This window comes from Notamacropus eugenii, chromosome 5, assembly GCF_028372415.1.
Source record: "Notamacropus eugenii isolate mMacEug1 chromosome 5, mMacEug1.pri_v2, whole genome shotgun sequence".
NCBI classification, from domain to species: Eukaryota; Metazoa; Chordata; class Mammalia; order Diprotodontia; family Macropodidae; genus Notamacropus; species Notamacropus eugenii.
In genome coordinates, this window is record NC_092876.1 from 25,799,827 (window position 1) to 25,871,329 (window position 71,503).

Sequence of the window (71,503 nt, forward strand, 5' to 3'; positions counted from 1 at the left end):
TTTGTCTGTAAAATGGGGGTAGCAATAGAACTTCCTACTAGGTTTTTGTATCAAAGGAGATAATAACTGCGAAATGTTTAGCCCAGAACCTGGCACATAGTGAGCACTATGTAATTGTCTTTTTTTTTTTTTTAGTTTTAGTACTACAGAGGAAGAGAAAAAAAGCTCACAGAAGATAGGAGCAGGCTTCGAGTGCCATCTGGAGGCAGAAACAGAGATTACATCCTAGGTAACTTGTTTTCCCCTTCCAGGAAGTAACAGAGGCATGAGTTCAGTAAAATATGTTGCACAGTCCAGCTCAGAGTCTTCAGGTGCCCCCCAAATTTGGAGACTTTGTTGATTGTTTTAAAATGACCTAGGTCAACAGTATCTACCCATCTGTATCTGAACCAGGTCCGCCATTACATTGGATAGGAAACAGCCAACATGGAGATTCCCTCTCCAAATGTTAACAGGCAGCTTCTCAGCAAGGTTCAGTGTCACAGAGTTACCTGGAGCCCAGAGAGGTTAATTAATCAATGAATAGACATTTCATATGTGCCAGGCACTGTGCCAATTGATGAGGAGATTATGAGTCAGAGGGAGGTCTTAGGTCCAGGTCTTAATGCTGAGGCTAGCCATCTATCGAATATATAAATTGTTAACAAACCATCCCCTTTTCTTGGCTGATGTACATAATCGTAATATCATTGTAGATAGAGGTGTTGCCTCTCCCAGACTACATGCAAAGGTTACATGCTGCTTTTTAAAGTAGCACAAGAAATTTCACTGTATGCAGAAGCACCTCTAACCTGGAAGAGAAGGAGGAAGGATAGGACTTGTGGAAACTTTCGCAGTTAATGCCCACCAGGAACCCTTTAGGCATCTCCAATATCACCTGGTACTTCTTTGAGTGTCTGGTTTCTGAGAATTCATGCTTAAAAGCTAACAATCTATGATGCTTTGTAGGTGAGTTTTCTCACATGTCCTGGTGGCATTGAAGTCTCCTTCTGTTACTGGTTTCAAGATGTCTAAGAGAATTGGAGTTCACTTATTCCTACACCATAGTTATAGGAAATGCCATCTAAAATCTCTGTGTGGCTAACCTCCATGCTGCCTACACCTTCCTCTTTCTCCTCCTCCTCTTTCTGCTTCCTGACCATGTGGTTCACCTTGTAGGAAGCAGATCAGTCTGACTGAGATAGCAGGAGGTAGCAGTGGCCTCAGTCTGGTGCAGATTTAAGCCAAGCCAGGCCCCTTGACACCGTTCCTGAAAAGATGTGGGCATCAGCAGATTGAAGTCATGCATGGTCAGATGGAACGACTTTTCACTTGAAGCTGGAGATCAAGCAGGCGCAGAAGGATGTGGAACTCTCCTGTGTACATGACATTTGTAAAATGCATTGTACTGTATTAAAGCTATATAAATGTTAACTATTATCATTATGTATGTGGGACATTTCTTTCCACCTTACATAATCTTTTGTGAAGTTTTTTTCCCTTTGCTTACTTGGAGGCCTAGAAAGGATTAAAGTGGAAGGTGACATGGATTTCCAGAAGCCCACCCATGACCAGAATGCATCCTGATTGGTTGGGGGTTCTAGGAATTAGAATTCCTGGGAGCCTTTGAATGAGGAGACATGCAGGGGTGATGCTGTGGGAAGCAAGATGGCATGGATCTTTGAAAGGGGTGGGAGATCCTGGGGGAAATCTAGTCAATGTCAAAAAAACCAAAAGGTATCAATAAATCTATTTTTTAAAAAGCATTTTTTCTTCAATATTTTTTGTGTCTTCTTTGAATTTTCTGTTCTGGATCTATTTTCCAGGTCAGTTATTTTTCAAATGATAAAAAACATTTTACATCTGAATTGCTGTCTTTCTAATTTCCCAATATATTTTCCATCCCTCTCTCAGAAAGCCGTAACAAAGAATAAGAAAGAAAGGAAAAAAGCAATTGAACAAAACTTAAAATATATGGACCAAATGTGACGTTATATGCAATGGTCCTTCTTTTAAAAAAATTTTTTTTAGTTAATTATTTTTAGTTTGTCCTTATTTCTTAATATGTCAGGCAACTCACCTGTAAAATGAAGGAATTAGACAGCAAGAGCTCCCAGTTCCCTTCCATCTCCATGAGCTGTTCACAGCGCCCTCTGGTGCAACACATAGAGTATTTATTCAGGAACATTTTTCTACATTTGAATTTTTGTTAATATATGAGCAACCTATGGATGTTTCTGGTATTTTTTTTTTTTTTTGGTGGCAGGGAGTAGGGGGGATATTGAAGAGGGTATTTTTTTTTTTTTTTGCTTTTCATACTGATACTCCCCTTCAGATAATAATAGCTTTTATCTCAAACAAGATATTTGTAAAGCACATAGTCTGGCACATAGTAGGTGTTTTTTTTTAATAAATATGTTCTCTCCCCTTTTTAAAGTTTCCAAAACACTTCACAAATGTTATCTTACTCTATCCTCACAACAATCCTGTGAAGCAGGAGTCACCATTGTCCCCATTTTACAGATGAGAAAACTGAGGCTGACGTAGATCTGAGGCTCACAGACTCACAGAGGATCACAGAGCTGGGAAGCACTTCAAGCAGGATTCAAATTCAGGTCATAGTAATTCTACATTTGACCTTCTATCCACTCCACCACAAAACAGCCCCTTGAAAAGGAGGCAGTTGTTGTGTTTCCAGAGGCAGCTAGGTGGCACCATAGTGGATAGAGCATTGGACCTGGAGTCAGGAAGACTTGAGGTCACATCTGGCTTCCAGTGTGACCCTGGGCAAGTCATTTGACCTCTCCCTGCCTCAGTTTTCTCATCCATCAAAAGGGGGACAATAATAACACCTGCTTCACAGAGTTGTTATGAGCATCAAATGAGATAATAAAGTGTTTAACACAGTGCCTGGCATGGAGTAAGTGCTACATAAATGTCAGTTATTAATATTACTATCCTTATGCTTCTGTGCTAGACCTACAGTGTCTTCTTAACAGGTTACACAGTTTTATATTTTGGCATTGATATCTGTCATATTAAAAAGAAGAGTGGATGCTGAGTCCTTGGAGCATTGGCAGGAGGTTTTAAAATTGTTTCCTCATGAGGAATGCATGACATTAGGAGTACCTACTTGCACTGAGGTCAAAGTCACTGAGGAGGGAAAGAAGAAATATGCATTTTTAAGTATGTATAGGCATTTTACAAATATCTTGTTTGACCCTCACAATAATTGTGGGAGGTAGGTCCTCATTTTTACAGTTTTACAGTTGAGGAAACTGAGGCAGGCATGAAGTGACTTACCCAGAGTCACACAGCTAATAAGTGTCTGAGGCCATATATGAACTCAGTTCTTCCTGACTCCAGGCCCAGAACTCTACCCACTGTGCCACCTAACTGCCTCTCAGACATAGTATAAATGACTTGAGTTCCCTCCACCTCTCTCTCTCTCTTTCTGTCTGTCTCTCGTCTCTCTCTCTCTGTGTGTCTCTGTCTCTCTCTGTGCCTCTGTGTGTGTGTCTCTCCATCTCTGTCTCTGTCTCTCTGTCTCTTTATTTCTGTCTTTCTCTCTCTGTCCCTGTGTCTCTCTATTTCTCTGTCTATTTCTCTCTTTCTCTATCTGCCTCTCTGTCTCTCTCCATCTCTCTATTTCTCTCTTTGTCTCCATTTCTCTCTTTGTCTGTCTCTGTATCTCTTCATTTCTTTCTCCCTCTTTATTCCCCTCTTTCTCTCTCTGTCTCTCTATTTCTCTCTGTGAGTGTTTTTCTGTCTCTCTGTGTCTCTGTCTCTTTATTTCTCTCTTTGTCTCTGTCTCTGTCTCCCTGTTTCTCTGTCTTTATTTCTCTGTCTTTCTATTTCTCTCTCTGTCTCTTTCTCTCCTTGTGTCTCTGTATCTCTGTCTCTATTTTTCTCTGTCTCTGTCTGTCTCTGTATCTCTTCATTTACCTGAATTAGGGGAGTAGTCTTGTATTTCCAGGGAGAGAAAAGTTGGGGGGAATACCTGGAAGCTATTTTGTAGTCACTGCTGACGAGGAAGAGAGAAAAAAAAAATCTGAAGCATCTCTCACAAAGGAGAAGGATTATATGAAAATGAATGAAGAGAAGGTGGTGGGTGAATGCCTAGGACTACTTGTCTGGGCCAGGTCTCCACCTAGGAGTTGCTATGTCCATTGAGAGGGGAACCATTTGCATCCAGGAAAGACCATGTCCTGGACCATGCCAGAACAGTGTGGTAGCAACAGGTGAATGAAGTGGGGAAAAAGAGGAGCTTGATGGAAAATTGGAAGGACCCAACATTTGACATGGTTTGTGGTCTTCAGTTAGAGAACCATATTCTTACTTCATTGGCATGGTTAGAAAGCTTAGAGAAGCAATTTGTATCTATAGCCTTCATTTTCCAAACTATCCTCCTTCTTCCTCCCCCACTCCAAGAAAGCTAACCCTTACAACAGAAAATAATGGAGAGGAAAAACACAAAGCTCAGTGAAACTCATCTGTACATCAAACAAGCTTGTCATCAAAAGCAACTCTCCATACCCACAGTCTCCCATCTCTGCCAAGCAGACCTCAGGTCTTAACAGGCTTAGGCAACTCAACTGCAGACGGAAGGAGCTGGACTGAGTGAACTCATAGCCATTCACAGTGATCTTATGCTTGATTCCTGCACACATTTCAGTGCCAAGGGTGCAAACTCTTCAATTTTGTGCTGCTGGTGGACAGACAGCCTCAGAGAATAGTGGTCAAAGGACCAGCGAAGGCAAATGCTTCCTAACTGTTAGAGGTGACCTGTGGTTTGTGAGTCAATACAGAACTAACTGGACTGAACATTGGATTGGATAACCAGGTGTTATAGAGAATAAGATACTCATAATGCATTAGCATGGAAAGGGAGAAGTGAGAAGGAAAGAACATTGTTCCCTCAGCATCTTCTCATGTATGGTTCATAGAAAGAGAGCAAGGAAGCCTCCTTTCCTACCCACTAGGTGTCCAGGTTTGCTGGAAGCTCAGAGAAAATTTGATGAGAAATAAAATAATGGACAGAATGACTCCACTGTTGTAACAGAGCACCACAAAACTACAGCAAGGGACAATATGTGCTGGGGGATTTGTTTTTTATTTAATTGCTTAATGGGAGGTAGTGGGAAGGACAGCTTGATTAAAAAATACTTGTCACTCAAAAAATAAAAATAAAAAACAACTATAAATCACAACAAGGACACCGAACTCTCCAACACAAGAATGTTTCCAGAAAGGGTTGATTGTGGTGACTGCCCAGTGCATGAAGAATGAGAGAATGGTTTCAGGAAGAAACTCAGCATGAAGACTGCCATGTTATTGTTCCATGAGTATGTTCATTGAAGGTGGATTGGTTGTTGTCATTCATTCCCAAAGAAGACCAAAAATGACATCACTGTGGTAGAGTCAAGTGTGTCTGACTATGGCTAATCAGACCAATGCAAGCTTGGAATACTCTACCACAGGTTTGGCACAAATAATGCATGTGAACATTTGGAGTGGATACTCTAAATCTGCACATCCTGCATTTACTTTCAGCTGTTTCAATTCTGCTTTGCTCATAGAACACAATACCCTTTCTGATGTGGGTACGCCATGCTGAGCAGTCCTGTGCCAGTGTCTCCCAAGTCACACAATCAATTTCAAAGTTTTAAGAGAGACCTTGAGAGAGTCTGTTCTTCTGACCACTATGTGAACACTTGCCTTGTGTGAGTTCTCCACAAAACAGTCTTTCTTGGCAAGCATATGTTTGCATTTGAACAACATGGCCAGCCCATCAGAATTGCGCTCTCTGAAGCATAGTTTGAATGCTTGGCAGTTTAGTTCGAGTAAAGACCTCAGTGTCTGGTACCTTATCCTGCCAGGTGATCTTCAGAATCTTCCTAAGACAATTCAAATGGAAGCGGTTCTGTTTCCTTACATGGCTCTGATAGATTGTTCAGGTTTCACAAGTATGCAACAATGAAGTTCTTTAGACCTTCAGTTTGATAGTCAGTTTTATACCTCTTCTCTCCCACACTTTCTTTCAGAATATCCCAAACAATGAGCTATCTCTGGCAATGCATGTGTCCACCTCATTATCCATGTGTACATCCCTGGAAAGTACATTACTAAAGTAAGTGAATTTATCCATAACATTCAAAACTTCTCCGTTTGCTATAACTTATGGTTCCATGTATGAATGGTGTGGTGCTAGCTTATGGAGCACTTGTATTTTCTTGGTGTTATTTATTAGACCAAAATTAGCACAAGGAGCAGAGAATTGATCCATACCTTGTTGCATCTCATCTCCAAAGGCTGCTGTAAACAGAAAATCATGCACCAACACTCCCTCCATTTTGGTCTTGGCTTGTAGCCTTTTCAAGTTGAAGAATTGGTGCAGTAGGGTACCTTGATGCCATGTTCATCCTCAGTGAAGACATTTTGACAATATGGCTGAAAACATCTTGCTAAAAAGCATGGGAGCAAGCACACAGACTTGTTTCACTCCACTGGTGACTGGGAAGGCATCAGAACATTATCCATTATCTGGAACCCAGGCAATGATATGATCATGAAATTGACGTACAATACTGATGAACTTCTCCAGGCAACCAAATTTTGATATAATTTTCCATAAGCCCTCACAGCTGACAGCATCAAAGGTTTTGGTCAGATCTACAAACATGTGCAGTCTTGTTCTGCTCCTGGCATTTCTCCTGGAGTTGTCATGCAGCAAACACCATATCAACCAATCCTTGATCCTTTCAGAATGCACACTGGCTCTCAGGTAGATGACCATCTTCAAGGTGAAGGATCAGCCTATTAATGAGGACTCTGACAAGAATCTTGCCAGTAATGACTAAGAGAGAGATATTCTCTTCCAACCCCCATTATTGTTACAGGACAATCGATTTGTTTTACCTGTACAGAGATGAACAATGGAGGCATCCTTAAACACCTGGGGGATAACCTCCTCTTGCCATATAACCTGGAAAATTTCAGTCATGAGTGGAATGTAGGGTGCATCTAAAGAACAGTCCATAGAATCCACTGTAATCACTCCTAGCCTTTCAAGAAGAATCTTGAAAGATTTTTTCCTCAGATAGGGAAAAACTTAGAAATCACCTGAAGGAAGTGTTAGCCAATGGCACCCTCCTGAAGTCCATGGGCATCACTCATAGTGTTGGTATATTTGGGGAAATCCAAATGTTTGTAGACTATAAGATTTTGAATGAAAGTGATCAGTAAATCATGAATGAGATGCCCCTGTTTGTTTGCTAGTAAGCTAGTAATCTTCAGTATTGGACTTGTGAAGTGGGTTCTAACACATCACCATAGCAAAGGAAGACAGAGAGAAAATAGCCTTCATCTGCCCAGCGTGGTTATTACTCTAATAATTAGAATTGTTAGCTTTGAAGAGAGCCATTACTGAAATGTTCCGTGATACTACATATGGAGTTCAATTTCAAGTTTGAATTGACAAGCCACCGAACTATTTTGACCAGTCATCTTTTAGATGGTGCCTCATAAACTAGCAGCATCATACCCTTATTTTTTTCATGTACAGCTACCTTTATTTTTAAAATTTATTTGGTTTTAGTTTTTAGCATTCACGTCCATAAAACTTTGTTTCAAATTTTCTCCCCCTTCCTCTCCTCCCCCCTCCCCAAGTCACATGCAATATGATATAGGCTCTACTTATGCATTCATATTAAACATATTTCCACATTAGTCATGATGTAAAGAATTAGAACTAATGAAAGGAATCACAAGAAAGAAGAAACAAAACAAAACAACAAAAGAAAAGGAGAACAAATAGTATACTTCCATCTGCATTCAGACTTCCAAGTTCTTTCTCTGGATGTGGATAGCATTTTCCATTGTGAGTATTTTGGAGTTGTCTTAGATACTTACATTGCTGAGAAGAGCTAAATCCATCACAGTCATTGCACAATGTGGCTGTTACTGTGTACAACGTTCTCCTGGTTCTGCTCATTTCACTCAGCATCAGTTCATTTAAGTCTTTCCAGGTTTTTCTGAAGTCCTCCTGATCATCATTTCTTAGAGCACAATAGTATTCCATTACATTCACGTACCACAACTTGTTCAGCCATTCCTCAATTGATGGACATTCCCTCAATTTCCAATTCTTGGCCACCACAGAAAGAGCTGTTGTAAATATTTTTGTACATGTGGGTCCCTTTCCCATTTTTATGATCTCTTGCAGATACAGACCTAGAAGTGGTATTGTTGGGTCAAAGGATATACACATTTTTATAGCCCTTTGGACATAAGTCCAAATTGCTCTCCAAAATGGTTGGATCAACTCACAGCTCCACCTACAATATTCCGATTTTCCCACATCTTCTCCAGCATTTATCATTTTCCTGTTTTTACCTGTTAGCCAATCTGATAGGTATTGTTTTTATTTGCATTTCTCTAATCAATAGTGATTTAGAGCATTTTTCATATGAGTACATAATTTCTTCCTCTGAAAACTGCCTGTTCATATCCTTTGACCATTCATAAATTTGACTCAGTATATCAGCAAGCACCCTAGCACACCCAAGATGGAATGCTAGCACAGGTTCTTTGATCTGCTTTGCTAAATTTAGGAAAGACAACTTTAAAAGGGTCAACAATTTTAATTACAGATAAGTAGAAAATACAAGCAGAGAAATTAGCACAGAGATTCAACAGACAGGGCTCCTACTGTCTGAACAAAGTAATACAACCACCTATATACACCACCATATGGGGAGCATCAACAGCATGTGAGTAGTCAAGGGGCTCTTAACAAACAGCTACTCAGAGTCTCCTCCACGGAATCAAAAGGTCTTTTTCATAAATAAACCCCCAAAGCAAAATGCCAACCTCCCAAAATGTATGACAAAGACTCAGCCTCTGATTGGTTCAGAGCCAATAGACATGAAACCTACATGACTCAGAACAGCTGTGAATTATCAGGGTTCAAAAGAGATAAATCCTTCAGATGTTTTCAATGAGCCTGGGAAACTGAACTCCAGAAAGAAAACAACAAAAATAATCCCACTCTGCTTAGGCTTACACTTAATTCTCTATATATTTTAGAAATGAGGCCTTTATCAGAGACACTGGTTGTAAAAATTCTTTCCCAATTTTCTACTTCACTTCTAATCTTGGTCGCATTGGCTTTGCTTGCACAAAAACTTTCCAACTTAATGTTATCAAAATTATCCATTTTGCATTTCATAATGTTCTCTATTTCTTGTTTGATCATAAATTCTTCCATTCTCTATGAATCTGACAGGAAAGCTATTACTTGCTCTTCCAGTTTGGTTATATCTAAATCATATCTTCATATCTAAATTGTGTACCCATCTTGACTTTATTTTGACATATGGTATAAGATATTGGTCTATGCCTAGTTTCTGTCATACTATTTGCCAACTTTCCTGGCATCAACATACCCTTATAAATCCTCAAAGATTAACTGGGATGTCCTGTCTCATAGACATCTGGAATCTGAAACTATGATTCTACCTAAAAAAAGGCAGGTATAAGAAGTGTGCCATATGATTTTACTGGTACAGGGAAATCCTGAGAAGATTGAGATTGATCCTGTGTCATCTATTTGTTGATCCTATTTACAATTAATTGATTTTGTCCTGTAACTGCTTTTGCCCTGTAATTGCTTAAGTCATGGTTCTTTGTCTCCGAACTTAGTTCAGGATTCAGCTGTTCTGTAATGGTTTAATTTTGGAAATCCAGCTCTCTTGCTAATCACTGATCTATTCCTGCCTCAAGGAATTTAGCTGACCTTGGGGATTTCATGTCAGCACAAGGGATTTAGGTTTAATATCTTCACACCACCAGACCATCCTTCAAGAAAGTTCAGTTTGTTACCTTGTACTTGGACTCTTAGGAGAAATAACCCCTCATTACCAAACTTCTAACTGATCATGTTGTTCCCTGTGCTTCAGCTCTGTAACCAATCATATTGCCCTCAACTGTATGATGATACCTACCCTGTTTTTTGTTCTGTATTCCCCAAAACTTATATAAAGGGAATCATCCTTTTGCTCTGGGTCTTTGGCATAAATGGAGGTGATCCACTGACCCATTTATTGACAGGCAGCGTGCCCCTGTAAATAAATGTTGTCTTACTTGGACAATTGCCTCAGTTTGCCTTTTTGTTAAATTTCAGTTGCAATATCCCATAGGAAGAGAAAACTATCTTCTCATATAGAGTTGCCTAGAGCATTGAGACATTATTTTTCCAGGGGTCACACAGTCAGTACTTGTCTTCTTGGTTTCAACGTCAACTTTCTATCAACTATGTCATGCTGCCTTTCCATATCCAAGGAAGACATGGAGACAATTAAGACTTACTGGGAGCTGGTCCATTGGTCCCATTAAAGTGTTACTTGGACCCTGAGATCTTCACCAGAGTATGGCATTGGTATTAGTGAACTGTGTTGCCTCTTCTTCAACTCATTTCTCCTAGGATGGATGGTAATGGAAACAGCTGCATGATGAAGGGGCCAAGACGAGCCAAGAAATGAGAGAATGATCCTCAGGGAGGGAAGTTCCATTCCCCAAAGGGAATCTTACAGTGAAGACAATAGCAGAAGGTAGAACTATGCCCCACTGATGGAGTGTGATAAGGGAGAGTAACTGATTCCACACATGGCCCCATAAAATAGTTGGCATCTGGCTCAATAGCCTTGGAAACTCTACCCCATGAGAGAACTTCAAATTCATGAGAAATTCTATTCCTCCCCCCAAAATCATCAACTATTGATAAAAAATTTGAGACATGTACCAAAAGATAGAGATATCAACTGCATTTCCATAGGGCCATAGAGTTGAAGGGGATTTCTGAGATCATCTAATCCAACTGCTTACTTTTACAGATGAGGAAACCAAGACCCAAAGAGATTGACTTGCACATATATAGGCAGTAAACATAACAGGCAGGCTTTGAACTCAGGTTTTCTGACTCCAGAGTCAGTCCCCCCAACTATGCTATGTCATGCTTCTATTTGGAGAGTAAAAGCACCAGCAAAACTCTGAAATGTGTAATGTTTAGTCTTAAAGAGAAAAAAATATACAGAACATTTGTACATCCCTTATGGACAAGCAGACTCATCCAGGAATGAGAAAGTTTGTACAATTGCTTAGAGGTTGGAGAATAAGCATTTCTCCTTCTGTGGCTTCCCTGCCAGGGCCTATTCTGACCAGGGATAGATTTGAAGAGGAAGCATCATTGGCCTTGGTTGACCTCAAGAAGTTTAGTTAGCTGAGAGAGAGATTAGCAACTGACATTTCAATTTCATGAAGCTGGACATGCTGAATAGAAAGTTCAGTGGTCTTCACACTGAGAGTTCCTTGGGCATTTATGCAATGGATGGACTACTGGGAATGGTGCCCCAGGGTTACAAAATGGTATTTGGATGACAGCCACATTTACATATCGACTGGTAACTTAAGGTCTCAAAAGATGGTGCTGACATGGATCCTCATGACCAGCATGTCTCTTAGTCAAGAAATCAACTGAAAAAGCTTTACCCCCTAGCTCTGACCTCAGCTCAGAAAAGTTCTGACAGACTGATGCCCAAGTTCATTGTCAAGATTTTCAGCAAGTTAATAGACTCTGGCTAAGATATTTTAGTATGCAGGGAACACACAAAATTGCAGAGCAATAGAAAGCTATCCCATAACAAGTAATTGAAAGACTGGGCAACCTGCCAGTCTACAAGATAGACCCAGAGTGTTGATAATAGCTCAGAAGTCAATGTTTTGGATGAGAGAGAAATAGAATATTTGCAATTCCTCAGAAGGTCAAGGAAATCAGCTGAATGTCTTGGCACCAAGGGTACTTTTGTTCAGACAGGGGTTGAAGGTTGAACCCACAGGCAGTCTCTTTTCAGTTTAGTACTCCAGCTTTGGGGATACTTTGAGAATAGAGCTTAAAGGGTGTGATAGTCACTCTGAGGAATCCTCAAGCTCAGGATTGGGGCTGCAGGTCAGCAGGTTCCTAGATTCTGATAATTGGATGCCTGGGCCATCAGATTAGTCATTCAGTCAACAAGCAATTATTAAGCACCTACTATGTGCTATTTACAAGGTCAGGGGGACAAGATAGGTGTGCCAGGCCTGGTAGAACAAACTTATTCATGGTTTGTTACTGGCAGATAGGCAAAATAGTGGATACAATGTTGGACTTAGGGACCTGAGTTTGAATCCTACCTTAGACACTTACTAGCCATGTGACCAAGGCCAAGTTATTTAACCACTTTCTGCCTCAGTTTCCTCATCTGTAAAACAGGCATGATAATAGTATTTATTCCACAGGGCTGTTTTGAAGCTCAAATGACTATAATGTGTGTAAAATATTTTTCATATCTTGTTGTTATTCAGTCATTTTTTCAGTCATGTCCAACTCTTCATGACCCCATTTGGGGTTTTCTTGGCAAAGATATCGGAGTGGTTTGCCATTTTCTTCTCCAGCTCATTTGACAGATGAGGAAACTGAGTCAAACAGGCTTAAGTGACTTGCCCAGGGTCACACAGCTAGTAAATGTTTGAGGTCAGATTTGAACTCAGGTCTTCCTGACTCCTGGCCCGGTACTCTATCAACTGCACCACCTAGCTGCCCTTTCAAATCTGAAGGCACCATAAAAATGCTTGCTATTGTTGCTACAGTTAATATTTAGAAGAAATGGGAGTTTTATAAGCTAAACAGCACCCATTACTGGAGGGCCTGTAACACGTGCTTTGTATGTTACTGCAATGTGGACTATTGTCTGTTAGTTATGACCTGGGTTTTCTAGACAACATGCTCATATACCTTCTCAGGACTCTAGACCAGTAGTGTCAGACAGGTAGGGCCATAGGTAGCCTACAGTCCTTCCAAGTGCAGGGTGGAATGGAGTTAAAATGTAATTGGGGAATATTTAACAAAATAAATTAAACAAATTAAAACATGGATAATATGAATTTGCTGTTTTCCAAATCAATATGCAGCTTCTCTGAAGGAATCCTTACATATGCTTCTACTTGAATTTGGCCACTGCTCTAGACAGTTCTATAGCTTGCAGAGAAGGTATTAACTTGCATTTCCTCGCCTGTGAGTTTTTCTTTATCCGTGAAATAGGGTCCTGTCTGTACTACGTTATATGTGCTAGACTATGAACTCCTTGAGAGCAGGGATCATATTTTTCCTTTCTTTGTATCCTTCACACTTAGCACAGTGCCTAGCACATATGTACTATATAAATTTTAGCTACTATTATAATAGGTGCTTAAAAGTCAACACTTGTTGACTTAACTAAACCCCTCCCCTTTTCCTCAGCAGCCACAGCTGCTGAGGACCCAGAAGAGAAAGTTCTCAGCGCCAAAGATCTTGGCGCTATCAAATGCTATAATCTCAGAAACAAATTGTATGATCACCTGCTTTGCTGCTGTGCCTTAAGGATCATGGGACCTTTCCATCTGACTTACAGTTGAAATCCACTCTATGTGTTGTCTTCCCCTCTTAGAATGTATGCTCCCCAAAGGCAGGGACTGTCTTTCTTTACTATCTGTATCCCCAGGGTTTAACACAAATACTTTGCACATAAATGCTTAATAACTGATTGTTGTTTGTTTTTCATTCATTCATGCTCCATATCAGGAATTCTTAGCCTTGTTCCTGTCAAGGAACCCTTTGGCAGTCTGGTGAAGCCTGTGAACCCTTCTCAAATTCATGATTTCAAATACATCAAATAAAGTACACTACCTATCCATCCATCCATCCATGCACCCATCTATCCATCCTTCCATCCATCTGTCTATCCATCTATCCATCCATCTATCTGCCTGTCCATCTATCTATCTATCCATCCATCTATCTATCCATCTATCTTCCTATCTATCTATCTATCTATCTATCTATCTATCTATCTATCTATCTATCTGTCTGTCTGTCTGTCTGTCTGTCCGTCCGTCCGTCTGTCTGTCTATCCATCTGGGTGTCAGTCTGTGTGTCCATCTGTCTGTCTATCTGATAGATATGTGTTTGCCATATGAACTTGATGTATGGAATACTAATGTGAACACCATGTATTAGGTACACTCATGTGACTTATGCTGTGAAACTGAGATAACTCCAGGAGATTAGAAAATATGTCAATTTATGTTATTTATGATGGAAGTCCACAGGTGTTCATGTGTACACTAGGTAATTTCAAGGACTGTGATTTTTTTTTCTTTGGGGAAATAATGTAAATTGTCCAGTCTGGGGACATACCACTCATCTGAGCATAGAGCCCAGATAATCAAAGACAATGATCTCTTCTTCAGGTTAAATATCCCCAGTTTCTTCAATTAATCCTTATATGCCGCAATCTTGAGGCCTCCTCTCAACCTAGTGACCCTCCTCTGGTCATGCTCCAGTTTATCCATGGTCTTCCTGTCTTAGTGTTCTGCCATGTCCTTGACAACTACCTTGATCACTGAACCAGAGACCATGCCCTAGAAGACTTACAGCTTTCATCACTCTGTCCCACCTCCCAATCAAAACTCACCAAGTTCTGATGGGTGAGTAAAATGGGAATAAGTATGTTAACTTAGCATGGACAACTCCATTTTTCTTTGTTTCCATTTTGTGATTAAATAATTGTTACGTAAATTATTTTTCTACAATAATTACTTGTATATAGTTTGGTAATGTAGTGTTTATGCCCCAAATCTGGTAAACAACTACTAATGATATATGTATGTCCCTCAAATCTGGTAAACAACTGATAAACACTTGCCAATGATTTTAGAAAACTAAAGCTTTAATTGCTAGTGTCCTTTCATCATGAGCTTAGGTAATTGATCGCCAATCAGAACTTGGATGTAATTTTTAAACACCCTTAACCAGAACCATAAAACCCACTGCAGGTCCCAGATATCAGTCTGCCTCTGGGTGGACATAAGAACTAACTCTTGCATTCTTTGCATCCCAGAAATGATCAAAGAGCAGTGTTGATTGACACTATAACATCACCTTAGAAGGAGACATACTGCCCATCTCTGAGCAGAGAGCGAATATTGTAAGTCTTAGTATGAGACATTTACGGGGCCAGTTAGTGGTTTGTTCCTACAGGGTTGATGTCTGTATTATTGAAGAGATCATTGAACCCTGCTGATTAATAAAGAATGATGGCATGCATTGATGATTATAAGTCTTAGTGTTTCTGTCAATATAAATAAAGGGGGAACAAACCCATATTTAGCCCTAAGAAGAGAGTTGTCTAAACTTAGGAAAGGATATTTGAAAAGAAAGTATCTTACTAAGCCCATCTCTTCAGGGGAAATAGAGATAAGGTAGAGGACCTTCTAAGCAGATGCAGGTAGAATATAGATATGGGAAGAGGTCCAAGAAGTGTGGATGACAAAGACAAGGATGCTAGACCAGTGGTTCAAGGTTATATGACTTCGATAAAGTCAAAACCAGCAGCACAAAAATTTAAATAATATCCCTTTGCAAGATGAGAATTTCCTACTTAATCTCCTACTTTCCTACTTAAAGAATTAGGAGAAAAGGATAGACTTGATTATAGGGAAAATTCTCTCTCCTTATGGAAATAGAAAATGAGCTAAGAAATTATAAAAACAATGAACCATGATTTGGGGTTTAATTACAGACATTATTGCCAAGTAGACTTGAGACACAAGAAAGTCAGAACAGCCACAGAAGATAAAGGAAGAATCATGATTTATTTGAAAGAGGCTCAAATGACTCATTGCCAGGGGGATACAAGGATATGGATGATACCTTATAAGTCTTCCTTCCTTTATCAACCCATAGGATTTTTAAGGTTAGAGAGGAAATAGTCACTAACTTAGAACCATATGCTTACCATGACAGAATTGAGCTGGGTCAGACTTTATAAAAAAGAGACAGACATCACCTAGTTTTTGTTGTTATTCAGTCATTTTCAGTCATGTTTGACTCTTCATGACCCTATTTGAGGTTTTCTTGGCAAAGATTCTGGAGTGGTTTGCCATTTACTTCTCTGACTTATTTTACAGATGAGGAAACTGAGGCAAATGGGGTTAAGTTACTTGCCCAGGATCGCAACTAGTAATTATCTGAGACCAGATTTGAACTCAGGGATATGAGTCTTCCTGACTCTAGGCTCACACTGTATTCACTGAACCACCTAGCTGCCTTACCTAGTTATTAAGCGTCTATTACTCAGATGATGAGTTCATTAGCTTAGACTGAGATGAGGTTAAAAATTTAGGGATGATTAGTAAGGACAGAAGGCTGACCCAAACTATTAAGGAAGAAGAAATTGTTGTTAAGCAGCATAATCAGAAGGTTAGCAGAAGATACTCTCCTGCATTAGAATTTTTTTGTGCTTAGAGGAAGTAATGACCCACTAATAAAAGAACAATTAAACCTTAGGAAACTCTGCCGGAGGCAGTACAGCTGTTATTAAAAATGGCCACCCTAGAACAGGACTACCTAGATTTAAAGCAGCATATTGAAATACCAGCACTGAAACATTGCAGAGTAGATGAAGAGAATCTCGATTACAGCAAGCCTGAACAGTGACCAACTCTACACCTTGCCTTCTTTGGTAGGAGCAGATACTGTAGAACTAGCCATGACAACTTTAAGATTAAGTGAGGATGTTAGCTCAGAAATGAAATATCCACAAAATAGGAAAACCAACTAGTGGAATAATGTTTTTCAGGGGTGAAATGATAGTCACCAAGGCGATCTTAGGAATTACGGAAAGAACAAGATAGGACATGGAATGAATGACATCCTACTGGGGAGAACTGAGGTATATTTAAGACAGAGAAGAATACCTTTCGAATCCATTACTATCTTCAACTTATTCTCTCTTTATCTTCCTTGTACCTCATGAAACTGTGAGCTCCTTGAGGGCAGAGAGTATCTTTTGCCTTGTCTTTTGAGGCAGCTAGAGGGTACAGTGGATAGAGCAATGGATCTCCCGTCAGGAAGTCCTGAATTTCAATCCAACCTCATACATTATTGTGTGACTCTGGGCAAGTCACTTCACCTCTCTCTGTCTCAGTTTTCTCCACCATAGAATGGGGATAATAATAGCCTCTACTTCCCAGGATTGTTGTGAGATAATATTTGTAAAGTGTTTAACACAGTGTATGTGGCACACAGTAGCGACTCACTAAATACCCCTTTCTAGAACTAATTATTTGGCATAAGGGGGCCATCACTAGTCATTCTGATCTATATCTTGCCACTGGACCCAGATAGCTCTGGAGGAGAAAGTGAGGCTGGTGACTTTGCCAAGCCCTCTCTCACTTAAATCCAATGCACGTACAAGTCCTTGCATCTCCTTCCTAATGCCATGGTCCTCTTAAAGAATGAAAAACCACCACCAACAATGACATTTGGCATAACCAGGGTTGGAGATTATCACATGCTGACACTGTTAGATACCAGTTCACCAGTGATCAAACTCAATATGAGAAAATGAAAAATAAACAAGAACAAAACAAAAACAAAAACAGATGCATAAATGTTTTTGAAGATTCCCAAACCCCAGGATGGAAAGTATATGGAAAGTTAAAATTTTATAGATTCACCTGAGGAGATCTATATATGTGCTATCCTAGGATAAGAACCAATAATCAGAATGACAGAATTAAGTAAAAATTTTGCCTTATGGAAGAAATCAAAAATTAGCATTCAGATATTGGTAGGAAAAGCCTTATGGGTTTCAGTAGTCTTGATGCCACAGAGCAACTTGTAAATACCATTCAGCATAGAATTTTAAGAAGAGATAAGGAAATTATCTTGAAGGACTTGGAACAGAGGGTTATAAGTAACTAAGTTTTAATGGTGAGTGTTTTACATGACCTACCAACCTTACTTAACTTTACCTGCCAGCTGCCATTGTGAGCAGGCACACAAATTTTCCCTCTTCCCACTTCCAGTTCTGAAAGCATTAAGCTCCTACTACAAGACTATCATCTTGGTTAATGTCCTGCCATTGGACTTTGATGACTTTGGAAGAGAGTGAAGCTGATGACTTTGTGCAACTCTGCTTCATTTAAATCCAATTCATTGGCAAGTCAAGACATCACTCTGGGTCTTTGAAAATGAAGGATGAACAGCAATGTCAAGACTGGCACTATTCTGAGTGATAAAGATGCTAAGTGCCAAGAATGAAACTATCTCTGCTAGCAATTAGCTTACGCTGTAATCAAATGGATGCTGATGTTACTGAAAGGGTTTGTCAACGGACTCCTCTCTTGGTTCCAAGTCACCAACAATCTAAAATACTCTTTCCTGCCTACCATCCCTCTGTAGATTTGAAAAGGCTACAAGCCAAGCCAAAGTGGAGGGAGTGTTGATGTACGATTTTCTGTTTGCAGATGACTGTGTACTCAATGCAGCCTCTGAAGCTGAGATGCAACAAAGTATGGATCAATTCTCTGCTGTCTGTGCTCATTTTGGCCTAATAATTAACACCAAGAAAACACAGGTGCTCCACCAGCCACCACCACACCATCCATATGTGGACCATCAGCCACCACCACACCATCCATATGTGGAACCATCAGTTACAACAAATGAAAAGTTTTGAATGCTGTGGATAAGTTCACTTACCTTGGTAGTATACTTTCCAGGGATATACATATTGATAATGACATGCATTGCCAGAGTGTTTGGGAGGCTCTGAAGAAAAGTATGGGAGAGAGGCAATATTAGACTGACTACCAAACTGAAGGTCTACAGAGCTGTTGTGCTGACCTCATTGTTGTATGCCTGTTTTCACATGGACAGTCTACCAACACCATTCCAGGAAACTGAATCGCTTCCATTTGAACTGTCTTGGGAAGATTCCAAGGATCACCTGGCAGGATAAGGTACCAGACACTGAAGTCCTTGCTCAAGCTAAACTGTCAAGCATTCAAACTATGCTTCAGAGAGTAAAACTCTCATGGGCCACATTGCTTGAATGCAAAATGTTCGCTTGTCAAAAAGAGTATTTTATGGAAAACTCACATGGGGCAGGTGATTACATAGTGGTCAGAAGAAGCTATATGAGGACGCTCTCAAGTTCTCTCTCAAGAACTTTGGATTTGATTTCGTGACATGGGAGACACTGGCACAGGACCACTCAGCATGGCATGCCCACATCAGAAAGGGTGCTGTGCTCTATGAGCAAAGCAGAATTGAAGCAGCTCAAAGAAAGGAGGGCAAATAGGAGGAGGCAGTAATTAGAAGTAAACACTTTTGGGGAGGGACAAGGTCAAAAGAGAAAATAGAATAAATGGGAGGTAGGTAGTCTTTCACAACATGATTATTATGGAAGCCTTTTGCATAATTATACATGTATAGCCTATATTGAATTGCTTGCGTTCTTAGTGGGGATGGGTGGGGAAGGAGGAAGGGAGAGAAGTTGGAACTCAAAGTTGAGAATTATTTTTGCATGCAACTAGGAAATAAGAAATACAGGTAATGGGGTATAGAAATCTATCTTGCCCTACAAGAAAACAGAGAAGATGGGGATAAGGGAAGGGAGGGGTGTGATAGAAGGGAGGGCAGATTGGGGGAAGGGGTAATTAGAATCCAGTGTCTTGGGGTGGGGGGAGGGGAGAGATGGGGAGAAAATTTGGAACCACCAATCTTGTGGAAATGAATGTTGAAAACTAAAATAAATAAATTTAAAAAAATAAAAAGACCCCACTTAGGAAAATATTAAAAGAAAACCTTCCATATTAACAAATCCTGATTCTTTCAAGTTTTTCCTCATAGGGCTCATTCTTTGAAAATATTTAGTCATTCATTAAATAAGCAAAAGCTTAAAAAATTAACCACATATAGTAGTAAGTGAAGAAACAAATGAACAATACGTATACAAATATGATTAATGGTGCAATATACTCTACCTGGTTAGGAAGAGCAATCATCCTGAAAGTGTTACTTGGCCAAATGTGTAGATAATTAGGTTCCATGACATACCGTAGGGGGAAAACCCACAGAAGTTTACTAAAACATTAATGAAACACATTAAAATTATTTCAACTCAGTCTCCATATGGCATGACACCCTGATAATGTAAGTATAAGAGTGTCGTTTCTCAAACAGAATGACTTGACTTTCTGTCCACTGAGCCCGTCGGAGAGCTTCTTACAGTCTCCAATAGGGCCCCAAGTACATTGTCCTTGTAGTACTGGAATGATATGTTGTCTTGGTATATTGATTTCTTATGTGCAATCTTCACTCCAACTGTACTCTGAATTTGTATGAACTTTTCTCACTGATGTTGTGTTTACGTGTGCTCCAGGCTTATAAGGAAGAGTGTTTCAAAGCTACTGTTTTTATTCTATCATTTTAGCAAATGCTTTTGCTTTATGCTAATTGTGTCTAAGGTTGACAGTTGATGGAAAGCACCAAAGAAATTCTTAATATAATATATCTAATAGGTGGACATTCAGTCTCTGTTTGAAGACCTCCAAGGAAGATGAACCCTTAACAGATCAAGGCATGTGTTATAGTGAAGACTCAAAGCCTACAACTGGACAATATCATACAAATACAACAGGGCACGATTTTCCAGACTTACGGATCATGCATGGATCATTTGTTCTGTCTCTGGATGAAACTATCTAAGGTTGTTGGCTGATGTATAGTAATACCATCCCTTCATGGTATGGTACAACATCAATAGATCTGGTCAAAGGACTTGGGTTTGAATTCTAAGACTTGCCAATTATTTGTCATAAGATTTTGGGCAATTTATTTCATGTTGGAATCAGTTTTCTCCTCTGCCAAGTGAGGACATTGGATTAGATCAGGGGTGGGAAACCTATGGTCTTGAGGACTGGATGAACTCCAAAGTCCCATGTAATTTTAAATCTACAGTCCTGTGTTCTAACAAATGTCTGACAACATGATAGTTAAGAGATGATGTTTTTAGTAAAATGCAAATGTTTTATCAGTGTTATTTGCTAGTTCTGACTTAGAAAAAATATTAAAGTCATGTCTGTTGACAATTCATTTTATTATGACTTCCTGGTTTCATTTGCTTATGACAATATAGAATTATTTCATCCTGTATGCTAAAAATATTCCTGTTTACATTTTTACTAGGTTGATAAAGTAAGTAGTAAATTTGAAAAGAAAAAGAAACAGCTTAAAGGAAACCCAGGATGTGCAAATTTAGAGAATATACCCCACATGGATTATTTGTACCCAATCTTTGGTAGAGCATTCCAAGCTCATATTGATTTGATCAGCCACAGTCAGACATACTGAAACTTGACACTATCATGGTGATGTCATTTTGGTTCTTTTCAAGAATGAAGGACAACAACCAATCTTCTGTAGGTGTGGTCTCCTTAATTAAAATGTAAGCTACTAGAGCACAGGGACTGATTTCCATTCATAAATGCATTTCTTCTCATTCATTCATTCTAAAATGTGACTTCTGGACTTACAACTCTCTAGCTTATGTCCTCTGACTTAACATTTAGAGGTGAGAGAAGAGGAGAGGGGAAGGAAAAAAGGAAAGTGGAGAGAAGAGAGAGCTAATATGCATCTGAGGACACATTTGAAGGGACTTTGTAGACAATCTAGTCCAACTCCTTTATTTTGTATGAGTATACCCCATTCAAGACTTCAGCAAATTCACAGGTCACAAGCATCAAAGCAAGAGAAAATAAGAGGAAAAGGCAAAGTGCTTTCTTTTAGAAGTGAATTATTTATTCAATATCTAGTAAAGGATCCAAGCTTTCAGTAGGCCATTTGTATAGGAAAGGCCAACAGAAACAATGTTATAGCCCCTAGGGCTTAGGTTGAGTAATAGGATGGAGATTTTTAAAAACCTGTTGAACCTATACATACTCCCAGACATATTTGGTGATATTAGGAAAATGTCTATTGCCTAATTATAACCTACCCTACCAAGATGAAGATTTGAGAACTATATTGGACAATCACCAACATTAGTATGGGATCTCTCACTGGGGGGACCTACCCCTGAAATGGGGAGTTTTGGCAAAAGGAAAGCTTAAACTTTTTCCTAAGAGACCTTGAAGATATAATGAACTTCAGAGTTAAGTGTCTGAGACAACACCTCTAGGTATGTTGGACTTTTTTGGTTTGTTTGTTTTACCATTCCTAGACTAAGTATCTGTTTTTTTCTGAAAAGACACAGAAGTACCTTGGGTGATGATCAAAGTAATAGTGGTAAAAATTCCTCCTGATCATCGAGAATCAAGTTTGATAGTATCCAGAAAAATGGCATCAAGGCTCTGAAGTACCAAGATTATTAAGCTATTTTGGTTCTCTGTACTCCTTACATGTTCCCTACAATAATATTATTTTAAGCTTTTGCCTATTGTTAGAACTGACACAGAGTGTGCCTTAGCTTATAAGGGAGAATTATTTCTATAATTACTGTTCTTTCAATGGCATTTGAAATGCTTTTGCTAAAAGCTAATTAATGTTGCTAGCTGGCTATTAATGAGAAGCACTCTAGTGGGGCCTTAAAAGTTAAAGTAGAAGCAATCTTGCACAGAATTATCCCTAGAAACCTAGGTGGCAGTCACCTCTTGGGGTTTCAAACCATGAGTATAAATTAAGGGGGGATCCCAGAAGGAACTATATATGGATATGAAGACTGGGGTACAGAGAAAGCAAATGATTTTACCCAAGGTCACATAACTGGTAGAGCCAGTATTTAAACTTTGGTACCCTGACCTCAAATTCCATGCTCTTTATTGTGCACTAGGTTGTCCCAGGATCCACTGCACTATCCCCAGGATCAGATCCCTGGATGGCCCTGATCTCTACAGTAGCTAGAGCCTTAGTGGGGATGCATCCCACCCTTAGTGGAACTAGGCTGAGTCTAGTGGAACTCTTTGTATGATGAGTGAATCTCTTGGCAATTGTGAATTCCTTGAGGTCAAAAGGAGTTGATAGAGCTATAGTTCCTGGGGGAGAGAGGGAAGGCTGCAAAGTACCTGGGAGGGAACAGATGAGAGGGGACATTAAGAGAAGCACAATGGGGGACAAAGTCCTGGGACTGGAGGATGGTGGACATCAGGGTCATCTAGGAGGAGAGGATTGTGGAGGATGCAATCTTAGAGCAGATGAAGTCTCCAGAGGTAAAGGATTGGGGGACATGGAGTGTCCAATAAGAACTGATTGAAGAACATCTAAGGACTAAAGGATGATGGGAGACAGAGTCTCTAGGAGGGAGATTCTAGGAAATGGAGTGATAACTGAGATTATGGGAGATTCAGTTCCTTGGGAGAAGAGGATTGTGAGGAATAGAGTCTGTGGTCAAAGGAATTGTGGGAGATGGAGTCTCTAGAATTGAGAGGTTATGGCAGAAAGAGTCCTGGAAGGAATAGGCCAGGGACTGGGGGTACTAAGCATGTGAGCTCTGCAAGGAGGGCCTGAGCTTGATGTGGACTGGAAGAAGGTGTCAGGAGGGACGGGGTGGAAAGAAAATCAGAGCTTTGTTGGGGTCTCTTTTTATCCTTGATGGTTCCTGAAATCAATTGTGGACTTGGAGGTAGAAGAACTCTCTCCAGCCCATGCTCTGTCACCTTGGACAAGTCCCTTCTCCTTACTGAAAACCTCCATTCCCTACTCTGTTAAAAATGTGGAGGTGGGTCTGCTTGTTCTCTAAGGTTAATTCCTGCTTTCACATTATGTTTTTCATTCTAGGCCCTCTGGCAGCTCTCTCATTGGCTGTTCTAAGGCCCTTCCCAGCCCTGACATTCCCTGTTCTAAGGCCTCTCTGAGCTCTGGCCTGTCCATTCTGAGCTCTCTGATATGCAAGATATCCTTTTCCCTTTTGCAGCTTCCATCTGAGGTGATCCAGGCTTTTCTTACGGTCAAGAAAGTTGGTAAAGTTCATTGTTGCCCTCCCTTGCCCTTCTGGTACTTTGTTCTTTCTTTGGCATATTGGCACACATACCCACTCACATACACACATATACACACTCACTCACATACACTCATACATACTCACATACACATACACACCCTCATACACATACACTTACTCACAGACACACATACACTCACTCACACGCACACACTCACTCACATACTCCCACATATATACTCTCACACACATGCACACTCATACATACACTCACACACATTCACACACAGACATGCACATATATGCACACAGTCACACTCACACACACACACACACACACACTCAGCTCAGAGGTCCTGTGTGTGTCTTCTTGCCATGCCCACTAAGGTTGGTAACGGATAGCAGCTACCAGGCTGGGCTTCCACTCTGTAGATGAGACCGATTGCTCTGGCCCCTGCAGATCCTTAAGTCACTTTGGGACTTTGTACAAGATTTTTGCTCTCTCAGTTTTTGAAGGTGGGATAAAAGCTGATCTGTGGGATCCTAAGCAGGACTTTTTGACTAAGAAGGACTTCACAATAACTGGTCTTTATGTCTCACTTTAAGCTTTGCAAAGCCTCTCCCAACACTGCCATTTGAGCTGTGTCTTCCTCAGTTTCCCTTGTGATACACTTGAGTACATGTTGTGCCCCTCTCCCCCTCCCTCAGTAGAATGGAAGTTCCCCAGAGACAGGAACATTTTGTTTTCTTGGATCTCATGCCCACCCCAGCATGTGGACGTGCTACTACTTAGTCAGTGCCTCCCGAGATCACACGCTAAGATCCTAGTTTTTCAAAGATTCTAGCATTTTACAACTTGAAGCTCCTGAGAGTTGGCGACTCAGAGTCTTATGGAGAACTAGGTTAAGAGCTGAAAGAGACTTTTGCTACCATCAAGTCAACCTCATCACTTTCCAGACCAGGAAATGTAGCCCTTGGGAGATGAACTGACTCATCCAAAGTCAGTAACAATGACTATTAGCATTTGCATAGATTTTTAAGGAAGGCAAAGTACTTTACAAATAATATTTCATTTAAATCTCTAAACAACCTTGGGATGTAGGGTATTATTATCTTCATTTTACTGATGAGGAAACCAAGGCAGACAAATATTAGCTGACTCACCTGGGTCATATAGCCAGTATGTGTCTGAGGTTGGATTTGAACTCAGCTTTTCCTGATTCTGCACCCATTGCTCTATCCCCTGTACCATGTAATTTCTAGTAAGTAAAAAGACAGGAACACAACACCAGTCCTTCCAATTCCCATCCCAGGGCACTGTCCATGGTACCATGCTGGCTCTGAATATTTTTATCCCCATTACAAAAATGATGAAGCTAGGGCATTGAAAGGTAAGGGGACTTTCCCAGGATCACACAGCTGGTAAGTGTGTAAGGCAGGATTTCAATTCAGATCTCCTAACTCCCAACTCCCATTGCCTCTGTTCAGTCCTAGAAGTCTAGATTCTGATATCCTTGAATTCTCAGAATTTGGAGAGTCTGATATTCTAGAACTCTCAGAATTGGAATCTGAGATTCTAAGAATCTAGAATTTCAGAATAAAAAGATTCTAGAATCCTGTTGTTTAGAAGTATGTGATCTGAAGATTCTAATATTCTCTGCCAACGTGTGCCAATGACAGCCCAGGACGCATCGACTCGAGCCAACCCCACCCCCCTCCCCTGTCAGCAATGACGACACAGAGTCAATCTCTTCTCTCTCTCCACCAATATATTTTATACTTGTCCAGAACCAGAGAGATGGAGTCGGCCATTGGGAAATTAAAAAAAGAGGGACAGGGAGAGAGAGCCAGAAAACGGAGAGAGGGCGACGAGGACAATAGAGGGAGAGTCGCGAGACGGAAGGACAAGGAGAGAGAGACAGCGACACGGAGAAGAGAGGTTACGGGGAGGAAAGAAAACCAGGGAGAGAAAGCAAGCCAGGGAGAGCGGGGAGCAGGACGGAAGAACTTGGGGGGTGGGGGAGGCCGGGGGGCCGAGACCCGGCTAAGGGAAGAGAAGGCCCCTCCCCCCAGAATACAAAACGAGGGCGGGGGAACTGGGGGATGGTTCTCTCCTGGGCTGGGGGGTGAGACAGGATGGGGCTGTGCTGGGAATGAGGTCAGTAATAGGTCTCCTTCTCCACCCAGCCTGGAAGGTAAGAGACAGACAGCAACAGACGAGACAGTGACATAGAGACAGACAGAGACAGACAAATAAACAGAGACAGAAAATCAAAATTAGAGTGAGAAGAAAGGGCAGGGGAGAAAACAAATGCCGGTCGAGTGAATTGGCTGAGCCTTTCTGGGTCCATCTCCTAGACTCCCCGCCCACAGGTCCTGAGGCCCGTCCTGGACCACTCCCAGCCGAACGCTCCCAGCCCCGCCCCCAAAGCAGCCCCAGTTCTCACCCCCGGGGTTCCTGCGCAGGATGAGTTTTCTGATTTCATCATAGACAAAGATGAGGAAGCTATAGGGGAAGGCACAGAACCACCAACTGGGTCTGCAGAGTCATCGGGGAAACACCGAGGTCGGGAAAGAGAGGTAGAGACAGACCCAGAGCACAGAGAAGAGAGGTGGAAAGAGAAAATGAAAGATGGGAAGTGAAGGAGAGGCAGAGGGATGGGAGAGAGGAGCATGGGAAAAGATTCAGGTTGAGATATTAAGGGTAAGAAATGGAAGGAGAAGAAAGAAAGAGGAGGGAGGGAGAGAGAGAGAGAGAGAGAGAGAGAGAGAGAGAGAGAGAGAGAGAGAGAGAGAGGGAGAGAGAGGGAGAGAGAGAAAGAGAGAGAGAGAGAGGCATATTAGTGGATTAGTGATTAGTTCCCCGGTCTAAGAGTGCTATTCATTAGTAGAGAGGCATCTCTGGGTGCTGCGAAAGTGGAAGTGGCTTCCACTCTTGAGGTTGGGACCAGAGTCTGTAGGAGATTTGGGGGGTCCCAAGGAGACTGAGAATGAAGGTGAGGAGGTCTCCCAATTGGGTGTGAGAGATTGGAGTTGGTTGGTGTTATCAGGGGTGGAAAGTCAAGGCCAAGACATGTGCCAAAGTGATGGGACAGACACTCACTTAAGTGGGTACATGCGTAGGGCCACATCCATGCCAGGGCAGTAGGACAGGAAGGCGGCCAGCGCTGTCTCTTCAAATAATCCGAAAATCAGAATTTTGTTCCTGTGGAGAGGTAGAATGGGATAGGTAGCTGGGCAGGCACAACCACCTTGGGCACGTGCGCGAGTGCGCGCGCGCGCACACACACACACACACACACACACACACACACACACACACACACACACACACACCCAGAGCTTCCTCCCTCACTGATCCACTCCAGCAGCCTTCTCACACATGACACACTCAGACATAGTGACTCAGAGAGACCTACACAGAGACAGAGAATCAGGGAGTCAGAGACACAGAAACCCAACAATAGACCTAGTCATAGAAATGGACCAAAACTGAGAAACGAGGAACATAGAGCTAGAAACAGAAGTAGAGAGACCCTATGAGAGAGAGACAGAAATACCTAGTGGCAGCAATGTAAGAGAAAAAACAGGGAAAGAAAGAGAAGCAGAGATATACTTAGACATGCCAAGACAGATACAGGGAGAAACAGACCCATTCAGATGCAGAGATTCAGAGGCAGATACCATCTCATCTCTCCAGATGGTTCTCACCCATCTTATTACACAAGGAGATAAGGACAGCAAAGACATGGAGATATGGAACTGGAGAGAAACTCAGAGATGAGAAGAGGAGGGGAGGAAGAGAGGGAGAGAAAGGCAAGGAGGAGAAGAGGGAGGGGAAGAAGAAAGAGAAAAATGGGGAGGAGAAAAATGGGGGGGGAGAGCTTGAGAAAGACACAAACATAAAAATAGGAAAACCCTGAGAAATGAAGACAAAGCAACAGAGCTAAACATTCTCAGAGAAAGAGACAAATGAAGAAATTCTCAAGAAGACAGAGACATTCAGAGATATACCCAGAGATATGGAGACTGAGAAGTAAAGAAATGGAGGGACTGAGAGAAAGGCTGATAGAGAGATGGGGACAGAGATCAAAGGACAAGCCTGCTGGAGACACCGGGAGTGAGGAAGGCAGACCCCCCACACACACACACAGACACCCACGCCTGGCCCCCAGCCCTCACTTCATGCCCTGTTGGAAAACAGAATTCCTCCTGGTCTTGCAGATGATGAGATCCGCCCATTGCACAACCACAATGCTGACGAAGAAGGCTGTGTGACAGGTGAACTCCACTGACTTCCGTTGCTCGTAGGTCTGGGGGAGAGAAGTGTAGAGGAGGGTTCAGTCTCACCCTGCTTCTCTCCCTTCTCCAGGAAGCTCTCCCAGATTAACTCCACATCAAAGGCTTGTTCGATTGTCCGCCTCGGGGCAATTTCCTTCCCCCCCCTCACCAACACACTTCCTATACCCAGGATAGGCGTTTCTCCACCATCAATGCCCCTCTCTGCCCACATCTGTCTGCCCCTTGCTCTCTTACTCACCCATTGCTGCCCATAGCTGTCCTCAAGGTCATTGACAGTTCGGTCATCCCAGTTGAGTCGAATGCCCACGAGGTTAGAAGGCAGGAAGCCATTCTCTGCCAGAATCACGAAATAGGCAAAGAAACCACCCAGAGCCTGGATCATTCCTGCAGGGGACGGAAGGAAAGGGGTTCAGTTTGGGCAGGGACCCCAAACCAGACCTACCTCTGAGGTTACAGAGGCTAAGAATTCCCTGAACTCTTTCTGTCCTAGGATTTAGACATAGGGAGGACTTGGGGATGACTAAACCCTAGTGTGACCTCTCATTTTACAGATGAGGAAACCGAGGCTCAGAGAAGGCACCCCAGGGGCCTCAGGCCACACAGATCACAAGAACCATATCACCCAAGGGCCATCTTAGATGGGTTACCTGAGAGAAGAGTCTCACCTGAAAAGAGTTGCCCCAAGGGGTCGGACAGGCAGACAGCAAGCATTTATTAATTGCTTACTGTGTGCCATGCTTTGTGCTAAGCACTGGAGATATTCAGAAGGATGAAAGAATTGAAACTGACTTCCCTGGGTCATAGAGCTATTTAAAAGTCTGAGGAAGAATTCTAACTCAGATCTTCTGATCCTCCATTTGAGAGCTCCACTCACATTGCCTACCAGGTCAATCATCAAGTCTCACCTCAGGATCACATGTGTGGAAGGTTACCTAAGGGTTGTTTTAGCTGATGTGGGTCACCTGAGGGGTCTCACCTGAGAAGGGTCACCTTGCCTAAGATGGCTCATCTGAGCTAGTAGCCTGAGGCAGCAGCCCAGGGGCCTCAGATGCCCTGAGACTGTCATCCAGAGGGACTTTGTAGACAGACCCTAACCCCTTACCTATCTGCCCATATGCCATACTAATGAGCCTCTCGTTCACCAGCTTGTCTGTCCTTGGATTTCGGGGCTGTCGCTTCATGATGTCACTCTCAGCAGCTTCATAGGCCAAAGAGATGGCAGGGACCTGCCCAGGAGACAGTAGGAAGCCACTTCAGTGAAGGCCCACCTTAAAAGGTTATCTAAGAGGGGAGGTCTCACCTGAGATCACTTACCTGCAGTGAGAAGTCTCCCCTAATTTGGGTGACCCAACAAAGTCTTGAGAAAGATGATTTAATTGGTCCCTACCTTAGAGCCAGGTGACCTCAGCACCCTTCTCTGAGCTCAACACCTTTAAGGACATTCAGGTAGACCCACCCCAGACTACTAGCCATACACCACAATGATGGGTCTGAGCTCCCCACCACTTCTTGGGAGAAGATGAGCAGAAGGTCTCACCATATCTGTGCCCAGGTCAATGCAGAGGATGGTGATGGTTCCCAGAGGCAAGGGGATGTTTGCCATGATGAAAAGAAGGAAGGGGGTAATCTCAGGGATATTGCTGGTCAGGGTGTAGGCAATGGATTTTTTCAGGTTGTCAAAGATCAGTCGGCCTGAAGGAAAGAGTTCACAGGGAGTCAAACCAGGCAGTCACCTGTCTTCCTGAGGGGTGAACTCGTCCTTCCACCAGAGAAAAATAACTTGGACTTCCTCATCCTCATACATCTTGACCTCCTTTCTCCACCTCCCCATTCTCCTGAGATTCTTCCAGTGACTTGTCTTCTTATCTACCCTGAGGCTGCTTCTATTCCCAGGGAGGATGGGGGTAGGAGGAGAGGAGGAAGGCTCAGCCTCCTCTTGACCCCAGCTCATGTGGAATAGTCTTTCTGGATCTTTCATGTGGTCCTTCCCACTTCCTTTTACAAGGAAGGAAACTTTGACATCCATAGAAGGGACCCCAACGATTCAAAATCATAGAACATCAGAGCCAGAGAAGACCTTTGACACCATCTACTCCAACCCTTTCATTTTGCAGATGGGGAAACATTGAGTCAGTTGGCACAGCTTGACTTCCCTGTCCCCAAGGCTATCCTTACCCTCCTCTACACCAGTGACGATGGAAGCAAAGTTATCATCCAGCAAAATCATGTCAGCTGCCTGCTTGGAGACGTCAGAGCCAGCAATGCCCATAGCCACACCAATATCTGCCTTCTTAAGGGCAGGAGAGTCATTCACACCATCTCCAGTCACTGCTACAATAGCACCCTGTGGGAAATAGGGTGGGAAGAGGAGAGGGGAACAGAAACTCAGGCTTCTGGCCCTTGTCTGTCATAAGGACTCAGTCCTCCAGGGTCTAGCCCTTGGTCTTTCTTCTGGACCCAGGCATTTGGACCTCTAGTACCTTCCCTCTTCAGGGACCCAAGTGTCCAGTGTTCTAGTTTCTGCCCTTCTGAGGGCTTAGTTATACACTGTCCAGGACATGCTGCTTTTAGGGATTCAGGGCATCATACAACCATGGATTTCACTATTGTCTCAAGTTGTCTGATTGCCTCTGGAATCCAGAAATCTGTTCTTCCATTCTCAGGTAGCTGGATCCCCACCCACTGGCATTCACAGCCTTTGCCTGTCTCAGAGGCCCAGGCACCTGGACCCCCAGCTCATGCTCCCTTTGTGCCTCAGGCCTCCTGATCTCCCCAAGACACAGGTGTCTAAGCTCTCACTTGTCTCTGGCAGCCCTCCACAATGATGAGTTTCTGCTGTGGGGAGGTTCGGGCAAACACGATCTCTGTGTGGTTCTGCAAGATTTCATCAATCTGTTCTGAGGAGAAATCCTTCAGGTCCGTGCCATGGATCACACAGGCCTTGGCATCCCTGCACAGCACAGAAGGTTGGTGAGGGAGGCCCTGATCCAGGGCAAGGGCAGGAGAGGAGAGTGGGTCTGCAGGGGTGGCAGGGGAAAAGAGAAGGGCTGACAAGAGACAGGATACAATAAGAGAAACAGAGAAAGAGAGGGAGGGAGGGACAGGAAGAGAGACAGAGACAACACAAGAGGGAGTGTGTGTTCATCCTTCATTGCCGAAGAAGACCATGCCATCAGAGAAATGATGACATGACTTGCACTTGACTTTGTTCTAAGTGAAGGAGGGCTATGCAGGTCACCAGCCTCACTTCTCCTCCAGAGCATCTGAATCCAGTGACCAGACATTCATCAGGATGACTGGAGATGACCCAGGATGAGGCAATGGGGTTAAATGACTTGCCCAAGGTCACACAGCTAGGGAGTGTCAAGTGTCTGAGGGGAGATTTGATCTCAGGTCCTCCTGACTCTTGCACTGGTACCCTACCCACTGCACCACCTAGCTGCCCCTACAAGAGGGAGACAGACACAGAAAAGAAGGGAAGACAGAGAAAGATCAACTGAAATCAACAGGAAGAGAAGAGGAGACATAGGCAGATAAGGACAAAAAGGAAGAGAGTCTGAGAGGTCAGAGACAGAGGGAGAAGCTGGAAGAGTCCTCCAAGACCAGCTTGTCCAACCTCATGTGCTGATAAAGAAACTGAGGCCCAAAGAGCTTATATCAGCTGGCCAAGGTCACACAGCTAGTAGGCATGGGCATGGATTTGAGCTCAGGTCATGTGTATGAGAGAGAGGAAAGGAGAGAGAGAGAGAGAGACAGAGAGAGAGAGAGACAGAGAGACAGAGAGAGACAGAGACAGAGAGACAGAGACAGAGAGAGAAAGAGGGAGGAAGAGAGAGAGAAACAGACAGACAGAGAGATGGACGGACAGAGAGAGAGGGAGGGAGGGAGAGAGAGGAAGAGAGAGAGGGAGAGAAAGAGAGAGAGAGATACAGAGACAGAGAGAGAGAAAGAGAGAGCTGGAGGGAGAGAGAGAGAGAGAGGGAGAGAGAGAGAGAGAAGGAGAGAGATGAGGTGGATCCAAGAACAGAGTCAGTCTGAGGGAGACCAAAGGAAGATGACAGAGAGAAGGGAAACAGGGAAGAGTTGGGCAGAGGCAGTGGGTCCAGGATAAAGTAGCTGCCTGACCTGGGATTGACCTGGCTCACGGGGATGTTGAGCCTGGCAGCAATGTCCTCCACAGTCTCATTGCCTTCAGAAATGATGCCTACACCCTTGGCAATAGCTTTAGCTGTGATGGGGTGGTCGCCAGTTACCATGATCACCTGTATAACAAAAGAAGAAGTAGAGGTCATGGTTGTATGCATTCCCCTTTGCTCTGCCCTTCACCCTAAGGAAGTCAGATATCTTGGTTCCCTCCACCCTCAGCCACTCCCGACCCCACCTTGATCCCAGCACTTCGGCATTTGCCCACAGCATCGGGGACAGCAGCCCTGGGTGGGTCAATCATGGACATGAGGCCAACAAAGCAGAGATTGTCAGTGGTGAAGTTGACATCATCACAGTCGAAAGCAAAGCCCTTCGGGAACTGTTCCTCAGGCAAGTAGTAATGGCAGAACCCTATCAGTGCCCAGAAGAGATGGTTAGAACTTAGGATCTGACCCCACCTCCCCTACCCTTGGACATACATTCCCAACATGCTACTTGAAAGTCACTAATCTCTCAATCTCTCAACCTTCCAGTCTCTCAACTCCCAATATGCACATCCTTTTCTCACCTTCCCAAACCACTTATCCCACCTGGGGTCTTCAATATTCCTATTTTGCAGTGCCCCCACTCCAACCTTGTGTCCTCCTCATCTCACATTCCTAAAAAGTGAAGTTTTTCAGAGCTCCTTCCTCACAGTCACCTGTGAAACCAACTGTACAGATATTATCATCTTCATTTTGTAGATGGGAAAATGGAGGATCAGAGATTTGCCCAAAGTAAAGTAGTAAATGTTGGGACCAGGATGCAAGCCAGATCTCCTGACTCCAATGAACTGATTCCCCATCCGCCACTCTCAAGTTCCCAAATCTCTAATGCTCACCTCCTCAGTATTCTCTTCCTCTCACCCTCAACTTTCCGTATTCCTAGTCTTACAACTCCCCAACTATCTTATTCCTATAGCACCCCAATTTCCTAAGCCCTCATCTCCCAACTCTGCAATATCGCCAACTGGCTATCTCCTCAGCAATTCAACTCCAATGTCCTCTTCTCCAGATTCCCAACTCAATCATCCTCAACCATAGTATTCAGTTTTCTAAATTTCTTATGCTTCAGGCCACCAATTCCTTAGTCACCCCCCCCCCAACTTCCCAACTCTCCATCCATCCAGGTTTCCAATCCTTTAATTTCTGATTTCCTAGTCCCTCAACTTCCCTAGTTCCAACACCACATTTCTCCAAATTCTCATTTACCCAGTTACCCAACATTTTGTCTCTCAATTCTCTCTCCCAGTTCCCAACTTCTTTTTCTCCAACTTCTCAATTTCCCACCCCCATAATCTTCTAGTTCCTTTAATTCCCTAAACTTGTCTCCCCACTTTTCCAACCCCCTAACTCATCATCTTACCAATCCCTAATTCTCTACCTTTTCCAACTTCCCATTCCACCATTCTTCCAATACATACACCATTCTTCAGTCCTTCGACCCCCTAACACCTATTCCTGAAAATCCTCCACCCCTAGGTTCCCAGTTCCTCATTCTATCAGTCTTCCAGTCTTCCCCATTCCTCAGACACCTAGTTCCCTACATGACCCAATGTTATACTCCATTACCCTTCTGGTCCCTCAGTTTCCTATCTCCCATTCTAACACTATTCCCCAGTCCCTTAACTGCCTATGCTCCAGTCCCCCAATTCTAGGCCCTCATCCCCAGTCTTCCTATGCCTTGTCTTCCAATCACCTATCCTCCACCTCTCTGTTTTGTCTACCTCTCTTCTCATTCCTTCATCTCCCAAACTCATTGCTCAACTGAAACTACTTTCCCCAACATTACCAGTGTTCACTTAATTGTGAAAACCAACGGTCTTTCTCAGTCTGTCTGTAGTTAACTATTCTTTCCCTCCTGGATACTCCTTTCTCTCCAAAGTTTCATGACACTTCTCTCTCTCTCTCTCTCTCTCTCTCTCTCTCTCTCTCTCTCTCTCTCTCTCTCTCTCTCTCTCTCTCTCTCTCTCTCTCTCTTGCTCAGTCTTGATCTCCTTGGCTAAATTCTCATCCATTGTCCACTCATATTTGATGTCCCCTAAGGCTTTGTGTTGGAATCTCTCTCTTTTCTATGTACAATCTCTCTTTGGTGACCTCATCAACATCAGTGGGTTTAATGATCATCTTTCTGCAGGAGACTGACTCCTGAATTTATATATCCAACTCCAGACTCTCCCCTAAGTTTCAGTCTCACATCACCAACTACCTAATAGACATTTCAAATGGGATGTCCCAAAGGCACAACAATTTAACATGTCTGAATGGAACTCATTTTTCCATCACCACTACTGTCCATCCTTCTTTCAGATTCCCTTACTTCCTGTTGAAGGCACAACAATTTTTCTAGTCACCTAGGTTCAAAATCTTGGTGTTAGTTTTAATTCTTTATAGTGCCTTATCCCTCACATCCAATTAGTTGCCTGCCACCACAACATCTCTCCCCTCTCATCCCTTCTCTCCACTCATGTAACCATCACCCTTGTTCAGGACCTCAGCGTCTGTCCCCTAGATTACTGAAATAACTTATGACTTCCCCACCTTGCCTCAGCTCTCTCCCCAATCCAGTCAGTCTTCCACACTGCTACTGAAGTGATTTTTCCTAAGTGCACAACTAGCTATCCTATTAGGCTATCCTATTTTACAAACTCCTGGGGTTCCAATTGCCTCTAGAATCAAAGACAAACTCATTTGTTTGGCTTTTGAAGGCTTCACTACTTGCCCCCAACCTATCTTTTAAACCTTATTTAACACCATTCCCCCTCCCAGCCTCTGTAATCCAGTCAAACTGTCATTCTGTCTCTTCCTCATACATAACAATTCATCTCTCATTTCCATTTTTTTTTAGCTACCTGTCCCCTGTGCCTAGAATGTATTCCCTCCTCACCTTTACCTCCCATCAAGATTCATCTCAAGTATGACCTTCTACATGAAACCTTTTTGTGAATCCCAATCTGCTCAGTGCCTTCCCTCCCTAGCTACCTTGTATTTACCTAATTTGTACTTATTCTCTCTATAATCTGGATGTGTCTCCCCCATTAAAACATGAGCTCCTTGAGAAGAGGGGTTATTTCAATTTTCGTCATTGTGTTCCCACCTTCTGGCACATTGTAGGAGTTTGATAAAAGTTTGTTGATTGATCTTTGCAGTTCCCTAACCTCCCACTCTCCAGTCCCCAAATCCCCTTCCTCTCAGTCCCCCATCTTCAAATGCCCTATGTCTCTAGTGGCCCAAGCTGTATTCCTCAGTCCTTTGTTGATTACATCCAATTTATCCTGTCTATATCTTTAGCACATATTTGTTTGTATACTGTTCTCCTCCACCACCCTTTCTACCCCCTCAATCCTCCCTGCCCTGCATTAGACTGTGAACTCCTCTGGAACAAGAGCTAGTTTTTTTGGCTTTTCTTTGCATCCTTAGAGCTCCACACAGTGCCTGACACATAATAGGTGCCATTACTACTTCCCCAGTGCCCTGTTTTTCCAATCTTCCATTTCCCTCAGGTCCCTAACTCCCCATCTCCAATCTCCCAGTAATATATAGAACACTTCCCCCTGTACCTCCATTCTTGCCCCCTACCCCCACCCCAATTCCCAGTCCCTTGGTGTTGAATCAGGAAGTAGAAACATGGGTTAGGCTGAACCATACCAAGCACCCGTTCACCCAGCCCGCCCAGCTCCAAGTAGGCATTCTGGAAGGCCTCCTTAAGTTCATCATCCAAGGTCTGCTCTTTGCCCTGAAGCAAAATAGTGGAGCATCTGTCCAAGATCCTCTCAGGGGCACCCTTCATCACCAGCAGATATCGATTGTCATTGGGGTCTTCTGTCTCATGGATGGAGAGCTGGGAAAGTCCAGTGAACAAGTCAGGGGTGGCACTTGATGTCCACACACTCCCCCATAATATCAGTTCTACCCTCTCCAAACCTAACTCTCTTTGTGTGTTTTTCCTTCCATCTTTCCACTCTTCATCTCCTTCTCTGTCTGCATCTCTCTCACTTTCTTTATCTTGCTGGCCCTACATCTTTGTGTATCTTCATCTCCCTGACTGCATTTGTCAGTATTGCCTTCTCCATATTCCTGGACTCTGTATGTCTTCTGTGTATTTCAGCCTCCCTGTCTCTGAATCTCCTTCTGCCTGCATCTGTCTATATGTATGTTTCCAACTTGATGGTGGTTAGGGAAGAGGAAAGGGAGTCAGGACACCTGCATTTTAAGCTCAATTCTCTCCCTCCCCTCCGCCCTGTGACTTTGAACAAGTCATTTCTCTTTTCTGGGTCTCTATTTATCTCTTAAATAGTTCTTAGTGGTAAGCTTTCCCCCTTTCATTGTTGGTAGAATTGAAGGGGATTGATTCGCACATACCTGGTATTTGTTGGTGGAATTGAAGGGGATCTCAGCCACTTTTTTGTTCCTCTCCCGCATTAGTTTCACAGAGCCAGATGACAATTCAATGCATTTCAGAAGGGCTGACTCAGAAGCATCTCCTGCTACATCCCTCTGTATGAGGGGTACAGGTGGGAGAATAGGAAAAGGGAAAGACCAGTGGCAACAGTTGCCAGGTTAGCCTGGCAGCATTGAAGATGGAAGCAAGAAATGAAGAACGGGGCTCAATCCAAAGGAAAGTGGGTGGTGGTAGGAAAAACCAGCTGTGACTGAGAAGGACTAGGTCCTTGGAGTGGACCCCACAGCTGTACAGGCATTGATGAGCACAGCTAAAAGGGAACGAGAGGGGGCACACATGGAAGGGGGTGGACACCCAGATGGACATGGGGGAGGAAAAGAATGACTGTAGAAAAATAAAAGTCATAGCCAGAAGAGAATTGGGGTCTGTGGAAACTGTGGGAAAAACTCTAAATATGGAACGCTGAACTTGGAATCACAGGACTTTAGTTTAAATCTCAGTTCTGCCATTTACTAATACTTCAGCAAATCACTTAACCTCTCCGGCTCTCAGTTTCCTCATCTGTAAAATAAGGATGGTTGGACAAGATGACCTCTAAGGTCAATTCCAGTCTTTATGAATCCATGAGCAGACTAAGCCCAGCTGTAAGGGGTTGGGAGCTGGATCTGAGAATCTCTAGGAACCGTAAGAAGGTAGGGGGAGAAGAATCCTAGCCCAGTCCCACCTTAAGCACGGGGATGTTGTCCTGGCCTCCCTTGAAGACAGCTCGGTTGCAGAGGCCAGCAATGTGGGACAGGGCCACCCAGGTGTGGGAGCTCTTATCAAATGAGGTTCCTGTCAGGGGTGGAGGAAGAAATGTGGACTCAAGGTGAGGTTCAATCCTTGCTCCTCAAATTTACATTCTGGGTCCAGCCTCCCTCCAGTTGCCCTAATTAACCTAGCTTTCTCTTGATACTTCCCCCCTCCCACAACCACAGGGGTCACAATCACCAGACTGATCTTCAGTGGTATCTGCCTCATGGATCTGGTTGTCAAACCACATGTGAGCAACTGTCATTCGATTCTGGGTCAGAGTCCCAGTCTTGTCTGAGCAGATGGTGGAAGTGGAGCCCAGGGTCTCCACAGCCTCTAGGTTCTTTACCAAACAGTTCTTCCGGGCCATGCGCTTGGCGGTCAGTGTCAGGCACACCTGGAAGGGAGGGAGACACTGGTGTCCAGCTTCCCATCCCCTGCCCCTCTGGGGAACCTAGGCATCTGCTTCTGCAGCTCCTGTCCTCTACTAGTGTCTGGCATTCCAAAGCATAATCTTCTCAAGGACTAAGGCATCTTTTCCTCTCAAATAAGCCTTCTTATTGCAAATCCAGAATTTCTACTCTACCAAAGGACTCTGTTCCCCTTTAGAAGGGAAAGATCCTTCTTCTTCATGGGACAGACTGTGTGCCACTGGAGACACCCTGCCCTCCCAACCCCCTCCAGTGCTCAGGTGTATAGTTCCCTAGATGCAGACCCTCTTGAGAATCCAGGCATCTTGTCTTCCCAGTCTAGCTCCATAATCTGATCCCTTTCAGGGACTGAGATGTCCATTCCCCTAGCTACTCTTTCATCCTACTTCTCATTCCCCATATGGCCTGATCGACCAGTCTTAATTCTTCATGGTTCCAGGAATCTATTACCCTAATCTCTGTCCTATGAGGAAACATGGGGACCTAGTCTTACAGTCTCTAGCCTTTCAGGGACCCAGGCATCCCAGACCCCTCAGGAAGAGCCCTTACAGTGACAGTGGCCAGCAGGCCCTCAGGCACATTGGCTACAATGATGCCGATGAGGAAGATGACAGCCTCCAACCAAGTGTAACCAAGGATGAGGGAGAGGATGAAGAAGGAAACGCCCAGGAAGACAGCCACGCCTGTGATCAGCTGGATGAAGTGTTCAATCTCAATGGCAATTGGAGTCTTGCCCACCTCCAGGCCTGAGGCTAGAGTTGCAATTCTGCCCATGACAGTCCGGTCACCTGTGGCCACCACCACACCTCGAGCTGTGCCTGAAGTCCAAAACAATCAGTGAGAGAATGCATCAACAGAAGTAGGGAAGGCCCAGGAGAAGAGAGGGCCTCCCCTGGGGGAGGAAGGGACTCAGGGAAGGGAGAATGTGGGAGCACAGGAAGGGGGAAAAGGTTCACTGATGAGATACAGGCTCAGGAAGGATATGAGTAGTTCAGGGAAAGGATGGAAGCAGAAGCATTTAGTAAAGGGGAAGAAGGTTAGGTTAAGAAATAGGGGATCGATGAGGGGAATGGGGCAAAGGCATTCAATAAGATGGTGTCTTTACAAGGCCAAGAAGGTTTCAATAGAGGAATAGGAGACTCAGTGAGAATACTGGAGCTCTAATGGGCAAGGCAAGGCTCAGGAAAGACAATGGGGAGGAGCAGAGAGTAGATGGAGACTCAGTGAGGGAATGGGAGTGTTCAATGAAAAGAATGGGAATTCAGTGGAGACATGATGAGGCTTTGAGGTAGGCTACAGCTTCAGTATGGCAGCTGGAGGCTCAGTGAAGAGGATAGGGTTCAATGAGGTGATGGGGATTCAGTTGAAACAATGCTGTGGTTCAGTGGTGGGTGGGAACTCATTGGGTGAAGAGGGGGCTTAGTATAGGGCTAAGGACTCAGCAGGAGAAAGGGTGACTTAGGGAAAGGCATAGGGATTCAATGAGAGAGATGTGAACTTAGTTAAAAGCTGAGGATCATTGAGGGGAATGGGGCAAGGGGGTTTAATGAGAGGATCAGCCTTCATGAGGGCATGGAGGTCTCAGTAGGGTGATGGAGGATCTCTGAGTTGATGGAGAATACTGGATCTCTAGGAAGGGAAAGATCCAGAGAAAGTTGAGGGGGACCCATCGACGGGGACAGAGTTGGGTAGGAACATGATAAGTCTCTGAAGTGGGCTGGGGATACAGTGGGGAAATAGGGAGTTCAGTGAAGAGGGTGAAGTTCAGTGAAAAGGAGAAAGTAGGATGAGGCAATAGTATGACTTAGTGGATGGTCTGGGGATCCAGTAGGGGAGATAAGGGACTCATTGAAGAGGATATGGTTGAGTGAGGTGATGGGTAACGATGGGGAAATGATGGGCATGATGAGGTTTAGGGATCTGCTACAGACTTAGTGTGGGAATAATAGTCTGGAGGAGAGGGATTTAGTAGGAGAATGGGAGGCTCAGTGAAGGGGAGGGAATTTAGTGAGATGATAGGGAGTGCAGTGAAGGGTATTGGAGTATAGTGAAGAAATAGGGGATAAGTATTGGGCTGGAAACTCAAGGGGGAAGTAGGGACTCAGTGTTGGACTGGGGATTCAGCAGGGAAATGGGTGACTCAGTGAAGGGGATGGAAGCTCAACAAGAGTGATGAGGGCTTAGCTAAAAGATGGGGTAAGTGAGGGGAATGGAACAATGGGGTTTCAGTGGGAGGATGGGCCTTCATAAAAGTCTGAGTGGGGTTAAATAGGGGGATGGGGTTTAGGGAAGGTATGAGTCATCAGTGAGTAGGATGTTAGCTTAATTTGAGTAACAAGGACTCAGTAAGGGGGATGGTAGAGAAAGTGAGAGATGAAGGCTTACTAGGGAGAAAGGGGAATGAGTCAGAGGAATTAGGGACTTAGTGAGGGAAAAGAGAGATCAATAAGAGGAAGAATTGTCTAGTGAGGAGGATAAAGTTTAGGCATGGATGGAATAGAGGAATGGGGGCTTAACTGAGGGACAGGGGATCAGTGAGAAGGAAATTCATTAATAAGACATAAGGTTTAGTGAAAGGGATAGGGCTCATGAAAGGAAAGTGTTTTATGAAAGCATAGGGGACTCACTGAGAAATATGGGAACATAATGACATGGGAGATGGGAGAACTCAGTGAAAGATGGATGGGATGGGGTCTCCCTGAGAATATGAGGGCTCACTGAGCAGAATAAAGGTTCAGTTTTGTGTGTTGGGGGTGAGGTTAAGGGCAGATGAAGGGAATAGGTGACTAGGAAAGAAAATAGGGACCTAATTGCATAACTGGAAGCTCAGTAAGTAAATGAGGAAGATGGAGGGCTCAGGGATATCATGGGGGCTTAGTGAATGGATAGAACTCAGGGGACTGAGAGAGTAATTGAGTAGGACATATGTTCTGTGATGGGATGGGGTATCATTGAACAGATGGAGGGTTCAGTGAAAGGGCTAATGGCTCATGGGAGGCCTCCATAAAAGCACAAGGATGTAAGGATGTAGATTGCAGGACTGGTAAGAGGAAGATTGGTTTAATGAGACCATGGGACTTCATCACGGGGGCTCAAAGAGAAGGGGAGAACTCAGTGAGATGATGGGTGTTTGGTGAGGGAATGTGAAGCTCAAATGAGAGTCTGGGTGGTGCAGGAATGGAAATTTAGGGGCTTAATAAGAAGCCAAGGAAGCCTACTGAGAAAGGATGAAGGTTCAGTGAGGAGGGCAAATGTCAGTGGAGGTATGGGGTCACAGTGACAGTGGTGAGCATCCAATGAGGCTCAGAGAGGGCATCGAAAGCTGAGTAGGGGCTGAGTGAGAGAAATGGGGATTAATTGAAGGAATGAGGAGTTCAGTGAGGGATATGGGAGGATCAGTGAACTCGTGGATCAGGGTCTTCCTCATGTCCTAGAGTAAAGTGAGGAGAATGGTGCCTCAGTGATGGCAATGCAGGCTCAGTGAGGGTAATGATGGTTTGGTGAGCAGAATGAGGTATCAGAGAGGGCATAAAGCTTAGTCAGAGGGATTAAAGGGGTCAGATTCAGTGAGAAGACTGGGAGCTCAGTGAAAGAGATGAAAGAGGAAGGAAGCTAACTGAAGGGAATTCAATCTCACTGAGAGGACAGTTAGGAAATTTCAGTTAGGAAATGAGAAGCAGGTAGGAGTTATAGTTCTCTCAGAGAAGCATAGTGAGTTACATATGGGGCTGTAAGGGTTCCTTGAAGGAAATGAGTGCTCAGTAAGAAGAATGAAGTACTCATTGAGGGAAGTGGGGTGGGGGTGCATGGTCAATGGAAGGACAAGGAGCTCACCAAAGTGGTTGGGGGAACAGTGAGGAGGGATGAAGCACATCAAGGAGGGAGACATAATATTGGCTCAGTGAGAAGGGCAGGGACTAACAGATAGTTATCACTGGATGAAAGGATGGAAGATGAAGATGATGAGGGCACAGTGATGGGATGGTGGGGCTCAGTGACTGAATAGAGAATGGGTCCCAGTGGTAGAGATGTAGGCTCAGTGAGGTGAATGAGAGGGTTCAGTCAGAGAGCTGAATGGTTTAGTGTTTGGATGAAGAGAACACCAACAAGAATGGGTGTTCAATTTGACGGCTGGAGGGGCTCAATGAGAGGGATAAATATTAAGGGAAGACGATGTGGACTCATTGAAGGAAAAGTTATATTAGTGCAAGGAATTAGGGCTTGGGGAAAAGGTTAAGTGGGGGTGCAGGTGAAGGAGAAATAACTTTGGAGTCAGAGGACCTGAGTTCAAATTCCAACTCTAACACTTACTAAATGTGTGACCTTGCAAATGTAACTTCACCTTCTTGGGCTCAGTCTCCTCACTGGCAAAATGAGACTTGGATCTCTTGGATCTTAACTCCTGAGATCTTTTCATCATCTATGATCCCTTGTTCCTATGACTTCAGTGAATAGGATGAAAGCTTAATAAGTGGAAGCTGGGAAATCAGTGTGGGAGATGAGGCTGTAGCAGGAAGTGAAGGAGATTCAGGCTCAGTGAGAGTTATGAAGTTCTAAAGGTATTAGGATTCAATGAATGGGATGGGGGGGGGTAAGTGAGAGGAATGGGGACTTGGTAAAGGTATGAGGACTTTAAGAAGGCATGAGGAAGGTTGGAGACCAAAGGAAGATAAGGGTACAGTGTCAGACTATGGGTTCAGTCAAAGGTCAAGTTGCTAAGTTCAAAAAGGGGGAAGTAGGGGCATAGGGGCTTAGAGGGAGTGGGAGAGGCTCAGTGAGGGGGATGAGGGTTTATCAACCTGATAGAGGGCTCATTTGTGATAGGATGGGGTTCAGGCAGCACTGGGGAGCTCACTGAGGTAAACGTGGGGTTTAATGAATGAAACAGGAATTCAGGGATGGGGAGAAGAGTTCCTGGGTGCTTAGTGGGTGGTTGAAAGTGGTCAAGTGAAAGAGCTACAGTTCAATGAGGAACATGGGGGCTGTAATGACAATAAGGAAAATGGATTAATGGGGGGGATGGAAACCCAATTGTGGAAATGAGGGCTCAGGGAGAGTTATGGGGACTCAGTGAGGGGATGAGAGCTCACTGAAGTGGTGGGAGTTCAGTGATAAGGATAGAGGATAAGTGAGGTGGTGGGAGCTTGGTGATGGGGATAGAGATAAATAAGGGATCTGTTGGGAAATGGGGGTTCAGTGGAAATCAGAGACTCACTAAGGGAGATGGAGAAATATTGGGAAAATGGGGGCTCAATGGAGACAGGAGAAATTCACATAAGTGAGAGAAAAAGGGATTCAGTGATGGTAATAGGGTTCAGTGATGGGACATGGAAGCTATTAGAGGGTAAGGGATTATTGGGGAAGTGGGGGATCAGGGGATGTGATATCAACTCAGTCAAGTTCAGTGAAGTATATGAGAGCTCAATGAGGCAAAATGACAAGGATAGGGTCTCAATGGTAATAATGGGAGAGAAGTGAGGAAAATGAAGGTTCGGTGGAGGAGACAGAGAATCAGTAAAGGAGATGGGAGACTTTTGGAGGGTAGGGGTTAGGTAAGGGAAATTGTGGATTTGTAGGGTAATGGGGACTCAGTGGAAGAAATAGGAGTCCAATGAGGGGGATAGAAGTTAAGCAAGGAGGAAAGGAACTCAGTGATAAACATGAAGAATCAGTAAGGCGACATAGGGGCTCAGGTGAATGAGAGATTATTGGGGGAATGGAGGCGCAGTGAGACTGATGGGGATTCAGTGGCGGAGATTAGAATTAATAGAGATGGATGGGGGTTCAGTGATGAGAATGGAGGTCAAGTGAAGAGGATAGGGGTTCAGTAATGGTAATAGGGGATCAGTGAAAGGGAAATGGAGGATTAGTGGAGGAATGAGGACTCACTGGGTGAGATAGGACTGAGTTGGAGGATATGGATATTCATATAGCGATGTGTGAGGGATGAGGCAGTGGGGTTCAGTGGTGGATACAGGGGTCAGTAAGTGAAATGGTAGATTTGTGGAAAGAATGGGGGTTCAATGAGAAAATAGGGGCTCATTGAGGAGTATGGAGATTAAGTGAGGCATAGAGGTTCAGGGGTGGTGATGAGGGAATTGGTGAGGAGAATGTGGGATTAGTAGGGGAATGGGGACTCAGTGAGGGGATAGGAGCTCAGTGATTGTTGTGGGGATCAGTGAGGTGATGGATTAGTAGAGAAAGGGGCTCATGTAAGGGGTTTATAATATGAGAAGATGAAAATTCAATAAGAGAATTCACTGAGGGAATGGTAGTTAGGTGAGTGGGAGAGGGGATGAACTATGGGGATTAGGGCTCAGTGATCACCATAAGGAATCAGTGAGAGAAGCAATAGATAGGGGCAAGACTGGGAGATCATTGGAGAGTTTTGTAGCAAAGGAGGGTGAGACCCACTGAAAGAATGGAAGCTCAGAGAAGGAGTTAAGACTCAGGAAGTGAAGTATATAACAAACTATGAGAGACGGGTTTAGTAATGAGGATTAGAGTTCAGGGAAGACATTGGAGGCTCACTAAAGCAAGTGAGGCCTTAGTAACAGTGATGAGGGCTCAGTCTTCAGTTAGAAGGCTCAGTAAGGAGAATGGTTGATCAGTAACAGAGATCAGTAACAGATACAGGAACCTCAATGAGGAAGATGAGATTCAGTGAGGGGGCTGGAGATCAGGAGTCCTTGAAGGCATGTGGTATTAAAGGAAGGGGTGGACAGTGATGGGACGGGAAACTCATCCAAAGAATGGGAGACTTAGGAGTAAAGAAACTTAATGCAAGGATGGGATGCTCAAGGAGGGGGCAAAGATATCAGTGATAGGACAAATGGTAATGATAAAGAAATATTGAAGGTGGTGACTTGGTGGGGAAACGAGAGTGCAATGAGAAAGAGGAGGATGAGAACTTAGTAAAGAAACATGGAGCTCAGTAAAGGGGTGGAGAGTCGTTTGGGGCTCTGTATAGGGTGTGGAGAATTGGTGAGCAGATGAGGGCTCCAAGTAAATAATTCTGTCAGATGAATTTGCAGTTAATGGATGGAGGAGAAAAATGTGAAACACTGGAATAAAGAGGGTGGAGGTTCAAGAAGAACCCCAAGAAGGGCACTGAGTTATGTCTTAGTAAAGGAATAGAGACTTGGTGGTGGGCTGGGAACTGAGAAGGGGAACAAGGAGGTTCAATAAAGTGGAGAGGAAGTGAGGAGGCTCAGTGAGGAACATGAGGTCTCACTTAGGGTAGGGCATCATGAAGTAGTGGTTGGGGTGCTGGAAGACTTGGGTTCAAATTCCACCATGGGCACTTACTAGTTGCATGACCCTGAATCTGAAGAAGTTATTTAATATCTCTAAAGCTCAGTTTCCTTATCCATTAAATGGGCATAATAATAGCACCTACTTCACCAGATTGTTGTAAGAATTAAATAAAGTCATATATATAAAGTGATATATAAATGAGAGTTATTACTGTTATTATCATTGATCAAAGAGATGGCTCAGTGAGGAAGATGGGAGTTTGATTAAAATGGGGAACCAAGAAAAAGTGTAAGGTTGTTGGTGAGGGGGATGGGGTCTCAGGGAAGGGATTGAGAACTCAGAAAGGGTAAAGAGAATTTAAGGAGGCCAATGAGGCACCAGTAAAGGAATAATAGGTATGGTGGGAGTGGATGAGGGATTAAGTGAGGGGACTAGGGGCTCAGACAGGGATTGAGGGTTCTGTAAATTTCAGTGAGGTGATAGATTCTCAGTAAAGGAGATGAGAATTCAGTGAGGATTCTGGGCTCAGTAAGGGGAATTGGGTGTTAGAGATGGGATGAGTATGGCAAAAGCATAAGAGTGGGGCTCAGTGATAGGCTGGCACATCAGTAAGGGCTTGGGGACACAGTAAGTAGAACAGGGGTTCAGTTGGGGCTGGTGGCTTAGTGAGGATTATGAGCTCAGCGAAGGACTTAAGGCTCAGTGTGTGGGATGGGGCTCAATGTATTGGATGAAAGCTTAGTTAGAAGGACGCGGAGCTCGTTATGGGGACAGGGGCTAAATGAGAGTAATGAGGGCTTATTGGGGGAATTTGGGTTCCAGAAAGCATGGGGGAATCAGTCATGAGAATGGAGGTTTGATGGTAGGATGAGGGCTCAGGAAAGGTATGGTGAGTAGAATAGGATACTCAACCTACGCCAGTCCCATTTGCCTCCCTTTCCGCCCCTTATTAATCCATGCCTCAGTTTCCCCTGAGAAGTTCCCACCTTCCACACAATTGGTGGAAAAGAAGGTGATGTTCCTGGTCTCCAAGGGGTTGTCATGTGTACAGTCTGGGGATCGTGTCTGGGGTTCAGACTCGCCAGTCAGAGAGGAGTTATCCACCTGGAGAGAAAAGTGTGGTAAATGAGGAGGGATCAGCATGCTAGGAATATTGGTGTAGGAGGAAGGCAAGCTATCCCTGAAGAGGTAGGTAGTCCTGAGGGCAGGGATGCCTGGTCCCTAGGACCCTCACATGCCAGGGAGCCCAAGTCCCTGATGGACTAGGGTCTGGGACATTTGAGGAGGGGGGAAAAGAGGCTTTTCCTAAGGCTGGGGATGGGGACTTTGGCTCACCTTGCAGCCATGAGCTGAGATAATCCTAAGGTCAGCTGGGACTCGGTCCCCACCCTTGATCTCAATGAGGTCACCAACTACCACTTCTTCTGCATTCACCTGCATCTTCTCTCCCTCTCGGATCACCAAGGCTTGCTGCAAGAGGCATGGAGGGGTGGGGGCAGGTAGGAAGAAGTCAAAACCCTTTCATATCTGATCCTCCCCTAGCCTATGGCCTCATACTAGATGCATCTCCCTCTGGGAGTCCCCCAACCTCCATACGAGAGCCTTTCCTTGTCCTCTAAGCTTCACTTCCACCTCTAGCCACAACTTCCAGGTTTGCCTATCTCTAATCAGCCTCAGTTTTTAGCTTTAGCTATTACAGAGTTTCCCTTCTATTCTTCAGCTAGTGCTTTAAGCCTCAACCACCAAAAGCACTATCTATAACCAAGATCAGAGCCCCTGCCCCAATTCAACCAGGCCCAACCTCCCTATGCTTTATGCCTGCCCCAGCCTCAGTGACCCCTGACCTGGGGGACCATGTTCTTGAAGGATTCCATGATTTTTGAACTCTTAGCCTCCTGGTAGTAGGAGAAACAGCCGGTGATGATAACCACAGCAGCCAAGACGATGCCCAGATATAGCTAAGGGAAGGAAACCACCCACAGGTCACAGAGATGTCCCATTTCACATGTGGACCCATGTTCTGTGTTTGCCCCATAGTCATTCTGCATGAACTATATCCTTGGTGCATCCCATGCTATATCCCCACATAGGAATGTATGCACATTGTCTGTTTGTCCTTTGACCATCCAGTGTCCCATTTACATTCATATGCTATGTGAATGAGCACTCCATGCCTCCTGTGTGTCCCAAGCATGTCACATCCCACATGTGTGGGGTCCTGATCATAACATTTAGAATGGGAAAGGATCTAGAGGTTCCCTCTTCCAACCCTTCCTTTTAAAGATGAGGAAACCAAAGCCTAGATAATATAAATGATTGACCTGTTATCATACAGTTTCTGAGAACTAGGGCTGAGGTTTGAACTCTTCCGACTCCAAATCCACTGTTTAGCTATCTTATACTCATAAGCCCATGACCTATCTCCTGTGCATGCATGTACATAAGGATGTACCACACACATGCATATCTGCATCCCATGTGTTCATGTGCTCCACATATCCTGGGTGTCTCCTGATTAAGCATGTCCTTCACTCCCGATATGTGCCCCATGCCCCAAGTTCAATGTATTCTCTTAAGTGTATTACATATCTCCCACAGGGACATCTCTGCATTCCACATGGGCCATGGGTGAGTCACATATACAGGCATGTTCCATGCCCTTTTGTGTGTCTCTCTTGTATGAGTCTCCCACATAGCCCACATTCCCTATGCATCCATCTCCCATGTCCCATGTTGGTCCCTAGTGTGTGTGTCTCTGGCACCCCATACAGATGTTCCAGCTGCCCTGCACTCACATTGTCTCCTGCAGGGTCATCCTCAGTGCCTGCCTGGATTCCGTAGGCTAAGAAGCATAGAATAGCCCCTATCCACAGCAGGATAGAGAAGCCTCCGAAGAGCTGTCGGCAGAACTTGACCCATTCTGGGGTGGTGGGGGGAGGCGTGAGGGCGTTGGGGCCGTCTCGGGCCAGTATCTCCTGTGCTTTGCTGTGGGTCAGACCCTAGAGGACACGGATCTCAAACAGACCAACCCTGACTTCAAGGACCCCTGGGGCCCCAGCGCCTGGGCCCAGACCTTCAAGGCCCCAGGGTCCAGATCTCCAAACACTCCACCCATTCAGGGATCTCGAGCTTCAGCCCCCTGCCCTAGCCCTCACCATTCCCACCATCCCCAGGCATCTGCCTTTCTTCTCCAAGCAGTCCAAGGACTCCGGACATCCCAGGCTTACCTGCACACAATCTGTGTTGTATTTCCGACAGACCTCTTCCACTGACATCTTGTGCTCTGTCTAAGCGACAAGAGAAGGGAAAGTTCCAGTCAGGCCTAATTGGCCCAAGAGGGCAAGGCCCGGGGAGCAAGAGGGCGGGGTGGAGGAGGGCTGGAGGCTAAAGGGGCGACCTGGGAGGACCCCGGGTAGGGCGGAGCCTCCGAAAGGGCAGGGAAGGCAAGGGAATCAGAGCTTCAGGATTTAGAACTGTAAGGAACTTTAGAAACCTTTGATTCCGTGCTTTTCGTTTTACAAGTGAGGAAAATGAGGCCCAGGGAGGGAACGAGACTTGCCCAAGGTCATGTAGTTCAGTTCGGGGCGGCTCCAGGTCTTCTGACCCCCCAGCACTATGCCGACAACGGGGGACACTTGAGAAGGGGTGGGCCCGGGAGGAAAGGGGGCTGGGCTCAGAGGATCTGGCAGCACAGATCTGGGCTTACCATGGCCACCTCCTTCTTGAGGTCGTCCAGGTCCCGGCGTTCCTTGCTCGCCTTACCCTTCTTGGGCGAGCCCTTGTCATCTTTCTTGTCCTGCGAGGTGGCGACACGATAGCTGTCAGAATGGCCGCGCTGCGGGCGAGAGGAGGTGACAGGGAGGGACGCCCCCACAGCGCCGCGTGCCTCGCCCCCGCAGGCCTCAGCTCTAGCCCTCCCGAGCAGGTCTTATCTCAGTGTCCCTCAGATGGTCTCTCCTCCCAGTGTATGTGAGTGTGTGTGTGTGTGTGTGTGTGTGTGTGTGTGTGTGTGTGTGCTGTTTCTGTCCCACTCTACTTGACTTTCTTTCTCTCAGTCTTTCTTTCCGACTCTTTCTGTCTCCCTCTGTCTTTAGGTCTTTCCCACTGTGTGTCCCTGTACCTCTATGTCTCTTCTCCTGGTCTCTCTGTGTCTCCTTCCTTCTGGATGTCTCTCTGTATCTCTCTCTGTCTCTGTCTCTGTCTCTGTCTCTCTCTCTCTCTCTCTCTCTCTCTCTCTCCCCCTCTCTCTCCCTCTCTCTCCCTCTCTCTGTCTCTCTCTCTGTCTCTCTCTCTGTCTGTATCTCTCTCTGTATCTCTCTCTCTGTCTCTCTCTCTCTGTCTGTATCTCTCTCTGTATCTCTCTCTCTCTCTCTCTCTCTCTCTCTCTCTCTCTCTCTCTCTCTCTCTCTCTCTCCACTCTGTGGCTCTCATGTATGTGTATATGTCTGTTTCTTTACCTGTTTTTCCTCTCTTTGTCTCCCTCTGCCCTTTTCTCTCTCTGTGTATCTCTTTTGCTCTCTTTTTTCTCTGTCTGTGCCTCCATCTCTCTCTGTCTCACTTTCTGCTTCTTTTCCACTCTTTTTCTCTGTCTGTGCTTTTCTGTCTGCCTCACTGTGTATTGTTCCTTTTCTGTGTCTCTTTCTGACTCTTTGTCTCTTTCACTAAGTCTCTGTCTGTCTCTCCCGCTCTTGCTCTGTGTCTCTACCTCTAGCTGGTACACCCATATATGCCTGTCCTCCCTTTCTCTCCCAGACCAACACTGCTGGGCACATTGTCCCATCCTTGTCTCTGGGCCTCTGTTTCATCATCTGTTGGTCCTCAAGGATCTTTTCATTTAACATTCCCCCTCCCTCCTCAGCTCCAGTCCTCCTCCTCCTTGAAGCGTATATGAAAAGCTAACCTGAGAGACTGAGAGACAAGAGACATAAGGAGAAAGAGAGATAGGTGGTCACAGAGAGAAAAAACAAAGAGAAATAGGCAGAAGTAAAATGGGGGGAGGATAGGGGAAGATAAAAGGGGGAGGGGCAGATCCTATCTTCTCTCCAGCTGGACAGGATCCCTAAGCTCAGAGGAATCCAGCCCAGCCCAGTCCTTCTCAGGTCAGTTCATCAGCTTCAGGGATGCTAATGCCTTGGTGACCTTGCAGAGAGAAATGGAGAGAGGGAAAGCAATCTTCCCTCACTACCACACCACACACACATACACCTAACCCTCTTCAGGCCCTTGGGTGCTGGGATGAAGGGGACAGCTGACTGACCAGGGGTACTTCCCAGTCCTGCTTTGTGCCTCAATATCCTCATTTGTGAAATGGGGCCAGTGGTTGAACTAGATAGATTCTGACATTGTATGAGAAACAAAATGACAAGGAAGGATACAGAAAAGGGAAGTAAGGAGATAGACCAACAAAAAGTGGCAGAAACATGGGAAGAAAGGGAGGGGCAGAGAAACAGAGAAAGGCAAGTAGAAATATAGGGAGACAGAAAGACATAGCCAGGGAAACAAAGGGGAAAAGAAGGAACAAAAAAAGGCAGAGATACAAATGACCATTGAAAGTCATAGAACCAGGAGAGACATATACAATAAGAAGGATGCAGGGAAAGAAAGAGATGGAGACAGAGATAATGGAAAAAAGGGAAAAGACAGAGAAGGGTGAGGTAGCAATAGAAAGAAGTGGAAGGGAAAACAGAGATAGAAGTAGCAAGAGTCAGAGAGACATAAGGAGAAATAGGGAGGCAGAAACACACAGAGAGACAGGAAAATGGAAACAGAGACAACCCAGGAAAAAAGAGGTAGAGATGTAATATGTTCACTTTTATGGAGTGATTTACAGGAAAATGGAGACTCATTGAGAGACAGAGAAAGAAAAATGGGGGGGAGAAGCCAGCCATCTGGGTGCAGGGAAGAGGACGAAGAGGACTAGCAGGAGGGGAGGCCTGGACACTGGCCAGCCCTGCAGCAATGCTGTGCCCTAGGAGAGTCGGGGCACTGAAGCTGGATGTTAATGAAATCCAAGGACTCAGGGTCCCTACAATATACACAGAGAGAGACAGTGACACATGGAAGGGTAAATATCTGAAAAACGGAAAGACAGAGAGACGTGGGCAGAGAGGAACTCAGATGCTGAGTGACTGTGAGAGGTGAAGTCAGAAATACTGAAAGGCAGAAATAAAGAGAAAAGCACAAGAGAGATGGAGAGACAGAAAGGTGAAGAGAAAGAATCGGAGAAAGCCCTCTAGAGGAAAAGACAAGGGGATGAATGATGGGGGATGGAAGACAGACCTTGAATTCCAGTGTTTCATTAATGCCCCCACCTCCCTTAAACCTGGGAGCACATGTTGGAGTGCATTGAGTCCAAGTACCAGGATCCCAGAAGTAAAGGAGGCTAGGAGATAAGGACATCTGGGAAGTCTCCTTGAACAAGGGGCCCTGAAGACAAGGTTGGAGGGAGACGGGAGGCCTATTCAGGCTGAGGAAAAGACACAGATGGAGAAACAGCAGGGCATAAGGAGAGACTAAGAAGGGGGAGGAGGGGAAGAGAGGAGGAATACGGCAAAGGACAGCCCAGGGGATGCCCAGCTATACAGCTCCTTCCTCAGTGTCTGTGTGTGTGTGTGTGTGTGTGTGTGTCTACTTGACTGTATTGCTGTCTCTTTAGTTTTTCCTGTCTCTGTATCTGTCCCTGAGTCCATTCTATCTGTCTTTTGCTAACTCCTCCTTTCCACTCTCTTTGACCTTCAGCTTTCCTTTTCCCTTCCTTAATCTCCTAACTTTTGTCCTTCGATCTTTCCCTTCTCCTTGCAGAAATGCAACTCTGGAGGCAGAGAGACTGATAGACAGATGGTGAGAGAGATGGAGAGACAAGAAAGAAGCAAGCTGATAGGTGCAGAAAGATGGGGACTGCAGAGCAATGCGGAGTGGGGGAGGGGGAGCGGGAGCTATTAAGACACAAGGACACAGAGCTGGAGAAAAAGGACACTGTCCTAGGGTGAGAGAACAACAAGGACTCAGAGACACGGGGAGATTGTGTAAGAACACACTGGAGAGTCTGCTGGACAGAAAAGCAAGACAGAAAAGGGAGAGGTAGACTAAGGAACAAAATAAGGGAGACTGTGAGGAATTGAGGTATGTGTTGGGTGGGGGTGAAGTCTGCTCTCTCTGTCCCTTCCCCTACCCTCTATCCTTGATTTGCCTGTGTGTCTTTCTTTAGCACTTAGTTTCTTCCTTCTCTGCTACCCAGTCTCTTTCCCATTGTGACTCCACCCCCACCTCCTGATACCTTGTTTCAAAACCACTCTGCATCTCTTTCCTCGTGTTTTATCTCTGCCTGTCATTCTGTCTGTCTCTGTGTCTCTGCCTCTGTCTCTGTATGTCTCTCTGTCTGTCTCTGTCTGGTCTCTCTCTCCCCCCTTTCCCCCTCTCCCCCATCCCTCTGTCTTTGTCTGTATCTGTCTGTCTCTCTCTCCTTTCAGCTTCATATCCCTAGATTTTTCTCTCTCACTCCCTAGACCTCTTTTGTAATTATCTGTCTTCTTCTTTCAGTCTATATCCCATGTTCTCATCAGTCACTGTTTTCCATTATGTTTTAATCTCATTTCATCCATCTCTGTCTCTTTTCAGCTTTACCTACTTGTGTCTCTATCTTTGTCTCTCTGTAGCAAGTCTCTCTCAGACCAAGCCTCTCTGAGTCTCACATTTCTATCTCTCTTCTTCTATTTGTAGACACCTCAGAATCACACCTCTTTGTCTCAATGTCTTCTCCAATGTCTGTCTCTGGGCCCCTCCCCCAAGTACCTTTGGGATTTTCTCTCTAGTCTGTCTTCTACTCCCCACTCCCATTTTTATCTTTCTTTAAATCCCGTAATCAATTTCATTTCTTAACCATTCTCCCCATCTCCCCATATTGCCACCCTTCCTTCAGTCATCCTCCCACCATTTCCTTCCCTTTGTCCTAAGGCATTAGAACTCCCCAATCCAACTTACCTGGAATTCCAAAGCTCTCATTCCCTTCCCCTAATCCCTGCCTAAACCCATGTTCACCCCCTATTTTTATTTTTCTCCCCACCCCAATCTCAAAGCTCATTCCTCCTCCATCTTTATTCCACCCTCATTCCTATTCCCATCTTCCATCTTTATTGGGAAAAGACTGAATATGATGACAAATGGACCCAGCTCTGTCACCTACAAGTCTTGTGACCTTGGGCCAGTCCCTTCACCTCTGCGGGCCCAGTTTTCTCATCTGTAAATTGAAGAACTGGACTAAATGACCTCTAAGGTCCCTTCCAGTTCTAAATTTATTATTCTCCTGTCCCCAATCAAGCTTAGCTTTCCTGCCTCTCTCTGTTTCTCTGTGTTTCTCATAGTGTCATCCACCCCCAGCTTTCATCTTGACTCCCATTCCCTTCCTCCAAATTGGTCCACATTCCCAACTAATATTTACATAGCCCTTTAGGGTGCACAGAATGCTTTCTGCACAACAACCCTGAGCTAGGTCATACAGGTATTAAATATTACAGATGGGGAAACTGAGGCCCACAGAAGTGAAATGCCCAATCTAGAGACACATAGTGGCAGAGCCCAGATTTGAACCCTGGCATTTTCCTCCTAACGCCAAGGCTAGACTCCTTTCATTGAATCGTGTTGCCATCCCTGTCCCCAACCCATTCTCCCTCATCCTCCATTTGTAATTCCATCCCCATCCCCCATCTTTATCCTCATGCGAATCCCAAACCCTATTCCCATGCTCCATCCCCATCTCCACCCCCATCCTCCATCTTTGTCCCAGTCCCCATCCCTTTCTCTTGAAGGCCATTTTCCCCAAAGTCCCCTGAGCGGAGGATCAGACAAAATGGGATCCGGGTCTGCGGAAGGGGTCAGGAAACCGAAGCGACAGCATCTGGTGGAGAGACCCGCAGACAGAGGCAAGGACACACAGACAAGGGCACGGGGACACGCAGCTCAAGCGTTCTTGGGCACAGATGCTGATCTTGCTCCTCTCCCTCCCCTCCCCTCCAGGGACCCAGAGCTCCCCCTTCCTGTCGTGTCCCCCGGGGCTGGGCAGTTCAGGCACGAAAGGACACCCACAGACACACATACACCTAACAGCGGCGGCGCACTGCGGAGCCCCCCATTCTGCTGGACCAGGCCGCAAAGGGGAGAGAGAGGTCATTTCTGATCCTCCCTCTTAACTCCCCGACTCTGCAGTTAAAGAGGGGGATTTCGCACAGATGCACACAAGGTCACTCAGACGTACACATCCGCAATCCCAGCCATGGATATCAAAGACACCGGCTCACATGCACACGATCTCACCGAGACTCACAAAAACACCGAGACACACAGGTACCTCAATGTCATCACCACCGAATCTCACAATGCTGCACACAGATCCAAACATCATCTCACAAGGCACACAGCCCCACAATGTCACACACAAACCGTCAATGACACCCAGAGACACTTGACATCACACAGGCTCACAATGTCATTCAGACCCACATCTCACGCTCAGATACCCAGTGTCCCAGACAGGCGCACAATGTCACACAGACCTACATCTCAAACACAGGCACGCAACATCACAGATTCGAACGTGAAATTCAATATGAGACAGACAACGCCACCCTCAGACCCACGACATCGCACACGGTCCTAAATCACAGCCCATGGACACGCAACATTGGCACACAGTCCCACAAAGTCACACACACACACACACACATACATCAAACACACACCCTCTGCCCCCTTCTGGCCCGGGCACCTACCCCCATCCTGGCGGCTTCGCTGGGCCGGGAACCGGGGAACGGGGGTGGGGAATTGGGCTGGGGACTAGGGGCTCGGGACTCAGGTCTCCGGGCTCTGGGGTTGGGGTTCCGGGTGCGGGGCGCGGGGCTGGGCTCGGGGCTGGGTCCGCGCGTCCGCTGCTGGTCCGCAGAAGAGGCCGCCCGCCCCCCGCCTCCGCCTCCTCATATGGCCAGGCGCGCGGGGGGGCAGGAGCCGGCCAATCGGAGGACCCGGAGGTTTGAGTGGCATCCTGGGCTCCACCCCTGGCACTGCAGCTGTCGTGGCGGCCTCCGCAGGGGGGGGCGGGGCTGCTGGGGGACAGCGCTGCGGAGCCCCCGCCTCGGGCGCCCGGGATGCCAGGCTCCCCGGCCCCCGCCTCTTCTCTCTCCCCCTCAACCTCACCCCCCCTTCCCCGCCCAAGGGGCAGCCCTGGGAACCCTCTGCAGTGCGGGGAGACACTGAACGCGGCCTGCCACCCACACGAGGCAGAGACAAGCAGAGACAGAGACCGCGGCAAGAGGTGCAGAGATAAAGAGACAACTAAAGATAGAGAGATACAGGGTCCAAAAGATCAAAAGATTCACAGGGACCGTGACAGAGATAAATACAGAGGAGAAGGAACTAGGCAGAGGGAGACCAAGAGACAGGGACACAAAGGAAAATCGAGGGAGAGAGATCGTCAGATGCAGAGACACAGACACAAGAAGAAGCAGAGTAGCAAAGATCCAGACTAGACAGAGAGGGAGAGAGACAAAGAGAATTACAGAGACTCAGAGAAACAAGAAAAAACAGGCAAAACTCAGAAGACAGAGGGAGACAGAGAAAAATACAGAGAGAAGAAAGGACAGAGAAAAGAAAGACAGACACTGTGGGAGACTAAAACAAAGAGAGAGATGTAGAGCTCTACACAGGACAAGAAGAGACAGTCAGAGCTCAGAAGACAGGCATAGATGGAGGCAGAACCAAGGAGAGGGACAGAGATAAAGAGGTTTGTAGGATTAGGGTTAGAGGGACACAGACACATTACACAGAGACAAATCAGCCCCTTGTATGATAATATCTAGCAAAATTTTCTAAGGGCCCTTTACCAGCTGGGGCCTTGATTCAGCACCTGGCAGAAAGAGAAATGTATGAGACTTTGTCCCTGGCCTTCTGAGGCTCTACAACTCTAGGACAAAGCATAAGTTGTTGACACTTGGAGCAGGCAGTATTGCCCTTTACCTGCCCCTCTCCAGCCAGAAATGAGCTTATCCCTGCTCTACACCCCACTCCCATGTCTGTTGCTCTCCCATGAATCTTGTTATTTAAGGGGAACATAGATGGCAGGTACTAGAATAGGTCAGTCATTGATAGAACATTGGACTAGGAAGGATCTCAGAATTTAGGGTATAACAGAGAATGTCATAGCTGAGAGGGTGCTTAGAACATGCACCTTAGAACATAAAACCAGAAAGTCAGAAAAGTTTTTAGCAAATACAATGTGAAAGTTGGAAGAGTCCTTAGAACAAAGAATCTAGAAACTGGAACTTGGATCTGGAAGACCATTTTTGTATAACTCTTGTCTGAACATCGAATCCACATTCCCACCAGTGGTCATCCAGCCGATGTTTAAAGGCCTCCGATGAAGAGAAGCCCAACTATCTCCTGAGGCAGCTCATTCCATTTCAGGAGATGTTATGAGATTTCACACCCCACCCCACCCTCTCTGACATTAAATCTAACCTTGCCTCTGTCACAACTTTTGCCCATGGTTCCTGGTTCTGCCCTTTGAAGACAAAATAAGTCTAATCTTTCTTCCATATAAAGACCTTTCAAGTGTGAAGAGAACTATGATGGCTTCCCTTCCACAGGCTAAATATGTCCAATTTCTTCAACCCACTACATATGGCATCACTAGGATCACTAGGATCTGGGCCTTCTTGGCTGCCTTCTGGACACTCCCATCTCCTGAAGTATAGTCCCTCCATTGAGCTCTATGACCTGCTTAGAGCAGGTCCTGGTGACTCTGCCCTTCCCAGTGCAGCCTGAGATCACCTTAGCTTTCTTGGCTGCCATTGTATCATTCTATGCTAAAACAAAACAAAAAGCAGTGGAAACTCAGATGGAAAGACTCATTTTCCCATCTGAGAATCAAGTGATTCTTACTGTTCTCTCTAATTCCATCTGAGAGAAGACATAGTGGGAAAAGGAGTATTTGCTTTGCTGGACAAGTCATGGGAGGGGTAGTGGAATCAAATCCAGAGACACAAACTGGGAGGCAGAGAGCAGGAAATAGAGTCAGAGACAGAGACTGTCAGCAAAAGGCAGAAAAACACAGAGCACACAGAAAGATGGAGACAGACAGGCAGAAGCAAAGGCAGAGGGAGACAGACACACAGGCTGGATGGAGACATTCAGAGACATCCCTATCCCCAGAAAAGGCTCAGGGACTGTTGGTTGCCCAGGTAACCGTAGGCAGGCTACAGTGAAGGGCTGGAAGGTTGTAGAGGGTTGTTACTATGGAGACTGGGAGGCTGCTGGGGTCCAGTTCCAGGAGCCCCATTTCTGTCTTCCTCTAGTTGTCTTAGGAGGTTGGGAAAATCTCTAACATGGTTTCTTCCTGTACTCCTGGTGTTGGGTCTAACATAAACACACACACACACACACACACACACACAAGAGGCAGGAGAGTATCAAATGAATGTACATTTGGAACTGGATTGGAAGCTTGACTCTGCTATTTGCTACCAATGGTACTGTGGGCAAGCCAGTTACCTTCTCTGGGCTTCAGTTTCCCCATTTGTAAATTAGAGAATTATACAGAAGATTTTGACCTGTGGTGCCTAAAGGGAAGAGGGGATAGGTCCCTGAAAGGATTGGGGTAAGGACAATATCACCTAGGTTCTCAGGAGACCGAGCATTGAATTGTCTACATTCCTGAAGGGAAGAACACTGGGACATTGCTTGGGGAGTTTAAAAGACAAGAAATCTAAGTCCCTGGGCAAGAGAGGAGGGGCAGGAAGCATGGTGTAATGCAAGTTTCATTTCAAGTCAAAAGGATCTGGGTACTGCTGGTCATTACCCATTTGACACCAGGCAAATCACTTCCTGAAGGGCCTCAGTCTCTTATCTGCAAAATGAGAGGGGTAGACCAAGTGATCTCTATAAATCCTATGCCCCTATAATAATCCTGAGTCCATATAAATCCTATGATTAAGGTCACATGGCCCACATACCCACATGTTATTCTCCTAAGATAGGATGTTCCTAAAGACATATACACATGGTCACAGGCACATATTCAGATACACAGGGTTCCATAATAAGACACATTCAAGTTCTCACACCCATGTAGAAATGCATGGTGACAAATGCAGAAAATATAGTTCCATATATACAGTTACACAGAGGATACCAGTCAGACACTCACTGACACCAGACCACAGAAGGACTGATGACTCTGCAGCTTCCCTCCTCCTTATGCAGGAGCTGCAGTGGCACAGATAAAAGAGAAGGTCACAGGGACAGAACTGGGGACTTCTCAGAATTGAGAGAGCCTGGGGAAAGAGATATAGGTGAGCCACTGACCATGGGACAGGGATAGGTACTCAAAGAGACAATGATTGAACAAAGGAGACACACAAGAGACATGAACAGAATCCTTACAGGATCAGAGACTGGGAGAAAGCAAGGGAAACCTTGAGGTTCAGAGCATGAATCAGGATAGTGTCTGATCAGAGGGGGCACCCAGTGTGTGTGCAGTGTCCTGTCCAATCAGGCTAAGGGTTCTAATGCTTATAATGTTGGAGTGGAAGAGATTTATAGTGTGCAGGGGGAAGTAGTATGAGGAATGTAGAGTGTGTGGTTGTGGTGTGTAGGGTGTAAGGAATGGAGTACTCTTTTTAGAGGGTTAAAGAACAAGGTGTTAGAGGGATAGAGAGTGTGCTGTGGAAAGAAGTGTGGGGTTTGTAGGGTGGTAAGTGGGGTGAATCATTCAAGAATGTATAGTTTGTTGGGGCAGACATATGTCATGAGGATTGTGTGGGTGATGTGACAGGTGTAGGTTGAAGGGTCCAGATGACTAGTGAATGTTCAGTGAATAAAGGTGTCTGTTGTGGGGTTAGGGTGGTATGAAGGGTATTTATAATGTGTGTGGGTGATGGATATATAGTGAGAGGTATGGAAGGTGTATAGTACACCCACTCACTCCCAAGGTTTCCATTCTCTGCAAATACTGGTCCCTAACCTGAAGCTATTTCCCTCAGATTGTGGTGCTGAATGGACAGCGACCTGAGTCCAGAGCCTGAGCCAAGATGGTTTGTCTTTTTGTCCTTCACTCTTCACTGCTCTGTCACTGCAATTGTCCTTTTGGTCCCTCAGCTCACCCTCTCTCTGTCTTTCATCCTCTTCCTCCTTATCCCTCAGTTTCCCCATCTGTTCCTCAGTCTATCTCTCCCTGCCCCTCCTTTGTTCTCTGCTTTTTCTGTTCACTGGTTTTCCTCCTTTATCATTCTTTGTGTCTCTCTTCTCTCTGTCTTTTTCTCCCTATGACTTGGACTCTGTCTACATCAGTTTCTGTTTTTTCACTTCTCCATATCCCTGTCTCTCTAGCCTCTTTCTCTTTTCTCTTCGATATGACCTTCACTTGTCCTTTCTTTGCTGCAGTTAAGTTTTCACAGAAAAATACTAGAGGGTTGTGGGGATGGAGGCGGGCCATTAGGGAGCTCCCTCCACCCACCTCCTCTGCTATCTAGACACACAGAGGCAGTCACACTTGGCATGGAACATTCACAGTTACACAATCTCACAACAAACCACGCATGGAAACACACAACACCATCACAAAAGAAACACACATAAATCACACAGTCACAACTATAAGTATTCATAGAGCATAAGCCAGCATATCCAGGCATATCTAGCTCACATCTATAAATGCTTATGTTCATAACGCGAAGTCATACTCATGCTAAATATCAAAAACAGAGCACCCACAAAAACATGTCACACACAAATTACACAATCATGAAAACAACAATCATAACATGTCATATAATATCACATGTCACATAATGCCACAAATCACCCACACAACTCTGAAAACACTATCACACCCAATACCACAGTTATGCCACAACCACACAACCATACTCAGTCATGTTGTAAGCCAGGTGCACTTGAATGGACCACACATACTGCCTCTAATGATTATACAACTGCCTAGTTATTTCATCTCTCTGGGCCTCAGTTTCCTTCTCTGTAAAATGAGGAAGTCAGACCAGACAGAATCTGAGGTCTCTCCTAGTTCTAAATCTGTGTGATCCCCCTCACTCCTCCCTTTAACATAGCGCTGTTCCAGCAGAGACCCCAGAGAGCAGTCTATCTCTGTCTTTCTGACCCTGTCTCCCCTCCTTCCGGCATCAGCCATATCTCTCGGTGTCTCTGGGCACTCAGCATCAGGGACAAAATAGAAGGGCGGGGCTGAAGAGCCAGAATCTCGGTTGCCTTGGAGACTGAAGTCCCACCCATCCCACCCGGGGGTGGGAGGAAAGGCAGGTCCTGCAATGCGACTGCGCAAAGAGAGAAGACTTGATCCGGCAACTCCGCCCCTCTTTGCCCGCTTTTCTGGAAACCTAGAATGTGGGACTGTGGGGACAGCGGCGGTAGAAATCTGCCTCTGATTGTCAGGAGACTCGGTCTCTAGTTTTGGCCTTGCTTCTGGTTTGACCCTGACTTAGTTCCCTCTTTTGTCAAATGACTGGAGCAGGAGAGGTGGAGTGATGTAAGGAGAAGGACAAAGTGGGGAAAGGACTACGTGACTCTAGGACAGAGGGAGAAGAAAGGCACAGAGAGCAGACGGGACCAGTTCTCACTGAGGAAGTTCGGGATGGTCCTCAACTAGGCTCCCGCTCCTGACTCCTGGCTCCTCGGAAAACCAAGTGGCCTCATCCCTTATTCTCCATACCCTCAGGAACCCAGGCGTCCTGATCTGACCCACAGACCCTCAGGGCCCCAGGCGTTCCAATCTCTCATTCTCAATCCTCTATCCTAGAAGTCCATCTACTCCACCACTCCCCGCCCCCCTGAGCAAAAGAGGCCCAGGCGTCCCCAAGGGTTGAGGTTTTCTCTGATGTTTTTTATTCCAATGGGGACAGGGAACTCGGGAGGGGGAGGGACAAGGAAACCACCAACCCCCTCCCTGGGAGTGTCATAGAAATCCGGGGGGTTTCTCCCCAAAAATAGAGAAAGAGACAGAGACAGAGACAGAAAGCTGGGCCGGAGGTCGCCTCCCTCGCGTGCCCCAGGTTGGGTGGGGCTCTCAGTCCAGAGGGCATTTGGAAGTGGGGCCCCTGGGCGTCCTCCAGCCATGAGGAAGGATTCAAGCATCCAGGCTCAGGGCCTTCTCCGAGATCGGCTTCTGCTCTCCGCTACGCCTTGACCAGTCCACCAGGGGGCTCCAGAGGGCAAGAGACCCACCCCCACCTCCGTCTCGCCCGCCCTCGGGCGGGTCTGGCTGCTAAAAGGCCAAGTCTTGGGAGTCCAGAGTCAGAAATTTTCTTTCCGTGATGCTCCCTCCATTGGAGAGGGGCCGGGGGCTCAGCCGCTGGAGCTTCCCTCCACCCAGGCCACCCTGTCGCCTGGGTCGCATTCGCGAGAGCCACCGATAGGCTTCTTGATCTCTCTCTAGTCCGGGTTGCACCTCGTGGGGTCAGGGGACCGGACGCCTGGGTCCTTCTCAGTCTCGGCTGCTCATAAGCCTGAGTTCTCCCCGAAGCCTGAGTTCTTGAGCTGGCTGACAGCCCGCCCCATGGAATGGGGGCGGTCACTCTTGCTCGGACAGCTCCCGGGGTGCCGGGGGCCCCGGTCTGGGCCTCGGGGGGCTGGTGGTCTCGGTAGGAGCAACCAAGCCCCGAGGGGGCCCCCCACCCGCAGCCCGGAGGGCCTGAATGCGCCGGCACTCGTGGCAGACGCGGACGTGGGTGCAGCCGGCCGGGGCGGGAGCCGGCGGCCGACCCGGAGGTCCAGGGTCGTCCAGGAGGCGCTGGGGACCCCCGTGACCCCCACCCGAGTCCCCGCCTCCCGCGCCCGCAGAGTACAGTTTCCCATTGCTGAGGCGCATCTCCCGGACCGCCCGCAGGGACAGAGCGGCCCGGCCCGGGACCCCAGGGTAGCGGCGGCGGCGGCGCGAACGGGAGGTCTTGCGGCAAGACACGGCATGACGAAGTTCTTGCAACATCTCCTGGCAAACCGACACCTGCGAGGAAGGGGAGGCGGGGTCGGGAGGCCGGGGTGAGGGTGGGGGGACCAGAGGAGAGGTCGATCAGGCCTCGATCTCCAGACTAGTCCCACCCCTTTCCGCCCTTCCTCTTTTGTCACCCTGCTTCTCTCTGCCCCGCACCTGCTCTCTATCTCTCCCTCCTGCCCCTCTCCTCCTTTGTCTCCTTTCATCGCCGCCATCTGATTCCCTTCATCTTTCTCTGACCTCTCTCACCTCCTCTGTCCTTCCTGATCCCTTAATCTCCTGTTTCTCGCAATAATCTCCCTCCCTGTCTTTCTCTCCTCTCTCATCCGCTGCCTCTATTCCATGACTCCCCTCATCTCCTTCTCTTGGACTCTCCTCACCTCCTCCCTAATCTGGCTCATCTTCACCTGCTGTTTCTCCACTCTGACTCCCTTAAAGGGGAGAGATTGTCCTCATTATATCTTTGTACTCTGGCTCTTCAGCACAGGGTGTGGCCCAAAGTAATAATGATAATTACTAGCATTTTTATAGCATGTGCTAAGCTCTTTACAAATATCATCTCATTTCATCCTCACTATGATCATTTCCATTTTACAGCTGAGGAAATTGAGGCAAAAAGAGGTTAAATTACTTGTCCTAGGCCACACAGCTAGAAGTATTTGAATCCAGGCCCAGTAGTCTATCCTCTCTACCACCTAGTTGCCTCTTCTTTGACTAGACCCGGAAATGATTGTTGATTGATTCTTCTTTCATCTTACTGGGGATGTGGGCTATTTTGGGCCATGATTGTCTCTGTCACACACAGAGTAAGATGTGATCACAGGCCCATAGATTAGAACTCCATCCTTCCCATTTTACAAATGAGGAAACTGAGGCCTCAAAAATTTAAAGTCCCATTCCTAAGATCACAAAGCTAATAACAGTGACTTGGGAGAAACTTGGGGAACTGTGAGTGAAGTAGCACATGTCTCTGCACTTGGAGGGATGGGGGGGAGTGGAGGGAGTCTTTTTTAGAGATGAGATACAACTTGAATCTTATGGGACAGTTCTTTCCATTCATTCCTATATCCTTTTGAAGATAAAGGAGGAAAAAGATTCCTTGAGATGGCATACTTGTGGCATAAAAGAGCAACTGGCTTCAGTGGACCTGGGCCCAAGTTCCAGCTGTGTGGACTGTCAACTGTGAAATAAAGAGGCTAGACTTAATGGTCTAGAAGGTTTCTTTTGGCTCTGCTCTGCAAGGTAGGAAGGCACTAGGTCATCAGGCAGCTTTCCGATTGGAAGTGTGTGTGTGTGTGTGTGTGTGTGTGTGTGTGTGTGTGTGTGTGTGTGTGTGATGGAGAACTGTAAAACAGATCAATGAGCTTGATCCAGAATGACCCTGGTGGTTGAATTCCAAATCAGCCAGTGTTGGGAATTGGGAGGAAGTTGTGGGATGGCAAAATCAGTGAAGGGAAGGTGGAGGGGAGGTGGAGAGTGGGACTCCTGGCTCAGAATGAGTTGCCTAACCTAGATGGAACAGTGGATAGAGTCGGGCTTGCAGACAGAAAAACTTGAATTCAAATCCTGCCTCAGACATTTGCCATTTGTACCTCCCCTCCCAGGCTTCTGGAAGGAAAGTGTGTGTGTGTGTGTGTGTGTGTGTGTGTGTGTGTGTGTGTGTGTGTGTGTGTGTGTGTGTGTGTGTGTGTGTGTGCAAGACTGCCAAGTTTGAAGGCACAGGACCTGAGCTCAGATTCCAACTTCTCTGGGTGTGGACTTGGGCAAGTCACTTAAACTTCCCAGAATCCAATTTCCTCACATGTAAAATCAGGGGATGGTACTAGGTTATTTCTAAGGTCCCTTCCAGCTCTCCATCTATGATCAAAGGAGTTAGTATTCCCTTTCTTTCTTCCCTTATTGAATAGAGAACTGGCCTGGAAGCTAGGGAGACATGAGTTCAAGTCTTGCCCTGACACATCCTGGCTGTATGACCCTAAGCAAAATACATAACCTCTCAGTGCTCTAGACAACTTTCTAAGAATAATTTGCAGAGAAGGTTTTGCCTTGCATTGGTAGAGGGGATTTCCTCACCTGAAAGTTCCTTACACCAGTGGAATAATAAGTACACTCCTTATCCATATTCCTGTAAAATGTGAATCAAATGTCACCTCCTCCAGGAAGCTCTCCCTGATCTCATCTCTCTCCCTTACAACAGTGTCTTTCCCTTTGGGACCTCCTATGACACTTTGCTTGCAGCAATCTGGTAGTCTTTTCCTCAGTTCAGACCTATGATTTCATCAGTGAAGGAAATTCTTAAGGAAACTCTCTCTTCCAATGGGATCATCTCCAGTTGTCCTGATCTATATCTGGTCACTGGACCCAGATGGCTCTGGAGGAGAAAGTGAATCTGGTGATCTTGCCTCACTTCAATCCAATTCACTTGCAAATCCTAGCATCACCTCCCTGATGTCATGGTCCTCTTTAAGAATGAATGAACATAGGACAAACAACAACACATCCTACTTCCTAAACAGATGGGCAATTAGGCTTCAATTCAGAGCCTTAGAGAACTGTCTTAGAGTCCTAAGATATTAAATGCCTTCCCCAAGATCACAAAATCAGTCTGTATCAGAAGCAGGATTTGAATCCAGTTCCACCTGACTCTGAGGCAATGCTCTTTAGTGGATACACTGGGCTGTGGCATCTGACCAGGCAGCTAAGTGGAGCAGTGGATAAAGTATGGGGTTTCAGAGTCAGGAAGATCTAAGTTCAAATCTAGCCTCACATAGTAGCTGTGTGACCCTGGGCATGTCACTTAACCTCTGTTTGCCTCAGTTTCCTCAACTGTGAAGTAAGGATAATAATAACACCTCCCCTCAGGGTCATTGTGAAGACCAAATGAGGTAATATTTGCAAATCGCCTAGCACAGGACCTGGCACATAGTAGGTGTTATGTAAATACTTTTTCTCTTCCCTGTCTGCCTCTTGGACTTGTCAGGTGACATTGTATGTTATGAGTATCAGTGCTTCTGCTGCACACTGTGGTCTCTGAGAGCAGGTATTGGACCTTGCCTAAACTCTACACTTCCCCCTAGCAACGAGTGGCTTTGCACACAGCAGGCGCTTAATAAATGGATACCAAATGAATGATTTCCAAGGTCCAGTAACTTCAAAGCCCATGATTCTAAGATTCTCTCAGCACGATTCCTTCCCTGACTGACTCAGCTCACAGCCCTCACCCCCGCCGCAGTTTACGGCTTCAAGAATTCCTCGACCAAAAAACTCCCCAGGAGACTAGTGCTCTGATGCTGAGCCCTTCTGCCTTTCGCCAGCTTGGTCTACAGATGCCAGACGCACCATCTGTCTCTGGGCCGGGCTTCAGAGCCTGACCTGCTGGAGTTTCTATTCCATAAACGTAGCCCTCCAAAACTCAAGGTCACTTCCACATCCTAACGTATCAGAGTAGGAGTTTTAGGCTATTTTCTTGCCTAATCCTCCGGCCGCCTTATTCTGATGAATTATTTCTGACTTTGTCCCAGCAATGGAGGGGGAAGAATCACTCAATCTGAGCAACTGCTTCTCACCTTTTTGTATGACCTTGGGAAAATCCCATGGCCTTCTCTAAGCCTTACATTCTCACCAGCAAAATGAAAATGATTAAGGCGAAACTTACCTACCAAGGAGGAGAAGAGCTGTACTGAGGGCAACATTAATGCCAAATTAATTTATAATTAATGTAATTGATTTATGATTAGTGTAGTACCCTACTTAAAGTCAGCTATTATTGTTGCTTTCTCTTTTCACTGGTAAATATTTCAACCTCTTTAGGGATCTGGGATTTCATTAGTGTGAGTATTCCTCCCCTGATGCAGGTGTGAGCCCCTCCAAGCTTTACTAAATCCCTCTTTATACTTTAGTAAATCCCTTTCAACTGTAAAATGGGGAAAATAATAGTACCTACCTCTCAGGGCCAGGGTTGTTGTGAGGATCAAGTGAGATAATATTTGTAAAGCGCTTAGCACAGTGCCTGCTCAGTAGGTGTTTAATAAATGCTTCCTTCTTTCCTTCCTTCTTCCCTTCCTCCCCCTCCCTTCCTTCCTCCCTTCTTCTCTTACTTCTTTTCTCCCTTCTTTTCTCCCTCTTTCCTTCCTTCCTTCTTTCTTTCCTTCCTTCTTTCTTTCTTTCCTTCCTCGCTTCCTTCTTTCGTTCTTCCCTTCCTTTTTTTCCTTCCTTGCCAAGTCAGAGACATTAGTAGAAGTGGGAAGGTAAGCAGAGGTGAAAGAGGCTGATTTCGGAGTCTTGAGATCCAGGTTGACTCAAGAAGCAGATAGATCAGGGGATCTGACCTTGAGTATATGAGGGCATGAGAAAGGTGTCATGGCTCAAAGAAATATAAAGAAATTTGTGAAAGGGGACCTCAAGGTAAGGTTCCCTGACAGCAAGATCAGGGTAGCTGATGAGATTCAGGGAAAACTAAGAAAAAGACTGTATCCTTTATGGAATATGAGCCAGGACTCATTAAAATGAGTTGGACCTTTGTTATAGGGGCAGGAGTGTCTGAGAGTCTAGAGCTTGGTGGGAGGAGCTGGCTCTGAAGGGGAAGAGAAACCAAGAGATAGGTTTAGGTAAAACCTCAAAGATAGGAAGAGAAAGCTGGATAGGAATCAGAGAATTTGGAGATGGAAGGTACCTTGGATCACAGGCTCAAAAATGTAGCTCTGGAAGACGTCATCTCATCCAATCCCCTTTTTACAGGTGAGAAACTGAAGCTCAGAGGTTCAGTGACATGTCTAAGATCATATAAAGAATAGACTTGAACCCAGCTCCCTCCCAGAGAAGTTCTCATTCCCCCAGACCATGCATCATCCAGGATCACTTAATGCCATATTAAGGATGTGGAAACTAAAGCCCTGCCAGAATAAGAGAATTTCACAACATGTCATAGAAACTGAAGTCAAATCCAGAAAAGAGCTGAGAGATCATTTAGGACAAATTCCTCATTTTGTAGAAGGAAAAAACTAAGGTTCAGAGAAGGAAGGACAGAATGTAAGCACCTGGAGGGCAGGGACTATTTCATTTTCTTCTTGTATCTTCATTGCCTAGTACAATGCCTGAATCAGAGTAAATGATTATGGAACAACTGCCATTTTTTTACAAAGAAAATACAGAGATGTGGATTTTACATTGGATGGCAGGACTCCAAGGACTTCTTCATAGGTCACCTGGAGTCTCCAGTAGCAGGACTTATTTCAACCTACTTAACATTCTTTTAAACCATTGACTTGGATCATGGCACTGATGACATACTTATCAAATCTGCAAATGACACCAAGCTGAGAAGTTGGGAAGGAGAGCTGAGCCACTAGAAGACACCACTGAGATCCAAAAAGGTCTCAACAAGCTAGTGCAGTGGGTTGAAGCTAATAAGAAAAATTTCAATAAACTGTAGTCTTAAACTTTGGTACAAAAAAATCAAATCCACATGTGCAAAGCAAGAGAGGCTTAAACAACTATTTGTCTGAAAAAGATCTGGGGAATTTAGTGGACCAAAAGCTCAAGGTGAGTCAACAATGGGATATGGTCCTCCAAAATAGCCAATATGTCCTTAGGCTGAATTAAGAGAATAGCTTCCAGGGATAAAGAAGCGAAATCTCTGTAGACTCTACCCTGGTCAGACCACAAGTGCAGTATTGGGTTCAGTTCTGAGCAAAGGAATTCAAAACAAGGTCCTTCACAACCAGCATGGTGAAAGCCCTTGAGACCCTGTCAGGTGAAGATCGGTTCAAGCAACTGGAAATGCTTATCCTGGAGAAGAAGGACAGGGCATGAGAACTGTATTCAAGCATTTGAAGGGCTGTCATGGGATGGATTTGTTTTATTTGACCTCAAAGGGCAGAACTAGAGAGTGAATTAAGAATGCAAGTTACAGGGAGGAAAATGTAACCTTGATGCAAGACACACACGCACACACATCCATATGCACACACACACACACACACACACACACACACACCTAACAACTAGAGATGTTCAAAAATAGAGTGGGCTTCCTCAGAATGTGCTGAGTTCTCCTTCCATGGAGCTCTTTAGTCAGACTGGATAACCACTTGCCAGGTATGTTACAGTAGAAATACCTCTGTGGTAGAGTTTGGGCTAGATGGCCAGTGAGGGTCCTCCTGACTCTCCAGTCCCATGATTCTGCGGATGATGTGACTTTCCCAGTGTTGCAAAGGTGTTAAATGCCAGAGTTGGGATTTGAACTCAGATTCTCTGAAAGGATTATTTTCCTACTGTGTCACAGCTGGGCTCTGAGGAGCTTTGCCATCACATCTGGGTTTCTGCAGGGTAAGGTTCTTGGTCTCTATGACTCAACAATTCTGTGTTTTATAAGTTCTGCTTATTTGTTTTGTTTCGTTTTGTTTTTTGGCTCCTTTCCCTTAATCGCTAGTAAAGGCCTCCTGAAAATCTCAGCCTATGTCTTTAGGGAGACATCATCCCTGAAACCAGGGACAATCTAGTATGAGAGATCAGAGAAGACAGAATCCCAGGTGGCTCTAGAGCTGGCCAATCTACTTTGTATCTGGGGATTGGATTCCTTCCATTCCCTTTATTCTCCTCACTTTTCCTCACTCTGTGTCTTCTTTTTCTCCTTTGCCCTCTATACTCCTTTCCTCTCTGCTCCACTCACCACCCTTGCCTTTCTGCTTTGCTCACTCACCTTTTTTCACTGCCCCCTCTGCAGTCTCCTCACTCCTCCTCAGTTTCTCTTCTTGGCTGATTCACATTCTTCTACTCTAATTTCTCTCTTTTCTTTTCTCTCCTCTGCCCCATCTCTTCTCTTTCTCTCTACATTTTATTCCTTCTCTCTCCACTTCCATGTCTTATTTCTCTACTGTTATCCTCCTTGTCTCCCCACATACCCTGTCCCCCATCTTCTTGGCTCTTCGGACTCTCACCTCATCGGACTCTGCCGACCTCCTCGTGGACCACACAAATTCCATGACAGCAACAAAGACAGCGATGATGAGGCCACAGATGAGCACCACAAATATTCCACCAATATTCTCCATTCCCAGCCCTGGAAGGAAAGAGAAGGGTCCAGGGAGACACTGGGGGTTCAAGAGAAGGGCAGGGCCTGAGGGGGTGCACTAGTTTTGGGGGTATGGAATGAGGGACACTGACCTTTGGCCCTATGGTCCTCCTCCTTGGGACACCGGCCCCCCTCCCACCACTTTCGCTTTAGGATCTCCAACCGGTTGTTCTCTTGAAGTTGCAGAATAGCCAATGTGATCTCGTCCCGGAATGGTGAGCCTAGAAGGGGAAAGAGAAGGATGTTTAGGGTCTTTCTGTCTTCATAAATCCTCCTGGGGCTCATTTCTCTGATCCCTCCTCTTCCTCACCTTCAACTTCCTCTCCAGTTCCTTCTATCTCTGATTCCCCATCTCTCCAGATTCCTCTGATGCCTAGTATATCCTCTCTTAACTCATATTTCTTACTCTCTCCATTCTGTCCCTTTCTTCTTCTTTCTTCCTATGTCTATATCTCCCCCATCTCCCATAATCCCAATCCTCTAATCCTCCATAGCTTCTCCCCTTATAACTTCCTCTATATACCCATTCTTTCAGTTTCTTCTCTTACCCCATCTCTCCAGCTCAGATCTCCCTGTATCCTTCATCCTTCCACTTATCATTCCCATTTAAACTGCCTATCTACATCTCCAGTCCACAGGCTATAATCTCCATCTTCTTGTCCTCCATACCTCCATCTTCCATCTCCACATTCCCTTACTTCACACCTCCATCTATATATTCTTCCATTGTTCAACTCATCAAATATTTATTAATTGCCTACAATATGCAAGGTTCTGCACTAGCTTGCCTTATCCATGGGCATCATGCTGGCTATATTGTATAGAGACCCTGGCTGTTTAGAGACCCTGACTGTATATTTAGCTTGCACACCCTCTTGAGAAGCATCATGTAAAACTCTCCACTTGTGAATTCTATGTTTGTCTGCTCTTCCCATTGGTATCACATTTATTTATGGGACATTACACCCAAGATTTATGGGACAGTTATTTTGTTACTCTTACTCTTACTACATCAAATTAATAAATGTATGTGTTTTGAGCTAATTGTGTTCCAACTGCATAAAGTAACGGTAAACACAGTCATGCAGACTTGTGAACTATACCTTTAGGTACATGGAACCACAGAGTACCTTTAATCTGAACTAGTCAACCCTCCCCACTCAGGACCCAACCCAAAAGGGTGAGTCAGGGACTAAAGTAACTAGAATGGGATTACAGTGTTCATAAGAAGTTACACTATTTATAAAAGGGAGAGTTCAAACTGTCCTCAAACACGGTCACACTATTATGTGGTCCTTGGATGAGTCACATTTGATAAATATTCCAGTACTCATTTGGCTCCCTTGGCACCGAATTTCAAATTTGGAAGACATCATACTCTCCTCCTCGAAACCCACTATGACCAATATGAAAAGTAGCTAGCCAACCTCTGCCTGAAACCCTCCATTGAGAAAGATCCCACCCCTTCTTGGAGATGTCTAATCTACTTCTGGATGACTCTAATAGGTAGGAAGCTCTCCCTTGAATAAAGATTAAATTATCTTGTCTATAACATCCACTCACTGCTACTGGCTCTCCCCTCTGGAACCAAAGAGAACAGGATTATAGATTTAGAATCAGAAGGGACCTTAGAGGTCATCTAGCCCAACACCCTTATTTTACAAATGAGGAGACTGAGGTTCCCAAAAGAGAAATCACTTGTTCATCATATCTTAGGTGACAGAATTAGGATTTGAATGTAGGTCCTCCAACCTCAAACACAGTTTTCATTCCATTATACCACACTGTCCTTCTGTTTAGCAGTCTTTGTAATGCTTAAAGATTGCTATCCTTGTCTTCTCCACCTCTCAATCTTATTGTTACTTCTATTACCCCTGTGCTCTCCCCATTTGTATATATCCATTTCCCATGTCTGTTTTGTAATCTCTATCCACATCTTTCATTCATCCTCCATCATCCTTTTCCACTCTCCCTCATTTTCCCATATTTATATCTGCCCTGTTGATTCAATCCAGTTCAACATTTTAAAGCACTGACTACAAACAAGACACTGTGTTAGGAGCTAAGGAAAGAAAGATAAAATGAAATCCACTTCCTGTTCCCAAAGACTTTATATTCCCTTTACTTCCTCTCCATCTCCACATTCCCATTCTTTAATCCCCCAGCTCCCAATCTTATATCTCTCTATTCCATGCTCTCCCCATCTACCTATTACCCTGTA

At 45.3% G+C, this 71,503-nt stretch overlaps 2 protein-coding genes and 1 long non-coding RNA gene across 5 annotated transcripts in view; 1 reads left to right on the forward strand and 2 right to left on the reverse strand.

Annotated features, from left to right (window-relative positions):
- Nucleotides 1–25,609: 25,609 nt before the first annotated feature.
- Nucleotides 25,610–55,125, reverse strand: ATP1A3 (ATPase Na+/K+ transporting subunit alpha 3). Its single transcript, XM_072607880.1, has 23 exons — nt 54,970–55,125; nt 48,912–49,001; nt 48,433–48,492; nt 48,001–48,204; nt 47,050–47,163; nt 46,541–46,675; nt 46,192–46,309; nt 38,498–38,766; nt 37,716–37,914; nt 37,450–37,559; nt 36,686–36,820; nt 35,972–36,164; nt 32,521–32,696; nt 32,265–32,401; nt 30,939–31,089; nt 30,315–30,483; nt 29,677–29,831; nt 29,242–29,365; nt 28,378–28,523; nt 28,020–28,150; nt 26,941–27,042; nt 26,285–26,376; nt 25,610–26,025 (listed from the first exon to the last, which is right to left on the reverse strand). Exons 1-23 carry the CDS (start codon nt 54,973–54,975, stop codon nt 25,997–25,999), a joined length of 3,045 nt encoding a protein of 1,014 aa, XP_072463981.1. The 5' UTR covers nt 54,976–55,125; the 3' UTR covers nt 25,610–25,996.
- LOC140503698 (uncharacterized) lies at nt 26,330–32,639 on the forward strand. Of its 2 annotated transcripts, none has more exons than XR_011966849.1 (4): nt 26,330–26,417; nt 28,062–28,118; nt 30,254–31,105; nt 32,553–32,639. It is a non-coding gene; the product is annotated as an uncharacterized lncRNA (long non-coding RNA). The 2 variants fall into 2 exon arrangements; XR_011966848.1 differs by having other exon boundaries at nt 32,505–32,590.
- Nucleotides 55,126–61,082: 5,957 nt separating the features above from the next.
- GRIK5 (glutamate ionotropic receptor kainate type subunit 5) overlaps nt 61,083–71,503 on the reverse strand; it is a 33,243-nt gene continuing 22,822 nt past the window's right edge. For both annotated transcript variants that reach the window (XM_072607882.1, XM_072607881.1), the window contains 3 exons: nt 69,375–69,503; nt 69,149–69,270; nt 61,083–62,222 (listed from right to left, as the gene is read on the reverse strand). In XM_072607882.1, the coding sequence (XP_072463983.1) occupies nt 61,791–62,222; nt 69,149–69,270; nt 69,375–69,503 (683 nt within the window). In that variant the 3' untranslated portion in view covers nt 61,083–61,790. The remainder of the gene's footprint in view (nt 62,223–69,148; nt 69,271–69,374; nt 69,504–71,503) is intronic.

Coding starts and splice junctions, on each gene's coding strand:
- ATP1A3 (XM_072607880.1), bottom strand. Junction 37,915..38,497: donor GCCTGCTGGCCACTGTCACT/GTAAGGGCTCTT, acceptor CCTCCCTTCCAG/GTGTGCCTGACACTGACCGC. Junction 29,832..30,314: donor CGTCACTGGTGTAGAGGAGG/GTAAGGATAGCC, acceptor TCTTTCCTTCAG/GCCGACTGATCTTTGACAAC.